General features: G+C 38.4%; 1 protein-coding gene across 1 annotated transcript; it reads right to left on the minus strand.

Moving 5' to 3' along the window:
- Positions 1-8,395: 8,395 nt before the first annotated feature.
- On the minus strand, positions 8,396-58,872 carry LOC126253430 (ADP-ribosylation factor 1). The gene is made up of 5 exons (XM_049954764.1): positions 58,743-58,872; positions 58,173-58,343; positions 53,214-53,323; positions 30,786-30,911; positions 8,396-10,039 (listed from the first exon to the last, which is right to left on the minus strand). Exons 2-5 carry the CDS (start codon positions 58,318-58,320, stop codon positions 9,875-9,877), a joined length of 549 nt encoding a protein of 182 aa, XP_049810721.1. The 5' UTR covers positions 58,321-58,343; positions 58,743-58,872; the 3' UTR covers positions 8,396-9,874.
- Between the last annotated feature and the right edge of the window lie 13,217 nt (positions 58,873-72,089).

The raw sequence follows: 72,089 nt of genomic DNA on the forward strand, positions 1-72,089 counted from the left end.
TGAACACTTGTTCCTGCTGTTCTTCGTTGATGTGTTTGTGGCACTCATACCGGCACGTACACTCGCTGATTTTCCGCAATTCCTTTCGAGGTACAAGGTTACCCTTACGGTTTACATACTCTTGACCTAGAGTTCTCCGTTCTTTCCTAACGTTACGAAGCCATTTATCTTCGTTTCTAAGGCGCTTCTTTCCTCGGCTCCGTACCACGGCATCGTCGTTCGTCTCTGGCACGTCCTCTGGAACAGTTGTTGCTGCAGCCGTGCTCGCTCTCGCGTCTCCCGGCACTTCCCCATCGGACGCAAACATCTCTGTAATAACAATATCCATCCCTCAATGTAATATTAACTACACTACAGTAATGGTCAACGTGTGCATTGGTATCCACAGGCGAAGCAATTGCTCAACACAACTCGGCGGGCGGTAAAACATTGTTGTACACATAACATTACAAGTGATCGTTACTTGATTACACAAAATAGCAATACATAAAGTATTGTTTGTATGTCATTCTGTTTTCGTATGGAAAACAACCTGCATTTTCTGAACAAAGTCACCATTCGAGATACGGTACATCTAGACGTGTTTGCATATGAACGCGTTAGTGTACAATCGACAATGTTATCCGCAAAAAAGGAATGGAACACAATAAAAACTAACCTTCCAATTGCTCCTCCACGCTTTTCGCAGGGGCTGCCATGCTGATCAACTGAAATACACGTCCACGTGGTCACTGGTCCAATACGTTGTTCCACACTAAATACACAAGTCTTTCGTTCGCCGGCGTCACGCGCAATGGCAGTGGATGGAGAGCATAGAGCACAAATGGACTATGACGCATAGTCCACTCCTGCTCTCAACGGTATCTATCGGCGGTTGAGTGCAACAGCAATGTTTACGTTGCTACATTAGACAAACCTTCAGATAAACAAACAGATCAACATGCATTGCATAATACTCGTATACTGTTATCACAACATGTCAATACCTCAAATTCACAAAAAGTGTGGGTTAGTCCGCTTGTGCTCTCAGTGCCTCATATATATATCTCTGCGTGCGTGCATGCGTGTTCATTCATATATTTGAAAGACTGGCAATGAATTATTAAATGAAATAACTGCAAGGCATGTTCAGCTGGTGGTCCTGGTCTCTCCACTGCGCCCATAGAACATCCCCTTTGGATGGGGGTGGTGCCACTTCTGGATACTAAAGTGTGACATTCCCCTGCTCCGAGTCCACCACATTAGGTAAGAAGGGCAAAATCAATCACAGCCTATTTCCAAATGATATCCAGGCTTCCTAGTTCTATCACTCTCCAGCCAATGGTCCTCTTAGGTATCAATTAGTACCCAATTGCTTTGCAAAACACTTTCCTAGACCACAAACCAATTCCAGCTAACTGTGATCCTTGTACTTTGCATATGTGGTGGTAGTGGCAACAGCAGCAGGAGGTCAGTTTCCTACACCAACCCTCACATCATTTGTCTACATATATGATTGAGTGAAATGCCAATCAGTGAGTACTCTTTTCTGTTCCACAGTTTGCTCCAAGTATCCCACTGCAATTCACTTTGCCTCATTTATTATTGTGTTCACCTCACTAAGTGTTTCTGGGGTCCCACTTCAAGGGGGGGGGGGGGGTAGCATCATAAAATAGGTATATTCAGAATATGGACCAGTTTCTTTACTACCTTTTCTTGGTACACGACACATACGATATACTCAATAAAAAAGATACACCCATGACTTGAGAACATATGCGAAGAGAAAGTACAGCAGCATATTATTTGTGCCATAATGTTGTTGACACACAGAGACATTCTCCAAACGACCATTCAGTATTCTACATACCTTTAAGTTGGCTGAAAATTTCGCATCATTTGCTGTAAGATTTATCTTTCATGCTTAAACTATACAGAAGCTTAACAACTCTGCATGTAACACAAATATGTTATGTTTGCTATCTGGAGTAGCCAAAAACTTACCTTTGTAAGGTGCAAATACTAGCACAGCTGATAAACAGAACAGATTAACACAATAGCTTTTATGCCATTAATTTTCTCCTCCCCTCATCTCACACTGTTATTCTCAGCAATTGCTGTTTCCTTGTGTTTCCATCTTTACTTCTCAATATAACTGACAATGGTACAATGCTTACTGATGCACCATCTGACCTACTGACATCTTTTCCCTCGATATACTTTCTCTCCTCTCAAAATGCATGCATCTCTTAACTTGTGATCTGGGTGAGCTCCCCAGCCCTCCAACCTATTTCCTCTTCCTGTGTGTGTGTGTGTGTGTGTGTGTGTGTGTGTGTGTGTGTGTGTGTAGGCTTTTCATTTTTAAAGTGTGTTAGTTTGGAAATATGTGATAGTTTGTAACAATATTCTACACTACCTTGTGGCTGCAAGTTTTGTCAGTGGTACAGAGCGGTCAATACTCTTCACATTACCAGAAATATTAGTTAACAGACTTAATGCCTTCATTAAATTTACATTCTCACCAATGACTGTAATAAATGTACACACACAGTACTGAATCTTTCAACAATCCCTTTAAAGACTTAGGCTATGAAAAGATCTACTGAACATTTTAGAAATCTTTGATGTTTCTACCTTTAATAATTGCATGTGCCATTGTTGTGTATTTAATGGTACCTGTTCCTTTTAGAGACAGGTCTATAACCACATTCCTCTCTCTCTCTCTCTCTCTCTCTCTCTCACACACACACACACACACACACACACACACACACACACACACACACACACTATTGATTTGCAAAGTTCCATAGTTTTCGAAATCAATCTCTGCTGAAAACACATTTTGTTAACTATGGGGATGGCAGGCACAGTTCGCACAGGATACAGGGCCAATGTGCAGTGACCAATTTTCGCCGAAAGTGCTGGGAAAGTTCAGCTGTTTGTTCAGAAGGGGAAGCCAGCCAACATTGTTTGCCTGCTTTCGGCCAGTCGTCAATGGGCTGCGAACTCAGAATCAAGGTGGATGACCTGCAATCTTTATCAAACTACAGAAACTACTTTATAAAAAAATTCATTTTTGCATTACTTACAGCTTTATATGTCTGCATCAGCTTTATAATGACGTGCCTTCTATTTCATTAACTGTCAGACAGTGATGTTGGCATTTAAGTAAGACAGCACAAAATTCGAAAAATTCTGCGATGAAAACTGAAGGCTGCTAACAGGCATAGGCATGCTTATTCAAATACAGAGAGATGCAAACAGGCAAACTAAGCCACTGTGGTCGGCAACACCTATATGAGACAGCAAGTGTCCGACACAGTTGTTAGATCAGTTACTGCTGCTACAATGGTAGGTTATTAAGATGTAATTCGGTTTGAATGTGGTGTTATAGTCGGCACACGAGCGATGGGGGACAGCATTTCCGCGGTAGTGATGAAGTGGCGATTTTCCCATATGACTATTTCACGAGTGTAACGTAAATATCAGGAATCCGCTAAAACAGCAAATCTCTGACATTGCTGTGGCCAGAAAAGCATCCTGCAAGAAGATGACCGACGATGACTGAAGAGTATCTTTCCAAAGTGACAGAAGTGCAACCCTTCCGCAAATTGCTGCAGATTTCACTGCTGAGCCATGCGTCAGCGTGCGAACAATTCAACAGAACATCATCAATATGGGCTTTCGGAGCCAAAAGCCCACTTGCCCTTGATGATGACTGCACGACAACGCTTTACGCCTTGCCTGGGCCCATCAACAGCAACACTGGACTGTTGACTGGAAACATTGCCCGATTGGACAAGTCCATTTAAAAACATATCGAGTGGATGAACATGTATAGGTATGGAGACAACCTCATGAATCCATGGATCCTGCACGTCAGCAGGGGACTGTTCAAACTGGAGGCGGCTCTGTAATGATGTGGGACATATGCAGTTTGAGTGATATAGGACCCCTGATGCGTCTACATAAGATTGACTGGTGACATGAAGCATCCTGTCTGATGACATCCATCCATTCATGTCCATTGCGCATTCCGACAGACTTGGGCAATTCCAGCAGGACAATGCAACACCCCACAAGTCCAGAATTGCTACAGAGTGGCTCCAGGAGCACCCTTCTGAGTTTAGACACTTCCGCTAGCCACCAAACTCCCCAGACATGAACATTATTTAGTGTATCTGGGATGCCTTGCACCTTGCTGTTCACAAGATATCTCCACCCCACTCTTACTCGTACAGATTTAAGGACAGCCCTGCAGGATTCATGGTGTCAAATCCCTCCATAACTACTTCCAACAGTCTAGTCATTCCCATGTCATGTTGCGGCACTTATGCATGGTCATGGGGGCCCTACACGATATCAGACATATGTATCAGATTCTTTCACTCTTCAGTGTATGTTGCTGCATATGAAATTTAGCCAACATATTGAAGTTTTCTTTAGATCTGGGTGGATAGCTCTATCACCAATCTCAAGAAAATTGATCTGAAGTAGCAGACTCATTTGCGATCACGTCACTGATAAAGCCATAATGAAATATCCACAATGTTCTTCGCATTTCATGAATGGCTTGAGATACTGGAACGAGACTTTGGCAAACAGAGGTGAAGTTGACATAACCTTGGCATATGGTTATTATGACAATTTTTATTACTACCATGTTAGTCCACGAACTACAGACTTTTTGATGGAAGAATATAATTTTTAAGTGTCACTGATAGTTGGTGAAACGAGAAAATCTAAGAGTTTTGGAACATAAGAGAAGACATTGCACATCTATTTTTGTACCGAGGATGTGCTTTTCATGCAATATTGACCATACTTTTCCTCAGTTAGTAAACTTAATGAATAACTGTTTCAGAATTCTCTCAAATTATGCCCGCTCACTCTGCTTTAGTGGAGTGACTGTTCTGGCAAAAGAAGCAAATTTTAACTTGACAAGAGAAATATAAGTTTTTTTCCACAACTCGCCACTCATGTTGCTACACTGGTGAGTTACAAATGATCAACAAGTTAGGCAAAAATAAATAACGGCATTTGTTGCATTTTCAGCAGAATTCTTTTGATACTAACCAAAGCAGAGGTGACAGAAGATCTTTTCGAACTGTCACCATGCAAGTTTGGGCAGCAGGGGCTCCACCTAATGTCTACAAAAAATACAAGAATAGGCTTCATTTCACAACCAAATTTCCCCCAACACTCGGCATTTCCCCTACAGTGGATGCCCACAACCACCATCACTACTGCTCTCCCTCATGCAAGTCTCACCAACTGCGCATCTACCAACCACATTATTCTGCAAACACATACCCGAATCTCAATCAGTTTTTTTTTTTCCAGTTTTCAGGATCCAAAAACCCCATATGACTTCACTGAGTGCAAAGCGAATGGATGTTCTGAAATATGACCCTAGGAGCTGCCACAACTAACTTTTGCTGTCAAATATAAGGAGCACTACATAGGCCTGCTTTGCAGCCACAAAGAAATGCCTGCCTGTGATGGCAAAAGTTTTAAAAATTAAGGCACATGAATGTTCGACGAGGTTTCAGGACTGCAGCCGGATCACACTGACTTCTTGCCACAATATTTCGGCAGGCAATTGTCCAGCCATCTTCAGGTGAGTGTGACACTGGAAACTGCAAGTTCCCGGCATCAGCTTTATAGCAAAAAAACAGGAACACGAGCCTCGTGCACCAACATTCTAAGGACGCCAGTAGTTTATGAAGTGTTCTTGTTGTTTCTGATGGAGACAGCTTTACGGAGAAGCTGGAACATCTAGAGTCAGTGTTCAGAGGCAATGGTTACGCTCCACATCACATTAGAACAGCGCTAAGAAGGAAGAAACACCAACATCATCAAGAAGATAAGGAGCCATTCAAGACCAGGGCATTTGTTCCCTACGTCGGCAACCTTTCATCTAAAGTAGGCAGAATCCTCAGGAAACATGAAGTTAAAGTAATCTTCTGGCCACCAGCAAAGATTGATGCCCTTCTAGGTTCAGTAAAGGACTATACAGGTCTGTGGAAGGCTGGGATCTACAAAATTCCTTGCCAGTGTGGCAAGGCTTACATCAGACAACATGCACAATACATGAAAGGTGTGCTGAACATTAACGCCACACTCTCCTTTCACATCCCAGTAAGTTGGCCGCAGCTGAGCATTTTTATTACCACAGAACACGCTATGGATTTTTCAGCCACAAAAGTTTTGGCCCCAGCGAAAACTTTTTGGGATTGAGTAATTAAAGAATCTGTGGAAGATACGCCAATCTTATAAACCATGACAGGGGTTTTCAAATGGACAAGGCTTGGGACCCGCTGATCCCTCTAACTTCTTCCGAGAGAAGACAGTTTATTCATAATGACGTTCGGCAACATTTGACATCTGATTTTAGCGATGCAAGTGTGCATTCCAACAGAGGGCGGACATGTAGTTTTCACCTTTACACATGCCCCTGAACAGTATTTCCAGAGAGTGCGAGTTTCGATAGAGGACGCTCCTGTGATGGCCGGCAATGCGCATACATTTTCGCGCCAGAACTTGCAGTTTCCAGTGACGGGCACTCACCTGAAAATGGCTGGACAATTGCCAGCTGAAATATCGTGGCAATAAGTCAACGTGATCTGGCTGCAATCCGAAACCCTCATCTAACATTCCGTACATAAGAAGAACTTCAAGAATGACAAGGCACAACAGATTGCTCACGTGCAAAAAATCGAAAATTTTACAGCTAGCCACAACTGCATTGGTCCTTTTTATAAAGTGCTGAGGTTTTTCACTTCAGAGGTGTACTTCAATTCGCAGAAGCTGCGAAAAATTGTAAGTATTCTTACATCGGGGGGGGGGGGGGGGGGGGGGGGGTGTTTGAGAAAAAGTGTATGTCCGCCATACTTGCTTGCACTGCAGATGGACTCCTTTTCATAGTGAAGTACTTCACCAAAATCTGGAATGTTTAAAACACTAATTTTCTGAGCAAATGAGAGTGGGTGCTTTTTGATGGACATGCTGCTGAATGGATTAGACTTGCACAGAGTCGTTGCCCTGCTGTAATGCTTGGTTTACACAGTCTGATTGGTGTTAGATGCGTACACAGGCCATACACCACCTCAGTAAAATGAAAATTGTTAGATAGCAAAACTTACTTGGCAGTAGTTCTAGGCAGGTTGACAGCAACTCTGCAACCACTCAACGTCTGTTCTGACTTATGCATATAAATTGACAGGCTTTCAAAACGGGACATGTAAAATGCGCAAAAAGTGTACCAATGAACTGATGATGCATGGAAGTGTAATCCAAATTGGGCATTTAAGAAATGTTCAATATTGAATGAATTAGATGGTGCAGTGGATGACTGACTGTACTAAGAATTGAGCAACAAGGAATCTAGTGATAGTGATTCAGAATTATCTAATTGAAATTTTATACCTTTCGTAAAATTTGTATTATAAATCTAATAAAATTTTGTTTTACATTTACACTTCTTAATTTCTAAGTTATTTTCGTTCTTTTTGTAAGTGTTGCTAGTCATACATTTAAAGTATACTACAAAAGTCGACTAGCAAGCCTGTGTGTGTCAACACTACATCTTGGATGTTTCATCCCAGTGACAAGAGATGGTTCCTATGAACTGTGAATCGCCCCATTATTAAAACTGAAAACTTTCGAAACTGGAGGTTCCTCAGTAAATAGTACATGAGAGGGCAATTCCTCATATCATAAATTACTGTTCTTCCTTAATCCAACATCTCTAGTGATTTTCCTACATAAATCTTTATTAGAATCATTTTCTCCCCTTTATTTCATCTGAAGATCAAATACTATCTGGTCCCTGAAATTTGAGCTCTTACTGTATGTATATGACCATTTGTTTTCATTTGGTTAACAGACCTTCATTTATAGCTTTATTTTGATTACTTTCCTTAAATATAACTAATTTTCTACTTTTTATGTACTACATAAAAGATAGTTTCAAGCCAGTTATTAAAATTAAGGGGAAAAGAGTTTCTCAACACAAACTGTATATCCTGTTGCTATCCCTCTGATGTGTAAGTCTCAATTTTCATATTTAATTACTTATTTCTGCCTATTTACACATCTTAAAAGTTCTGCCGCACTACATACAATCTCAATTCAACTGTTCATAATGCTTGTTAGATAAAACTGTTTTCATATTTAAGAAGCACAAACTCGCTCCACCACTCACTGACATTTTTGTCGAACACCTCTGCTTGTAAAATACTCTTCACATACTGCAACTAGTCAAACAGGAAGTTCCAAATCTCTATACAACATGCACATCAATAAATGATATTCATTAGAAAGAAATGGCTGATTTTTTTTATAGAATAAAGTCCAACAGTCTTGTTAGGACAAGAAAATGTAACAATGAAATAAGGCATTTAAAAATAAATTAAGAGGGATGAATTTAATACAAGAAGGCAATTAAGCACAAATACAATATTTGTTCACAAGTATGCAGGCATACATACATAATTTTAGATTCCCTTTGTTTCATGTATTTCCAAGGAAAGTTCAAATTTTAAAGGCATTAACTGCAAAAAATAGATATCTAGCAATTTTGTCTGTATACCCTTCCATAACCAGGTCTCTCAGAGACTGCATCTCTTTCTGAAAAAACACGATTTAATTTCTGCATGTCACCTTGGGGTGACAGAGAATGCAGTCTCCCATTTTATCGATGTATGGCTGTGCTGCTGAATATCTTCCAATCACAAGGACTATGGCTTTTAAATTAAGGGATAATAGTATAACAAGGATTGGACAAGTGCTGCAAATTTTTTAATACAAAACAAAGCGGAATGTGAAAAAATTTCCTTAATACCCTACATTTGTCATATGCTTCTTAATAAACTTAAATACTAAATTACAGAACATGCTTTGAAAGATCAGAAATGTCTTAAAACTTCCAACACCTTTACTCTCACATCACAAACATTCATTTTTCTTGTCCATTATTGTTCTTCAGTACTTACACCCATCTCCCTCCTGCAAAAAATGCTCTGTTAACAACTGCAAATATCAGCCGCACTCTGAACTATCAACACTTGTTGTTAGTTTCAGGCTAATACTACAGACTTTACATGCACTGTGTTGGTATTTAAATAAATGAATGATAAGAAAGGAATAAAACTCAGCACAAACAGTAGGCACATAGCATGACAGCAGCACCCACCCAATATCCAGTTTTCCATTTTTCATAAGCTGTAAAGAACTTGCATCACTACCACCAACAACCTGCCTGGGGAGAGGATTAAGTAACTTTATGAATTGGCAGTTCTGAACTTTCTAATTTTTTCCATTAATATACATCTGTAACTCACATATCAGAATAAACACAAAAGTTTGAATCGACAAACCTATTATGCTGTGCACTTCTCCCATGTAAAAAGGGATAACAGTTTCACTATCACCTCTTATCTCTTTTTAAAATGTGATTCGAAACACAGGAGGAGCGCAAAGAATGGGGACACAGCCTTTCCCTTCACTGGTCCCCACCCTGGCAACAGACTGCCGCTTTACAAGTCCGCAAAAACAAAAACACAACACGCTGCACAGTGTCTATGGTCACAGTTACCAGTGAGTCCGTGAGTCCACGCACTTACACACTTCTGCAGGATACGAAACCTGGAGGCAAACCCTTGCATGCAAACTTGCAGGAATCACTTACCACATCCCAACGTAAGCAAAATGACTGCTTTGGAACACTATTGGAAAAAATACAGGGTGTTAACTTTTTGACCCTGACTTGTTGGAATTTTGATGGAAACAGTAAATGAGAAGAGCAAGTGATTGACTGAAAGTTTGCCAGTAAAGGATAGCAGCATCTGAGTTCACCACAATCATCCGCCAAGCACAGTTCATATGGCACCTAGCGGTTGGCATTCTTCAGTTGGTTGGACAGCCAGTCGAGACCCTCGTAGAGGCCATCTCCACTTGTGGCACAAGTGGCTTGTATGTACCAATTTCGGTTGCGCAGTGAATGCAGGCCAAGTTTGTCCGTAATTTCTGCTGCATTCATTGCATTTGGCAGATCCTGCAAGAACACACAATTTTAACACTTTGTAGTACTGAGAGATTTGTCTGCATGGCTGTGAAAAAATATTTAAACAGTAAATATTAACCTAAGATAAGGAATATTACTCCTATTTACAGAAGTTTATAAAATGATTCAGTCATTTTTTAATGTTTTAACCCTAACGATAAATGAACTACCACTCTGTACCAATTTTCTCCTGAAAGTGAAAATAGTATTAACATTAAGGCTATTCAATTCTGTGAGAGCTGCACTTTTAAACAAGTGAAGAAATATACCTAGCAGTTAAGACAACTTCAGACTAGAACAAAGAAACATACAAATGGAGTATAACTTGTTTCTAAAATTAAACCTCTCTTAACTGAAGACATCATGTATAAAGAGAAAAATACAGAAAAAACAGCACCATCACCTTCAGTACATTTTCAGTTTCTGGAAGGTATACTGTACTCTTCATCCAGGAACACTGCAGTTCATGGTGAATGTTTTATAAATTCACAACTTCACTTGCCCTGTCTGCATTATACATGATATCTTCAGCAGTGTCACCAATATTTAAACACCCATGCTCCAAGTCTCAAACAGACATTTCTAAATGCTATGTAAGCACCTCACAGCAAAAATGGCGTAGAAATCTTATCCAACTTCTCTTCTAAGCCTAAAATTTATTAAATAATGCCACAGAGTAGTTTCTAACCCTTGAGGAGGAGATGATTCAATTACCAAGTCAGCATTCAAAAACAGTCTACCGGTTCAGATTCTTTAAAACTTCCCTCTAACTGCAGAGTACACAATCAAATTGCCACAAACTTATTTCTAGTACCTGTAACATAGTGTCACAAACAAGGAAGTTAGTAGTATATGACGTATTCATTCACTATTGCAGTACAGTAACTGCAAAGTTTCTAATAAAGGTGTCACATTAGAAATGTACTCTGCTGAATACAATAAAACCACATACGCAAAACTAAATGTAAATGAAGAGACTTAAAAAAAAAAAAAAAAAAAAAAAAGGATACTGTTAAAGTAAAATTATTCTTTCCCTGTACTGTACTTCAAAGGGGGGTTCAGATGGGCACTGAAAACCAAGTTTTATATGAATTAATTGAAACCTTTGGAAAAGTATTGAAAGAGTAAATAGAATTGTTAAAAAAATTACTCAAATTCAAGTTTAAATTGTTTGCGAGGCATTTCTAAGGTGACTGAGCACAACATTTTAAAAAACCTTTATTCTGCTATAGAAACTGATGTGTTTATCCTGACCCTGTGACAATGCCATTCTGAATTAAGATTCCCAAGCCGAGTAGTCAGTTTAGGTAAACAAAATTGTTTCCACAGAACAACATACAAGACTTTCTAAACAATGAATATGTGAAAGAACTGTTTCAGATGCTTAAACTGGGTCAGACATTTTACTTCTCACTTTCGATGTGTCTACTACTCATTTATTCCTTAAAAGGGGGGGTAGATGTAATGGATTTTTGTCCAATATATTTTCTTGATCCACACAGTTTAATTTATGTTTGTGAATTTTATCATGGTGGCAGCTTTAGAAATACTTTAAATTGTTAAACTGCTTAATTCTGCCCTGGCAGCCACTCCCACCTTTTCTGACATTTGGGAAACTGCTTGCTTCAGCGGAATTTTTGTCAGTGTGAAGGCTATTTTCTTTCGATATCTTTGGCTGATATCTTTCTTGCATGTGGTTTATTTATGTTTTGACAATACTAACACGTATTAGTAGGTGGAAGGTTGAACTCTCGAACCTTCACGTGCAAGTCAGGATTTATGCATAATGGGTGGTGGGAAAACTGTTTAGGAAACAGAGGTTTCATAGAAATCTGTTTACCAGCAAAAAAGAGGAAGCAGTGCGAAATTAAGAACATAAGCTCTCAGCTTCAGCATCGAAACTTGTGATTGGAGAATTGTACAGGTGTGTGAATGATGATGATATGGATTCCACTGTGTTCAGACTTATTGATTTAGAGCTTCTCCACCAGGCTATAAAGTTTTCATGTTCATGTGTTAGCTGTAAAAATACGGAATACATGATTGTTGCTGAAGAATGAAGAGTGGGAATAGCTTGTGATTTTAAATTAATTTGTAGTCTGTGTGGCTCTGAATTCCTCCTTAAACACTGACACTGCTACCTATGAAAGCAATTTTAGGTTAGCATACACTCCGAGACACCTTGGACCGGGCAGGGAAGGAGGTAATTTATTGTGTGGTTTTCTGAACATGCCTCTATCTTGGGCACAGTTTGAAAAAAAAAAAAAAAAAAAAGAAAAAGTCTGATGCTGTATGCGATACTGCCAAAGTTTCTATGAAGAAATCAGTGAACGAACTGGTAACCAAAAAGAAATATATCCTGGGTTAGATATTCACGACTGAATCTCCTGCAAATGTTACTGACTCCCCCCCCCCCCCCCTCTCTCTCTCTCTCTCTCTCTCTCTCTCTCTCTGTGTCTGTCTGTCACATCTCTGTATTGGTATTGACTCAGGTAAAGTTTTAGATGTAGAAATTATGTCTAAATACTGCCACCAGTGTGCAACGAAGCACATGTACAACAATGAAGACAGTGAGATACTGTAGCAAGAAAACATGCAGTAGCATGCTCCAAAAATTATAGTGGCTCAAGTGGGGACATGGAGGCTGCTGCAGTTGTTAGGATGTTCTCATCTGAGGTCCAGTATAGTGTTAGATACACTAAATAACTTGGTGATGGGGACGCCTCTTCATTCAAAGCTGTAACAGATAGTAAGCAGAGGAAAGAAAACTAAACTTACTGTTAGACAAGGATAATTGCGCCTGAGAAACCATTTTAGGTGATCTTCATTTAATGCCATATAAATTGTTTGCAGCAAGTGACTGCATCTATCTTCCAAGATAATGTGATCACCAATTACAATAAGTTTGGTGAACATCTGGATGTAGGAAGTCATTCCTCTAATAATAACCAACTGGATATTATCTTGCTATTGGAATAGTTGATGGTTTAGCATCTTCTCGAGCATATCAAGAAATTTGACGAGTTTCTTCAAAGTAGGGTAAAAGCATTGGTCTGTCTTCAGGATTTAAAGGGGATGAACAAAAATAAAACCAGTGGTGTTTCAGTTTCCAGTCACCTTGGAATGGATAAGTATAGGTTCTGTGCAGTTATCAAAAGAATCTTATGCCATTCTTCCCACAAAATAGTGGCAATTCACATGATGAGTCAAGTGGATAGGAATCGTGCACTCTGCTCTTCAAAGTAGGCTACAAAAGGTCAACAATACTGAGATCTGATGACTGGGGGCCAGAGAGATGACAAATTCATCCTCATAAAACCAGTCCTGGGCAATGCAAGGTGTGTGAACAGGGGCCCTGTCAGCATTGAACACTGCATCACCATTGGGGAACAAGCACTGTACTATGGGATGGACTTCATCAGCCAAAACAGTCACAATCCTTGGCAGTAAAGTGACATTGCAGAGCATTCATGGTGCCCATGAAATACCATGGTATGGCTGCCCAAATCATCACAAAATTCGTTTGATGCTTGGATGTAAAATTAGCTTGGAAACAGTGCGACTAAGACTTACCCAACCGAACAATATTCTTCTGTTGTGCCATAGTTCAGATTTTATAGCTTCGGCACCAGGTTCTCCTTCAGCTCACCCTACAATTCCCTGCATATGGGATTCCCTTCATGTAGTTTTTGTGATGACAGGGTTCACGAGTACAAGATTCAGTTCTGCCACGACTTATGCAGCTGTTGTTCCATTACAGGGTGTATACGCGGACAAGGAAAAGAAATTCTTGGATTTCCTGGTTAAAATTACACTTTTCCCAGGTGAACATATATTTTTTCCATATTAAGTGACAATATACTTTCCCTCGGAACTGTAAAGTTTATCAATCCTTTGAGTGGTTAAGGTTTTATAAATGGCGCAGAACTTCTTTGCGGCAATTAGAAAACAAAACCCAACAAGAGCGGGAACGCATTTTGGAAAGACCTTTGATGTGGCGTAACATGTACAGTGCTCATTTTCGTATTACGAAAGTATAAATTGTAATTCCACCAAACACAGCACAAGTTAAGGTTTCAATTAATACACACAGAGTAGCTACAAGGAAATCAAAGCATTAACATATAATATTGATCTTTAAGATTAATAAGCTACAAGAAAAGCTAACCTTTCACGTGTGTGTGTGTGTGTGTGTGTGTGTGTGTGTGTGTGTGTCAGTCGCTAAGCTACACAAATGCACTAGTAAAATTTTAAATAATGAAATAAATGTCTGGTCTTTTGGGCACAAAATTCTTGTCTTTTGGGCACAAAATTCTTCTAAGTGGCTGGTCCTCTAAGCTTTAAGTTTCAAATGAGAGTCAAATGCTCTGTGATTTAAGAAACTCATCGCCATCTCTAACAATTCATCTTGCGTAGAAGGAATTCACTTTGAAAGTAATGCTTTTCAAACCTCCATGGGAAATATTTTCCTGCGACCTGTTAGAAATAGGTTTCTTTCTTTCAGCAGAGCAACAGAAAACAGGCGTTACTACGCGTGTGCAGCTGCAATGATGTAAGGCAACCTGATATGAAGCTTTTCAGTGTGGTTTTCGGGACGCAAGTTTTCTTGGCGTACCGGTTCTGTTATCTCACATTTGATTCTGTATTATGGTATAATGCCACTGATGCCAGAAGATTAAACTGTGTACTTCAAATTCAGCGAACAGTTAAAAGTAGCCACTAGTGTGGAATGAAACACTTCGTTTCAAATCAAGTGACTGCCTCTGCGGAAAAGATTAATGAAAGCCATATTTCTTTACCAAACCGACAAAAATAACTTCATTGATCTGCAACGTGATTAATGTTTAACTTCCGAAAATGTGGAAATAAAATCAAATCAGAGAAGTGAAACCAATAACACATTTTAGCTTCCCATAATTATGTGAATGTATTTTAATTCACTTCATAGATTAGTTTCGTTTTCATTTGACACGAGATGAAAAGCAAATTAAGAGGAAACAGCAAAGTCACTAAAGGTAAACAAAGGTCACTTGGAGACTAGCCCCCTTACCACTCCAATTCAATTCAGATTGCTCTACGCATGCGCAAATCTAGCAGCTTCGGCAGGCCAGAAAATTTTTTTTTTAAGTAGCTAGAAGCTGGGAAAGCTAAGTTCATACGCAGTTCAACTGCACATGTGCATGAGCCCACTGGCAACTGCTCAAATGAACCTAATGTAAACAGTTGTGACTTCTCGCATGTTGAAGCAATTTCTTGTTATGAAGTATTGCATATGCTTTATCCTAAAGCCTTTGACACATTTTGCTATTGGAGACGGTGGTGTATGCACTGTGTTTTGGTTTCCTTTTAACTAGTTTTATTTTGTTTTTCCTCTTTTTTATTGCTGCAGTATTACTCTGCAGTATCAGAATACAGTTCTTACCAGTCAAAATTACAAAAATTTAACTGGAAACTATAACAATGAAAATTTCCCAGAATCCTAAACAAATTCCCAGATTTTCCCCTTTCTCCCAGATGCAAAAATTCACAGGTTTTTTCCTGGATTGCTCAATTGTCCCAGAGCATGGTAAGTCGCAATGCCGATTAAAGTTTACGTTGAGAAATCGTGACTGTCTTTGAAGAGGATTGTGATAAATTCTTTAAACACCAAACATTTTGGCTACCTTGGTTATGGAAGTGCCTACCATACAAGCACCAACAATTTGCCCATGTTTGAATTCCTTAGCAGACATAATGCACTCACAACCATACAGAACACTGTTTTGACCACAACTGACAATTGCAACATACTGAGGACAACACACAGGTACACGTTCAAATACAACTGCGAAACCTGCAGTCTTGCCTAACATCTGCATTTATGTTCAAGTGCACATTTCTCATAGTCCTTCCATATTTCTTAACACCCCCTGTATATACATCAATCCCAGGATTTATAAGGTTATGGTTACTAAAGGGATCTCACATCCGATTTTATTGTTATAATCACAGTTTAACTTCAATACACTGATTTCAAATGGTTTGCTGTATCAAAATGTTAGGGAAAAGTTAAATGTGTCCTATATTTTCAACAGCCATACACAGAACACAACTACAAAGGATAATAGAGAATTGGATTACACGTCTCAAATGCTGAGTAACTAAATGGGTATTACATATTGTCACACACAGCAAAAATATATTATGAACATAGTTCCTCCCTATCATCAAATACAACAACTGTAAATGTGGCTGGAGACTGCACATTAGAGCCAAAATACCCTGCACAACATAACTAAAGGATACCTTTCTCAAAGTCCTGTAACTGTCTCCCTTTGTGATCAGTGAATTTAAAATTTGGCTCAAAGGTGCCTAGGATCTTCCTCTGTGATTGGCAAAAGTCTGGTGATGTGCAAAGTCACCCTTGGACTCAGTGAAGATTTGAACAGCAAGGGGGAAGGGGAAAAAAAAGAAAGGAAGGAAGGAAGTGGGGGGGGGGGGGGTCAGAGCACAGTAGTTCATGTGAGGTGAGGTGAGGTGAGTAAGTGATGGCACGTTGGCACCAAACTGCACCACAATTTGGATCAACGCCACTGTAGACCACGTCAGACAATGGGAAGATGATCACACTCCTCTTACTAACATTTCACTCCTTTTGATGTCTTTTTGCGACAGGTCAGAACTGCAATGTGCAGCATTGAAATAAGGCGATTTTTCTTATAGGTGTCCCAGGAGTCATTTCAGATATACTGAAGCTAAGAACTGTCACGAAACGGCCTTGGGGCATCAATGAAACCACTCCCTCTTGGGTGTCCATTTACCCCCATTGCAAAGGCAAAAATGATCATTTCCAGTGCACTGTGGAACAGAACGAAATTTGAACATGATTCACAGCAGCCAATAGTGTTTATGCTATTTCAACCCTTCTGTTTCACACACTCTTAGCATGACCATGGGGAACGGGAGGGAAGGGTGACATTGACACACCCATAAAGAAATCTGTAGATGGTCCCTCTAAGACCACCTTTGGTGCCACCCACACACATTTGCTGAGCACTTTAAAAACAAACCTGCGGAGAGACAAATCTCACTTCAATTTCTAGGTGCCTCTTTGTGAGCAGCCTGAACAGTTGCCCACAATCAGGAGTTAGCACAGCATGTCCAGGGGTTGCCTTCCCAAAGGCACCTACTGTGCTGTGGTGTGGTGTGTGTGTGTGTGTGTGGGGGGGGGGGGGGGGGGGGGGGGAAGTCCCAACCTGTACACAGTCCAATCTTGCCACGTTGGCAAACAATGATGAAATGACTAAGACAACATGAACACCCAGTCCCCAGGCAGAGAAAATTCCCAACCCAGCCAGGAATCTAACCCCGGGACCCTGTGATCCAGAGGCAGCAATGCTAGCCGCCAGACCACTAGCTGCGGACTTTTGGTGAAAATCTCCAATGTTTAGCAGTCTGTTGTACCTGTCTTGACTCATCTCCTCTATACGGGAAGTAGCAATCTATTCTTGTCATGATATTGTCAAAATTTGTAGTTGGTATAACAACCGGCAGGTAGCTCTAAATGTAGAATAAGCTAATGCAGGTAAGTGGCAAAAACAAATCCATAATGATTGAATACTGCATTAGTAGTATGCTGCTTCTCACAGTCATGTCAAATATCTATGAATAATGTTGTGGAATGAAATAGAACGAGTATATAAGGATTGTAAGTAGGGAAGGCGAATGGCCCATTTCTGTTAATTGAGAGAATTTTAGGGAAGTGTGTTAGTCTGTTGAGGAGACTGCGTTTGATACTGGTGCAACCCATTTTGAGTATTGTTTAAGTGTTTGGGATCCACATCAGGTAAAATAGAAGGAAGACACTGAAGCAAATCAAGAGGTGGGCTGCTCGAGTTGTTATAGTTAGGTTCGAACAACACACAAGTATTACAGAGATGCTTTAGGAAGTCAAAGAGGAATCCCTGGAGGGACAGTGGTTTTATTGGTACAGGATACCATGTACTTCACAGTGGCTTGTGAAGGATATATGTAGATGTAAAGGTACATTTTTTTAAGTGCTCAACAATGGTGTGCAGGGGGCACCAAGAGTGTTCCTGTACTGGCGAGGGAGGCAGGGTCTTGGAGGAACCATTTGTCCTTTTATTCATGCATGTGTCAATGTCATCGCCACTCTGTCACAGAACATTTTTCGGGCAGAACATCTCCACACACAGTCACAAGACAGTTTTCAAGGTATTGAATGAAGTACAGGACGAATGATAATAAACAGTTAAATGCATAATAAACTAAATCAAGTCATAATCAAGAATTCAATAGTAACACTTATTAAGAATAGGCTACAATCGCTGAAATCTTTATAGTCTCCTTGTGTTTACTGCCAGAGCCGAAATTTGACAATTCCATATTTTGGCGATCCATCCGTCTGCCATCTTCAGGAGAATCACTAATGTTAACACATTCTAAGTTTAAAATAAATCTTACTGTGATGAAGTTTTATATTAATTATACCTGTGACATTTCTCATCACTCATCTCCATCACTTCCGGACACTTATCAATAAAAATTTTGCATTCAATATTAATTTGAAATAACTACACAGTAAGAATGGCAGCTAGTAACTGCTTTGTAATAATAAAATAAAGATCAGATTTAAAAACCTCCCTGAATGTTGTCAAAGTTCCATTACTGAAAACATTCCAAGGATAAACATTTACTACCGTATTTCCCCAATAAACCTAATTTGTCATTTGAAAAATACTGTTTCATCTTATAATCGTAGATTGAAGAATTGCAGCTGAGATTAACATTTTCACATTGTTTAATAGACAATGTAAAAGTAGTCTTACATTTACAGATGATGCTTTGACTACTGAGATCATTAACACATTCATTTTAAAGAATAGTGAAGGGTAGAGCTGAGCAAGCAATATTCACATTCATACAGGCTCCAGATTTCCCAATACGCTGAAGCACTCTCAGTATCAATGTTGTTCTAACAATCACATCACATTTGTTAGTGGAAGGGATATGCGAGAAACTATTACTTAGCCACTAGAACAGTCTACTGCTCTGCTTAAAATACAAATTTGTCCATTATTTTATTATGAGAGATGGTAATGATTTACTAAGTGGGTTGCAAATGAAAAAATCTGTTGTGGTTCACATATTAGAATATCAGGTACAAACTTTCCCAGACTTTTGATCTGCTTTACAACATGGAGGCAGCACTGGGATGAAACATGGAAAATTAATCCAGATTGAAATGTCTAACAAGCTAAATGAATAGTACTAAACTGTTAACTGTTTACACAACAAATTACAGTTACAGGACCGATCATGGAAATAGTACCAACAGGTATCAGTAGATGTCGGGACAAGCGAAGTTCTGGAATTAGAATGAATGGTGATTTCGATCTTTTATTTACTTTTTAGTTGCTGCCCTTAGACATGACTTACACATTAGAAGATATTGCAGTCCATGTTTCACAGCTGCTTGAGCACAGCACTACAGAACGGTGGGAGGGGGAACAGTGCTACCAGCTTGGCTTAGAACTAGAATGAGTTCAGGGAGAGGAGTGGTGCACGGGCAGCAGATTATGTCATGCTGCCAACCAAGAAAAAGTATACAGTTTACTTTGACCTTTCAAAAAAACTTCTACCATGTTTAAACAGCAGTTTGCCTGGATCCATTTGTAGATCGACTTTAAAATTTAACAAATACTCAACTATAGTATTCATTTCTGCAGGAGATGGTAAATGTCTGGATTGGAGTTAGTGGTGTACTTAAGTAATTCATGCGGCAATGTTGTCGAGGCTCATCTTAACATATAATGGGAACAAAATGTGGTGTGTCAGCTGCTGGTTCTACGCAGTCAATGAGAGTGTGGTGCACGGATGATGTATTTGGAAGCAAGAGACATTGTAACATTCTCACATTCCTAAAGAAGCGAAATCTGGTTCGTATTCAGATAGAAACAGCTGTGTTCTCAGGTGTCACGATAGCCACAACTTCATATATTGCAATGTATTCAGAAGGAAGTCAAATATTTGTGACAATAAAGAAAATTATATTTAATAATACCACAGACGACATGGTAACTAAGAGAATTATCAGAATTTTCTAGGTGGATGCAGAGGCAATATCTAAAAAACTTTCAAGCAGACGGCATTTCCTGACGTGAGCAAGAATTCTAAGTACTAACATTGACATATTTAGTAATGAACTGTTTTTACATGGAGAAAGCAAGCCAAATGGTATGTGTGTTTCATAAAGGAAAGCGAAAATAGGGGTTTCCTTGGAGTCACAAGCCAGATTTAAAATACCTTCACTGACAAGGGAACCTCCCCATCGCACCCCCCTCAGATTTAGTTATAAGTTGGCACAGTGGATAAGGCCTTGAAAAACTGAATACAGATCAATCGAGAAAACAGGAAGAAGTTGTGTGGAACTACGAAAAAATAAGCAAAATATACCTACTGAGTAGTCCATGTGTATGATAGGCAACATCAAGGCTAATGCGAGCTCGGGAGCGCCGTGGTCCTGTGGTTAGCGTGAGCAGCTGCAGAATGAGAGGTCCTTGGTTCAAGCCTACCCTCGGGTGAAAAGTTTAACTTTTTATTTTCAGTTTATGTAACAAACGCTTATATTTTCATCAATTTTTTGGAGTGATTATCACATTCACAAGAAAACCTAAATCGGGCAAGGTAGAAGAATCTTTTTACCCATTCGCCAAGTGTACAAGTTAGGTGGGTAGACAACATATTCCTGTCATGTGACGCACATGCCGTCACCAGTGTCGTATAGAATATATCAGACGTGTTTTCCTGTGGAGGAAACGGTTGACCTATGACCTTGCGATCAAATGTTTTCAGTTCCCATTGGAGAGGCACGTCCTTTCGTCTACTAATCGCACGGTTTTGCGGTACGGTCGCAAAACACAGACACTAAACTTATTACAGTGAACAGAGACGTCAATGAATGAACGGACAGATTATAACTTTGCGAAAATAAAGAAAGTAAACTTTTCACCCAAGGGAAGACTTGAACCAAGGACCTCTCATTCCGCAGCTGCTCACGCTAACCACGAGACCACGGCGCTCCTGAGCTCATACTATCCTTTATGTTGCCTATCTTGCACATGGACTACTCAGTTTGTATATTTTACTTATTTTTTCATAGTTCCACACAACTTCTTCCTGTTTTCTCAATAGATCTGTGTTTAGTTTTTCAAGGCCTGTCCACTGTGCCAACTTATAACTAAATCTGAGGGGGGTGCGATTGGGAGGTTCCCTTGCGAGTTCAGAAACCACTTCAGAAAAAAAGTAGGCCTCTTGAAAAAGTGCATAAGGCAGGGAAGAATTGTGTCAACAAACACTCTAGGCGTAGATTGGTTCTACTATGTTCATTATTGTCAGTTATTACCCATTGCGTTTTACTTATTATTTTACAGGCACTGTGCGATTTTTCTTTCGAGTACTAGATGAGTACGTAGCATACAAACCCCACGATGACTATTTTCTTCTTCTTACTGGCCATACCTTCTAACACAAACTACTTTTGAAATGCAAAAATGTACTAGAACAAATAAAATGTCTATAAAACGCCACACTGTACAACATACTTGTAGTAAGACAGTCACAATTCCTGAAATTGGTCACCTATGGCCTCCGGCCTGTTGAGGAGCACCGCAGTCCTGGGTCCATAGATAAACCATGAAAATCCACTGCAACACAAACAAACAAACCTGGCCTGCAGACAGATCGGTGAGACTAGGACCTGCACATTAGTGGGAACCAAATGGCTTTAGATCGGCAGGCCCGATCCATTACAGATACCCACAGAAACGGCTTGTGGTTTTGGCCCATCACGGAAATCCACTCCGTGTGGTCAGCTATTCACGAGCCACAGACAGCGTGCTGATGATATGAGACCACAGTAATCAGTCCATGCAATAAACAATTTGTTCAAACACTCTGAGAATCAATAGTAATGAGGATAGGTAGCAACTCGCCTTCAGATTATTGCTGACCCACAGACAGGCACAAAGGAAAGACAATCACACTCTCGCAACGAAATTTTCAGCCATACCTCTTGTCAGGAAACGAGAGAGCGCGCACACCTAGTCGGCGGTGTGGGTCTCCCGCATTGTCCCCTAAGCTCCTCACCACCACCACCACCACCACCACCACCACTTACAGGTAGTGTGTCTCGTACATTATACAGAATATTTCTCTAAAAGAACACCCACCCACACCCAGACATAACCATCACTTACACTGTGTTTACAAAACATGCTACAAAGATACGACACTATGGTTTCACAGAGAGTGTACACACTCAGGGATGCTGTAACATTTTTGGATTATTTTATATGTATATAAGGTTTAACCAATTTTTAAAAAATCAGAAATACCAACACACATAGCTAGTATTGCAAAATTCCTGGGAATTTAAAATCTAAGAAATATTCCCAGGGAATATTGTTGGCAACATTCCCAAAATTCATAAATTCCCAGGAATTTATTTTTAATTAGCAAGACAGCCCAAAAAACTTGATAGGTAAAAGCAGTAATCAAACTCAAAAACTGAAATATATTTCAAGATAAAATTATAATTAAATAAAACTCCTGCGAATTTATGATTTTAATAACAAAAGAACTCAATAGGTTAATGTGGTAACTGTGTGATTAAGAAACCAAGAAACACAGTTATATGTTAAAAAATATTATAACTGAATAAAACATCAGAAAAATAGCAGAACATAAAATGTCAAAAATCAAATCAAAACAACTAAAGGCAAAAGGTTTAATACAGCATCTTTACTTTCGATTTTCAATCTTTTTTTTAAGTCCCCTAATCACTATCATTGCCACTCTCAATGTCCATTAAATCATCTTGATCCTTCACCTCTTCTACATTTCCAAATAAAAAACAAATAATCATCATTACAGTTACTTGACACAATCTCATCATCTTCAATCTCAAGGATTTCTTCATCTTCTTCCTGCCTTCCTGTTTCCTCTGGGTTGGCTTCTGCTTGCTTGCTTGTTTGTTTCTTCTTCTCTTTTGGAGGTGGAGCATTCATGAGCTGCTCGCTCAGAAGAAAGATGGTTTCTTTTCTTGGAATGCAACAAATAAAACCTGCTAAATGTACGCTCTGTGGCAGCCGAAGTTACTGGTGCCCCAATATTCTTATGGCTACGTCTGCCAAGTCACAAGTGCCTCTCAACCCCCCCAACCACGACAGAGGCCTGATAATTTTATCCTTATTGGCCATCCCTTCCCAACGAAACATTGACAATAAGCCTCCCTTGTCTGTCTTAACTTTTAAGACATCCAAACCCATATGCCGAGCACAATCACAAACAAAACCTATGGCATCTCTTAGTTCCATAGGGTCCAGCAAACTTTCCTGCATTTTAGCGTCAAGCATAAATGCTGCAAGATGGATTGGTAAATGCCAAAATTTTCTCTTCTCAATGTACTCCATGGCTGTCTTCAGATTTTTGCATGGATGGCGACGGTAAGTTTTCCTTCATACTTTTCTCTAGCTCATTTAATTTTAAACTTTTGCACATTTTTTAAACATTAGTCATTGAAAATGGCATACTAGGGAAAAATTATGCCAATAAACCAGCAGAGATTTATGATTTACTTAAAGATATAAGTGATTTTATTGACATAAAACATGGTTAAACATTAATTAATGATTCTAAAAGGGAGAGTGATATTTTAGAAAAATAAATTTATAAATCATAATTTATTGAAACTTTCCTGGCAGATCAGAACTGTGTGCCGGACCGAGACTCAAACTCGGGACCTTTGCCTTTCGCGGGCAAGTGCTCGACCATCTGTATTTATTGCAAGAAATGAGAAGCCTGAATTCTGAAAGTGAAACCCCTCTAGTCATTCGTTTGCAAAAACTAAAAAATTCTACAGATGACAGCCGGTTGAGAATTACACCTACCTAGAAATATTTAGCAAGTTTACGTTTCATTCAGAGAAATGTGAGCTTTCAACTTCCCTAAACTTAGTAGGTCTAGCGTTATTTTAAATTATTTTTAATGCTAGACTAGCAGTAAATGATGTTTTGCATGGAATTTGCAAGGAAATTAATGTAGGAAATTATAAATCTTTGATTAAAATGTATGAATTTACTTAGTTAACGTAGTTCTAAGGTTCTTTAACTGTAACCAGGTGTTAAAACATTCAAAATCTAAAAATTTTCAGAAATTCCCAATTTTTGGGAATCTTCCCAGGCCAAAGAAATATTCTCGGCAATATTCCCATTTTATAAGTTCCCTCCCACTGAGAACATACCCAGCCCACAGACCCATTCAAAAACGCAGAAGAAAATCTTAAGATACTCCGCCACTTCCCAAAATCTCATACAATGGATTTAATGGAGGAGCTTGGAACTTGTGTATAGTACAAACAGCAATGAGAAAATACTCTCAATGACAAACTAGATAGTGAATCAGTTAATTTCTTCAAACATTTCTCTTGTGTATGATAATTTTCACAAATATGTACATTTTTTCCATTAGCAAAAAAGAATTGTAATCACACACACAAACTTTGTGAAACAATGGTGGTGTTATATCTATGTAGCATGTTTTGCAAAGGAACAGTAAGTGATTTGCATGTGCGTGATGTTCCATATAACAGAGGCAGCACAATACCTATTAAGTAGGTAAATAAAAATACCATTTCTAACATTAACATTTAAAAATACTCAGATTCATATTGTCCTACTTTCCAATTGCAGTCTAAAAAAACCAAGAGGGGTAGAAAATCACACACGCAAACATCACCAAACAATCATGTAAACAAATGCACTTGAAAATTAGAATATGTTGTCGAAACAAGTTGTGCTAAGTATGAAAAAAATAAGTAACTTGTGAAGTTTTCATTATTTAAATCAGGAATGACGCAGTTGCAAACTTTCCTGACATGAAATTTAATATCTGCTTACTCCACTCCAGCTTTTGTATTACTGGAAATCTAGAGTTCAGACCTAAATATGGCCCACAAACTAGTTTGCAAGTTTTAATAAGAGGACGAACAAGTTGTGTCAAGAATACTGTAACAGCATTTCCACACTAAAAATATTAATGATATTGCATAGTTAATTATTTTTCCACCTCCTCATCCAATCCATTTCCACACTTTGATGCACCAACCAACATATCAATATGGATATTTTTTAGCACTGTCACACAACAAACTTCAACAAAATTCAAGCATTAATATTGCAGCGAAGTAAACTTTTCGTCTTCGAGTAATGTTCAAATTACTATCCTATCCATAATTTCCTGATAAGGAAGGAGGTTGTTTCAGCTCGAGTACAGCCAGGTACACATGAGCACAGGTGGGCAGGGGTGGCCAATGTTACAACTGGGCCATAGTGTACACTATCAGACTGCACCCACCAAGCACACAAGAGCAGGGGTGGCTAAACAGCTCATGAATGAACAGAACATGCGCACTAGGGCTGTCTGCTATGTAGCCTGCAAAACCAGTGTCTCTGCATGTGTGTGACAAGGAGGGAGTGCAGGCACCCTTGCACTATGGAATGGCATTTGAATTGCCTGTGGTAGAATTTTGTCAGATATATAGATGACTTGTTGAAGTAACACATCAATACAATGGTGTCTGCTAAGAACTCTTGACTATTCCACGAATGAAATTCCCATTGCTTACTCATCATAAAATGAAAATTAATCCCTTGCAGTATCTTCCCACAATACCATAATATATCAAACCAGGCTACAAAACCACTTTGAATTGTAGCTACCAGTTTCAATCTTCTTTGAATTTCATGTAGCATTATCACTGTTCCAATGAAGATTACTCCACAGAGAGCCTCTTAAAAAGTTTATGTGATATGCTAAACAAGTATAACTTCTATGACATGAGCACACTTTTCATCGACAGAAACAAATACATAAAGCGTGCAATGAAGACTGAGTGCCTCAATTTATACATAGTTTTGTTACTAAACAGTTAATGTAAGTATGGTAGTAAGACCTAAATGTGGAAAAACAATAACATATAGGCATAGACCTATTTCGAGTGCTCCATATTTGTATCAATATCTTAGGATAATGACAGTGTTATCAACACGTAGTGTCATCATCATGAATACTCCCCGCTTTATATAAATTTGTATAATGTTTTCCTTTTTATTGTGAAATTAAACATATATAAAATTCCAAATGTAATTTATTGTACTACACTAACATTCATATGATTTATATATACATTGTTATGAGAATATAACCATCTTTATACTGTAATTGAACTTATTGACGAAGCCCATGGTATAAGAAAATACTGAACGGCTAATAAAGATTCTTATTCTTATTGCAGCAAAACAAGCAGGCCAATTTTAGAATACTTTTATTAACAATCATACTCCCAATACTAGCTTCAGGAATAGAACACAATTGAGTAAGCCATTTATCAGTTGAAATTTATTTCCTATTCTGAAATTTTTGGCTATCCCAGGAGCTCATAACCTATTTCCTGTTTTCCACGTTTATTGCAAATTATGTGACATTTCTCAAACTCTAACATGCTACCTCAAGAGCTTTCCTTTGTTATTTTGCCACAATAACTACCTTCACTGCTAAATTTGTCCATTTATGTTGTTTGTCAGGTGTACGTGGACAAGGTAAAAAAAATCCCAGATTTCTCCCGGATTTCCCGATTAAAAATACACTTTCTCCCGGGTGAAAACATTTTTTCCCTGTTAACTAACAGTATATTTTTTCTTGGAACTGTATAAGTCCTTTGAATGATTATGGTTTTATACACGGGAGTAGAATTTCCCGGCGCTTTATAAAACTAAACACAGGGAAAAAAGGCGTTTTGGAAAGATCTTTGATGTGCAGCAACATATACGCTGCATATTTTCGTATTACGAATGTAGAAATTCGAATTCCACCAAACACCGCATGTTACTTTCCGAAGCATTGAAATCGAGATTGCGAGGCGCTTCTGTGAGCAAGTCATAGCTTATGTCACGTGATCTCGCCAGCCGATGACAGCGGGTATTTAGAGCTCAGGACACTTGATGTAGTCAGCCAATAGCAACATCACTGTTACGTAGCGCGAACGCACAAACAGAAAAAGTTAATGGTTTAAATTAATATACATAGTGTTGCTACACGAAACGCAAGGCTTTCACATATAATATTGGTCTGTAAGATTAATATGCTGCAAGAGAAGCTGAGCTTTCACATACAATGTTGGTCTTTTATGAGCGTATTACAATTTACGATACATCACACAAATGTGATCTTAAAATTTTTAATAACGACTTAAATGTCTTATCTTCTGGGCTCGAAATTCATCTAAATGGCTCGTCACCAAAGAGTTGATTTTTAAATGAGGGTCAAACGCTCTGTGATTTAAGAAATTCATCGTACGTTATCGCACATAGCTCCGTTGTAACTGCCAGAATGGCACTTTGATGGTAACGCTTTTCAAACCACCATTTGGAATATTTTCCCACGACCTGTTAGAAACACGTTCGTTTCCGCAGTTGCCAGAGAGCGCCAGATGACAGGCGTCACTACGACTGCGCAGCTACGATGTCGCAGGGAGCCCGTATGTTCGCACGAGTAAAACATTAAAAGATCATACATTATGTCATAGAAGAAACAAAACATCAGAGGAGACTCCAAGAGCATCGGAATTCGAGACCCATACTAAAATGTACACGTTTAAAGTGCACATATGCATGTCCATATTCCCAGTTAAGTAGGCCAAGCCCTGATATTAAGCTTTTCAATGTGGTTTTCGGGATGTAAATTTTCTTGGAGTACCAGTACTGTGTTATCTCATGTTTGGTTCTTTATTATGGCATAATGCCATACGTGCTAGAAGTTGATAACGTGCACTTAAAATGCTGCCAACAGTGTGTGGAATTAAAAACAAAACTTCTTTAGCAAACTGACAAAAATAACTTCATTGTTCTGCAAGGCAATTAATGCTTGCTTGACTATTGGAAAGGTGGAAATCAGAAATCTGTTTTGTTTTCATTTGACGTGAGAGCAGTAAACGAAGGGGAAACAGCAAAATCACTAAATGTAAACACGGGTCACGTGGAGACTACCCACCGTAACTCAGACTGCTCTGCACATCAGCCCTGGGTCTACAATATTTCCGAACCGGTGCAATACCCCGCCATTCCCTAGAGTATTTCAGATAGGACGTAAAAAATCGAATTTTCAAAAATATGTTCATTTTTTAGCACACATCTTTTTGAAGAGTCTGATGCATAAAACGTGTGTTCGAGGAAATGTAAGACATGTTATTTGGTCGTAAGTGTGCCGAAGGGCAGTGCCTCGCCTCCTCACAAAGCATTCTTCCATCGTATGTCACTGTACTTCGCTCTGTAGAATTGAAACGTGTATATTTTGTAATGGATGCCATCGAACCATATTCAGGACAGTGGAAATTAAAATGTCCTGTGGTGCCTCTCCTGCTTACAATTGGCCAGTTTGAAATCTTGTCACCCTTCAGAAAATTTGCACTCTTTATTCCCTATCAGCTAACAACTTGCTGCCCTGTGTGACAAAATTAAATATAGGATACATAAACCCGGTAAAGACACGAGACAAGCAAGACAATAAACATTTCTTCAATCCTTAGCTCCTAGAATTTCTCTCTCTTTTATCTTGATACAGCTTTACATGACGTGCTTTCCTTTCTGCGAAAGAATCTATTACCTCATCAAAGTTCGTGAAATATTTTGCTACATGAAAAGTCGAAATGTCGTTGTCTAATACTGAAAAAGCTGTTAACGCAAATAGGACCCAAGACTGGTGTGGTTTCCTGATCTGATTACGTCTATTTTGTCACTCTTTGCTAGGTAAAACGAAATAGGCCTGTCTAATACTGCAACAATTGTAATACACACCAAATAAACGAGACTGTTTTGGCACAAATGGTCTTTTTTGTAACGACAGAATATAACTCACAAAGTACCAATATCAAGTGCGTATTAGGCCTACTACAAGTAAAAAGCCTTACGTTAGGAAGTAGTTTCACACTTCCTTCATATGCTCCAGTTTCTCGAGTATGAGATCGAAAAGTAGTAGTACGAAATTTTTTATACAAACTTGGAATCGTCATATTGTTCCATAATTTATGCGATGTCCCCGTTTCTTCTCCTTCCTCATTCTAAAAAACAGTCTTGTTAGCACTAGTTCTGTAACTGTTCCTGCCAATGTCAAAGCTTATTCGCAGGTTAACTCCACTAACTCTGCCAGAATCACCGGTTTAGTTATCCTGAGATTATTCTCCGGTTAGGCGTTGATACATGTTCGTACAACGCGTATTCCGCGCTTCTTCCAGAACAGAATTTAAAGCGGCTGATAGCCAGGGACTGTACAACTGGCCCTTATTAGTATAGCGATCTGCCCAAAAATTTTCTGTCAAAATTTCATTTTCTTAGATACACCGAGAAGGTAATACGTAATCTTTCTTACCTGTTATTCGTTTATTTCCACTCCTGTAGTCTGAATCTATGGATTTAGCTAGTAATTATAACAACGATCATCATTCGCAAACCCAATCAACCACACAATCAGACAGTGGTTGTCATTCATCCGTTCGGCCTTACTCCACTCAGCTCGTATAACCCCTTTTGTCTGTAGGAAACAGTTTCTAGATGCGACGAGGATTCCCCTGACAGACATCATGTACACTATGAACACATTCACAAATCAACTTACAATTGATTCAGAAATCAACTTAGAATGTATTCAAAAATGTTCAAAAACTGACAAAGGTGCGTTTCAAAGTCATTTGAATAATCGATAGACTAACGAGTGCTGGATGCTAGTCACTTTGTGAAACAAGGTTTTTTCCCTCAATAGTATGAATTTGCCCCCCACCCCCCTCCTAGAACTGGGCCTGCCGCGCATGCAAGAATCTAGCAGCTTGGGCGCTCCAATAAAATTTACCCGGTAGCATCTAGCTGCTTGCTGCGACTGCTTATTACACAGCCAACAGCCACATTTCTGTAGCCAGAAGCGAGAGAAGGTACTACTAAACTGCGCATGCGCATGATCCCGCTAGTAACTGCTAAAACGAATCTAATGTAATGAGTTGTGACATCACGTTCATCGGAGGCAATGTGTTGTTACGGAACACTGCATAGTCTTCCTAAGGCCTTTGACACATTTTGTTGTTGGCAGATGCTTTTATGAGCACTGGTTTGTTGCTGTATATGGCGCATTTCCTTTGCAATTTAAGTTTTATTTTCGTTTTTTCTCTCGTTCATGGTTTATTGTTGCAGTATTATTCTGAAATGGCGGTATACAATAATATCATTTGTTCTTGCCAGTCAAAATTACATAAATTTTACTGAAAAGGAAAACAATGAAAACTTCCCAGAATTCTAACAAAATTCCCAGATTTTTCCCGGTTTTCTCCCGGATGAAAAAATTCCCGGGTTTTTCCCGGGTCGTATACACCCTGTTTGTGTTCTCCTCCTTACTTCAATTCAGTACTTAATTTGCACACAATTTTTTTGGCTTTTCTACTATCACTCAGAGTTTAGACTTTTGAAGGTTTTTAGATTTCACCATTTCATTCACAATAAATATGCAATACCCAAACATTTCAGGACTGTATCAAATGCAATGAGGATATCAAAATATAACCATGTACACAGAAATTACCAGTCGAATTTATAATGCAAACAGGTGTACTTATTAATGATACTTCCTGATTTCTCACCTGTTTATTGGCAAATATCAGCAAAACTGCATCCCTCAACTCATCTTCTGCTAGCATTCTCATCAGTTCTTCCCGAGCTTCTCCAATACGTTCTCTGTCATTGCTATCTACCACAAAAATTAATCCCTGAAAAATGGAAACATTACTGCACACACTGTATTAAATGAGCAATCAAACAAAATTCTTGCAATTACTATCTACAGGAACTGTGGCTATATATTTACATATTAACAAATAATTATGTTAACAGCTTGACTCAGTCCCGTCTTGAAGTTCACCAGCACAGACTTCTGGTCCTTAGGGAACATGGAATCATCACAGTCAAGCTGCCTCATAAGTAACATCTCATGACGTTTATTTAGAAACCTGATATACAAAAGCCCCTACATAACAGTTTGCAACCGTCACACAAACATTTGTATTCCCAAGCAGACAAGCTAAAGAATCATAGTAAACCTATCTGAAGTAGATTGAAACACCATCCCCAGCTTCAACTGAATTAATACCAATTAATTGTTTAAATATAGGAACACTTCAGGAAGGAAAGGTGCCTGAAGGAAGAAAAGTATCCGAACCTGTCCCTTGTGGTCTACCAGCCAACTGTGCCATACAACTAATAATTTAATCTATGCAGCAATGTAACAGCTTGGTTCCCAAAATTTATTTCTGGTACATTTCAGGAATCTTCCCTCCCCCCTCTTCTCCCCCATATAACCCTAACACTTTTGATCCAATTTGTAAAATGCACCCATTACAGTGATACCATTCCAGAAGCAAGACATGTATCACTATTTTTATTAACAAATTATATTCACAACCAAAACTTGTAAATTAAGAAAGCAGTATCATAAAATAACAACTATAATTTTAGTGAAAGTTACATAGGTTATATTTTTATTTTGCAAGGAGACAAAAAGTACATCCTGCATGTATCTGCAATCCCAGTAATTTCACAAGAGCAAATACCTGCTCCGAATACAGTATTTAATGGATCACCATCCTGCCATAGAAATGCACAGACTTCCAAAGAAACGTTACATTAACAACAGACTTGCTACAGGACAAAGTAAAAACTTCGGAAAAATTACTGTGGCACTTGTACACTCAAAAGTAAAGAAGTTACTCATAAAAATGTGGTGTAGCAATCTAGCTTTCAAAGTAATTAGGAGAGAGTGGAGAAATTTGAAAATGATGACCAGCATACAGGAAGAAATAGTTACACTGCAATTGTGACAGCCCAATGCAGGATGCAGATCAAGGGATAAATGTTTATTGCCTGAAGTGAATCAAATATTTAAACTTTGCAACGAATTAATATAGACCACAAAGGGCGACACAAATGAAGACTACTACAGAAAATCTGTTTTCCATGAAGAATTGTCAAAAAAGGTTTTGTTCATAGCAACAAAGTAAACAACAAATTAACGAAAAACTGTGCTACAGGCAATTATCACAAAGAAATTTTGTGTTTACTATACTTTAGTAGAGGCCATGACACTATTCAACACAAGATTTTTAAACATCGACAGAATGGAATAAAGGCAACCAAGTGCTTTGGCAGACAGCGACAAATGGCAGTGGATAATTTGTGGCTACATAGCAATTTCCTGATTGGGAGACAGCTGAGCCCTTACATCACGACCAATAAGTTAAACGAACATATAGCTAAGTGCCATCAGCCAGACACAAAATATTTTAATTAAAGACAACTATCCTGAATTTAAAAAGAAGAATTACATTCTGAGTTAATAAAGCAATGTGATTTAGTTAGGGATGAAGGAAACGAACATTCTGGAGATGTAAATATGGATCTAAAACCCACTAAACCTGACCAATACAAATGCATATTCAGCAATATATTACCAACTGAGAGCAGTATACTCAGACTACAAAATATTTAAAAACAATAAAAACATGGTTTTCATTCATTGTTGACTTATGAAGACACTTATTAAAGAGGTACTGATGTGTAAGTAGAGCCTGGAACCTAACAATACTGAATATAACATCGCTGTAAAAAGGTGTGTCTATAGTCTGATTAAAATTATGTGACAGTTAACAGTTCATGCATTTGAGCTGGTTTCCTCCGATCACCGAGCTCAATGTCGCATCAGAAACATTTGTTGTTGTCAAACTGCCACAGCAATTTGTTAGTTCACTTCCAATTCCTCATCTGGCATTCTTTCTTGATGTGTAGCACAAGCATGCACGATGCTAATGAACACACACATTTCACACACAGCACTATCTAAACACTACTGGATACTTTCGCACAAGACTTTATTCAGCCTCACATATGCAGTTATCAATCACAGAGATTGGGTTCAATTAGATAAGCTTTGCACAACACTGTGTGAAACCAAAGATTTTGCAGCCTGCAATTCAAACGATGACGTCTGGAGCTTATGGGTGCTCAATGGCAGGGTCATCAGCACGCTTACACTTATCGAAACAAATGAATGCAGTTATAACCTCTAAAATTTTTCAACACTCGTGATCGAATCGAACAACTGATCACTCTACCTTATACCTGTAAAACAATGGAGAAAGAGTAACAGAAGCTACACATAAGACTAAAACAAAAGTAAAAACGCAAAGGAGCTGAAAGACAGGACCAGGAAAATGTAGCTGGCTGACCTCTTACAAATCTATGGGTGAGCCGTCACCCTGTTAACACATTATAACCAGTGCCCTAAAATCTTGGGAAAATTTTGGACAGTTCACAAAACTATAAAATGAGAAGCACATTAGTTTGACCATTATTTAAAAGATAGGGCAGATCCATCGTCAAATCTGCCACGGCCTGCTGGTAAGAAAATAAAAAACACAGTCAAATAAAATGTAGCGCACAGTTGCCAGTACACCACAAGATCCACACTTTGGAGGAGCCTCTCACTGGAGAAAGAGGCCATTCGTCATAAGGCAGTCGCCTCTGCTAAGACGAGAAAGGAAGACCTCGTCCTGGTGACCACTGATCCTCCCACTGATGCACGACACTGGACCTTAACAGCAAGTTTATAGCATGCAGAGGGATGGCACAGTGAAATGCCTGAGGATCACAATGTACCTCCTTGGCTGCTAGATCTGCCATTTTGTTCCCCTCAAGACCAATGTGCCCTGATGCTAAGCAGAAAGAAACCTCTTTCCCCAGTCATAGTTTGAAGAGGGCATCCTGGATATTCTTGAGTATTTTATCTGCTGGATGCAAACATTGGAGACAGTAAAGGGCACTCAGAGAATCTGAACAGACAGGAAATTTAACACTGGAAGAATGTCATCTTTTCCAGTGCCCACAAGCTCGCATATAATTCGTCATTAAACATAGTAAAATCTTGAGGCAGTTGGACCTTGAGGACACGATCCGGGAAAGCAACATGGCAACCAACGTAGTCCCCATGTTTTGACCCATCTGTAAAGACAGCTACATAGTAGTTGCACTCTGATAAAAAGTCAGAAATATCATGTGGAAAACAAAAGCAGGAGTGCAATCTCTCCTGTACTACACCAAATATAAAATTACTCTGGGGCTCTGCAGTAACCAAGGCAGCAGATGGTTAAAACCCTGGATTTGGGGTTGTGCTTGTGTCACACGAAGTGACTCCAGCACACGATACACCCAAATCCCAAACGGCATTACGGCTCATGGACGTTTGGAGAAAAGCCGTTCCAGAGGCGGACAAGCAACAGTATGGTATGCAAGTGAAGTTGGAGCTGCAAGTAACTTACATCCCTGACATATCACGATGAGCTGCCACCAGATGATGGGACTGGTCCTGCAAGCACACGTGGCCACTCTAATACTCACATGATGGACAGTGCCTGATCTTCAAACAAGGAAGCCTCACCAATCCAAACAGTGCAAATCCACAAAAGCCCAATAAAACTGAAGCACATGCGCACTGCCTGCTCCATAAGACCCTGGCTACGAACTTTAATATGTGTAATGCAGGGATGGCCACGGCGTGCCAAACTGCACACGTGTACAGATGTGCTGCACGCGTGCCATTCAGGGCTCGGTCTGCCTCGCCACTAGTCGGCTTTCCTCAGTCTTTCACGGCACTGCTTGACACGGTGCAACATTAGACTAGCTGTGCGATGCAACATCTTTTAATCCGGCATATGGTGCTTTAGTTGATTCGTAGTGGCAGCCATGTTTATTCCTCACTATTTGTTAGCGATTTGTAGGAAGTTCATAAGTACTGCACAGTGGTTGTTGCAATGGAACACATGCTCACAAAGAGGTGGGGTAGTGACACGTCCTCACGAGCCTTCAGAGCTGAATGGGAATTGCAATATGTTTTCGAAGAGAAGGATGAAAATTCTCAATGTCTATTATGTAGTCGCATACTCGTCGGCCACCGCAAATTTGCAATAGAATGGCATTATAACACCACACACAAGAAACTTAATGATTTAGTTGGGGCTGACAGATCAAACAAGTTGGTGGAATTAAGAAGACTTAGTGTTATGCAGTGAGACGGACCAAACATGAGTACCCCTTACAAATCTTTGTGTTTCTGATGTTTGTATTTGTACATAGTTGTCGTTAGAATTCGAATTTATAGTTCACTCAATTTTTGTTTCCTTTTTTTAGCCTGCAACCGAACATAGCGACCTGTCTTTAAGAGCAAGCTATAAAATAGCGCTCACAATTCCAAGAGCGAATAAGCCTTTCAGTGATGGTGATTTCATCAAGGAGTGTATTGTTGAGGCGACAGACCTCTTGACGCCACTGGAAGTAAAGAAGTTTAGTGAAATTAGTCTTTCCAGACAGACAATAGCTCGCCACATAGCTGGTATGGCAGCGGATGTCTACAGGCAGTTAACTGATAGTGCCTGCAAGTTTATTGCATTCTTGATTGCTTTGGACGAGTCGACTGACACTTCGGACACAGCACAACTAGTGATTTATGTTCGTGCAGTTGACACAAATTTGCACGTGACAGAAGAACTGTTAGATTTAGTACCAATGAAAGACACAACGAGAGGTACCGACTTGCTAAAAGCAGTTGAAGCCGTTGGCCTGAATAGGAAAATGTTAGTTTCAGTCACCACGGATGTAGCGCCAGCAATGAAAGAGGCTCAAAATGGGCTTGTAGCATTGTTGCGTAAAAAACTAGGACGATCGACAGAAGATTTGTACGGAGTTCATTGTTTTGTGCACCAAGAAGCTCTTTGTGCTAAATATGCAAATTTGGAGCACGTGATGAAGCTTGTAGTCACCACAGTAAATTTTTTGAAGTCGCATGGCTTAGTACACCGTCAGTTTCCACAGTTTCCCATGGAACTGAACGAATAGTACGGAGATGTTATTAACCACTGTGAAATACGTTGGTTAAGTAGAGGGGCATGCCACAAAAGATTTTTCAGTTTAAAACTCGCTAGTGTTGAGTTCCTGAAGGAAAAACGAAAGGCACAGCCAAAATTAGAAGATCTAAAATGGATTGCAGACATCACCTTTTTAGTTGATCTGACTGCACACTTGAACACTCTCAATAAGACATTGCAAGGTGAGAAGCAGCTTATTTCTGATCTGATGGAATAGTGGATGCATTTAATAAGAAACTCGCATTGTGGAAGGAACAACTCATAACAAAGAATACTGCCCATTTCCCTATGCTCTCTAAAGTGAGAGAAAATGCAACTTCTGACAAATTCGTTTGTGTTGGAGGAACTACAGGCACAATTTTCTAAACGTTTTCAGGACATCTGTTTTTGAACTATTTTCTAGACCCTTTGCCGTTTCAGTTGAAAGTGCTCTAGTGCATTTGCAAATGGAATTGATCAATCTGCAGTGTTATTCCCATTTAAAGGACAAATTTTTTTTTATGTAAAAACTGTCCAGGAATTTTACGAAAGTTTTCCTCTGGAAGAGTTTCCCTGTCTCCACAATGAGGCTGCAAAAGTTATATCAATGTTTGGATCGACATACACGTGCGAAAGGTTTTTTTCGATTATGAAACTAAATATGTCACGATTATGTGGCAATCTGTGTGACAGAAATATGAGAAACTTTCTGCGTTTGTCCGTGTGCCGGATATGAACTTTTATTATGTCTACAGCGAACCAAAAATAATTAAATTAATGGTGATAATTTTGTTGTATTTGTCATATGTTTTGTTGAGAATTGTAGTTATTGCAAATTCTGTACAGTAGTTCCAGATAATAAAATTTGCTTGTTTCACATGTAGTTATTCCACATCGTACTGCATGCTGTAGACTACTTTTACATCCGTTTCTATATCTCAGCTTGAATGTTGTAAGAATTTTACGAGTGACGATGTGAGAAGCACAATATTGTTGGTGTAATGCAGTTTCAAACCCAGCGTTATTGTTATTTTTCTGTAGGTGTACCAACAGCCAACAAAGATTCAGTATTGCTCAACATGATGTGTTTTACAGAGCTTAATATTATCAAATGTCTTAATATGAAACTAAGCCACATGCTAGCAGGGCGGTGCTCCTTATGCAAATGCACTGTCGCATGCGGCGTGTTCGTAGTTTCGCGCATGCGCGCGCAGTCAGCTGGTGTGGTAGTGGGGGACGTGCGATGTCAGAAGGGAGTGATCCGCGCACGTGTGAAAGCTCGGCACGCGTGCCGCGTTCTTGGCCGTCCCTGGTGTAATGCCTTGAGAGATCTGGTTTTCAGGTCTCCCTGATGTGGCTATCATGATAATTTATAGTCAAAAATTAGACCCAGAAACCTCACCAAGTGTCTAAAATGTAGGTTGGTGTCCCTCATATGCAAATCAGGCAAATTAAAAATATGACAAGTTTGTTATGACTGGTGATCACAGTAAAAAAAAAAACAACAACAACAACAACAACAACAACAACAACGTCACCCAGCATTGTACTTTAGCACAATGGTTAGAGTATCAACTTGTTCCGTTGAAGGTTATAGGTTCGATATTTTGACTAAGTTCAGTCTTGATCACACCATTTATGTTTCAATGACATAGGTAACCGGTTTCGGTTATTTTTACATAACCATCATCAGAACCATGGCTCCCTTAGGATGGTAGGCGGAGCTCTCCTCAGCTGCTACGAAGTCAACTTCGTAGCAGCTGAGGAGAGCTCCGCCTACCATCCTAAGGGAGCCATGGGTCTGATGATGGTTATGTAAAAATAACCGAAACCGGTTACCTATGTCATTGAAACATAAATGGTGTGATCAAGACTGAACTTAGTCAAAATATAATACTCTATTGATCACTGTATTCCAAAAATGTTTACCAAAATTATAGGTTCGAATTTTGTCTAGTGCTGTGCATTCCAGTGAGTGGAGATGGAGATGTTATCAGGAGGGAGACATCCCTCATTAGCAAAGAGGACAAAGTACACAGGATGGCCTGGGAATCTGCAAATGGTGATTGCGTAAGAAACCAGGAGTTGGCTCCATTGTGTTAGTAGAGGGGGAATCTCAGCTTCTGCAAGGAGATCATCAACAAGACTAGTGCGAAAGGCACCAATAGCCAGACACACACCACACTGGTGAACAGCATCAAGTATTTACGAAGTGGAAGGAGCTGCTCAGCCATCAACCTTACTACCATAATCTAGCCTGGACAACACCAGAGCACTGTAAAGATGGAGAAAGTAGTGCGGTCTGCACCCCCAAGATGTGTGGGCCAAGATGTGAAGAGCATTAAGCCTCCACATGCAGATAGTCTTCAGGTGGCAAATATGGGGCAGCCACGTCACCTTTTTATAAAAAAGTAATGGGACTGTGCTACAACATCTAGGAACCGTTTGCGTTTTACGTTCTGGATTGGGGTGTACTGTGGGTCGACGACACAAATGCTCAACCCGTGTTTTGGAGGGAGAAAACTTGAGCTTGGGAGATGGCCAATGCAGAGGCCTGTTGAAAAATCATAGATGTCCAACACCGTGGTAATCAGAGGTCCAACAAATGTTACAAGCACATTAACAGTGAGAAAGTGCATCACACAACACAGAACCCTGTGGGCTGCTCTTATCCTGAATCCGTGGTAATCAGAGGTCCAACAAATGTTACAAGCACATTAACAGTGAGAAAGTGCATCACACATAACACAGAACCCTGTGGGCTGCTCTTATCCTGAATCTGAGGCAGTGCTGAGTGTTTCTTATATGGTAATTGATGTTCGTATGTCTGAAATGTTTCACTTTGAAAAACACGCCATGAACGAGGAGGAAATATAAAAATGCAATAAATGAAGCAGGCAAAAAGGAATACAAACATCTCAAAAATGAGATTGACAGCAAGTGCAAAATGGCTAAGCAGGGGTGGCTAAGGACAAGTGTAAGGATGTAGAGGCATGTATCACTAGGGGTAAGATTGATACTGCCTACAATAAAATTAGAGATATCTTTGGGGAAAAAAGAACCACTTGTATGAATATCAAGAACTCAAATGGAAAACCAGTTCTAAGCAAAAAAGGGAAAGCAGAACGGTGGAAGGAGTATACAGAAGGTCTATACAAGGGCAATGTAGCTGAGGGCAATATTATGGAAATGGAAGAGGACACACATGAAGAAGAAATGGGAGATACATAACTACCTGAAGAATTTGACAAAGCACTGAAAGACCAAAGTCGAAACAAGCCCTGGAAGTAGACAACATTCCACTAGAACTACTGATAGCCTTGGGAGAGTCAGTCCTGACAATTCTCTACCATATGGTGAGCAAAATGTATGAAACAGGCAAAATACTCTCAGACTTCAAGAAGAATATAATAATGCCAATCCCAAAGAAAGCAGGTGTTGACAGATGTGAAAATTGCCGAACCATCAGTTTAATAAGCCAGCTGAAAAATACTAGCATGAATTCTTTACAGACAGATGGAAAAGCTGGTAGAAGCCAAGCTCGGGGAAGATCAGTTTGGATTCCGTAGAAATGTCTGAACACACGAGGCAATACTGAACCTATGACGTATCTTAGAAGATTGATTAAGGAAATGCTAACCTATGTTTCTAGCATTTGTATACTTAGAGAAAGCTTTTGACAATCCTGACTGGAATACTCTTTCCTATTCTGAAGGTGGCAGGGGTAAAATACAGGGAGCAAAAGGCTATTTACAATTTGTACAGAAACCAGATGGCAGTTATAAAGAGTCGAGGGACATGAAAGGGAAGCAGTGGTTGGGAAGGGAATGAGACAGGGTCGTAGCATTTCCCCGATGTTATTCAATCTGTATACTGAGCAAGCAGTAAAGGAACAAAAGAATAATTTGGAGTAGGAATTAAAATCCATCGAGAAGAAGTAAAAGCTTTGAGGTTTGCCAATGACACTGTAATTGTCAGACAGCTAAGGACCTGGAAGAGCAGTGTTTTGACAGGAGAATATAAGATGAACATCTATGAAAGCAAAACAGGGATAATGGAATGTAGCTGAATTAAATCAGGTGATGCTGAGGGTATTAGATTAGGAAATGAGACACTTAAAGTAGTAAAGGAGTTTTGCTATTTGGGGAGCATACTAACTCATGATGGTCTAAGTAAAGAGGGTATGAAATGTAGACTGGCAATGGTAAGGAAAGTGTTTTTGAAGAAGAGAAATTTGTTAACGTCGAGTATAGATTTAAGTGTCAGGTAGTCATTTCTGAAAGTATTTGTATGGAGTGTAGCAATGTATGGAAGTGAAACATTGACAATTAATAGTTTGGACAAGAAGAGAACAGAAGCTTTCGAAATGTGGTGCTACAGGAGAATGCTGAAGATTAGATGGGTAGATCATGTAACAAATGAGGAAGTACTAAACAGAATTTAGGAGAAGAGAAGTTGTTGCACAACTTGACAAGAAGAAGGGATTAGTTGGTAGGACATGTTCTGAGTCATCAAGCCATCACCAATTTAGTACACATAACCACTGCAGGGGAGTGATGCTTATCCCTACACTTCCTTGCAATTACAGTGAATAGAACCTGTGATTATATATTTATAAATTACCAAACAGTTTAACAGCTTGACTCAGTCCCGTCTTGAAGTTCACCAGCACAGACTTCTTGTCCTCAGGGAACATGGAATCATCACTGGCAAGCTGCATTGTAAGTTACACCCTATTAAATTTACTTATAAACCTGCCACACAAAAGCCAAACACATCCATATTCCAAAGTAGAAGCGAACCTGTCGTAAGTAGATTGAAACATCCCGAAATCAACTAAATTAATACTTATTAAAGATTTAAATACAGTAACAATTCAGGAAGGGAAGGTGCCACTGTACATGAAGGAAGAAAAATCCTTATTAAGTAGCTGAACCTGTCTCTCAGCCAACCGTACCACAAAATATTTTAAGTTATGCACTGATAACATGACAGCTTTGTTCACAAAATTAATTTGACACCCTTCAGGTCTCTCTTCCATCCTTCTCCACCCACAGAACCCTGACATTTTTGGTCAAATTTGTTGATATAATTCACGAGTGATGCATATCCCTACAGCTTGGTAACTAATTATTCTTGCAACCAAAAGTAACAAAACAATAACATAAAATTACATGTCAAGTATAAATGTACAGATAATGTTTGTTGATTTTATTTTTATTTAGCTTGTGGTGCACTGTATCGAGGGACAGCGATCAGACTGGCTTCAGAGGAGAAAATACTTGCTCAGAAACAAAAGAAAGTATCCCATGGCTAACCATCCAGCCATGAATACACACAGACTCCCAAAGAACAATTGCATAAACAATACACACTTACCTAAGCCGTGCAGGAGCTTAGCACACAGGTCAGCAGCCTGCAAGTGGCGAATACCCGTGTTGTAGATGAAATAGGTGTTCTGGCAAACAGACTAGAAAAGCTTGAAATAGATTCTACACAACTGGTAGAACAGAGGTTAAATGAACAGGCTACCAAGATCAAAACCGAATTCAACTCCTGGTTAGAGTCAAGAGATAGTGAGATAGACAAAAAGATCGATTCAAGGGTTCAAACAGCTACGGCAGAGAGACTGAATCACTCAATGCCGCAATAAGTAGTCAAGTACAAAATGAAATGCATACTATCAGACAGATACTCAGTGACGATATTCCGCAGCAGCAAGTAAATATCAACAAGCGAATATCCAATTTAGAGAAAGGATTAGCACTGAGCAGCAGGCAAGCTGAACATCAAGAGATGTCTCCAACAGCTAATGTTTGGCAATGAACAGGCTTTTGCGCAATGCAACAATAGTGAATCTTTAGGCGATAATGCGAAGAGCTGTAGCATCGGATCGGAGCACACAGCCTATATGCAAGGAGCAAACAAGCACAATCCGAAAATATTGGTTGAAGAGAGCTTAATTAAAAATAGGCAGTTTCAAACATTTACTACTGAGCAAAAATCATTACACCCCATAGTATTTATGAAAAGCTTCAAAAATATCCTACCTAGTGTGTGGAATGAGGCACAAAAGATCCAATACGTAATGTCGTACATTCAGGGCGATGCAGCGCTGTGGGCGACGGAAGTAGCCGACCCCAGCCATGAATACACACTGACTTCCAAAGAACAATTGCATAAACAATAGACACTTGCTTCAAAGGACAGAAAATGAACTGCAGCAAGATTACTATGTCTCATTCTGTATATTGAATAGCAGAGGAGTTGCTGGGTAACACTGACACAGACATATAAAATGGACAGACTTTCAAATCTGTGGACTTCTGTGCATCAAGCAGGAAAGCTTTGTCTTTACTCAGAACACTACGTGGTAGCACCTTGCGAGCTCGCACATATGGTCCTGCTACCTCCAACCCTGTTGTTGCCAACATTGTGTCTACTTCCAGAACTCCTCGAGGCTGAGCACATACTACTGGAGCTAAGAAGAAATTAACAGCACACAAAACAAACTGCAAACCACAATTGAATACTCTCTACCAGTCAACATTGGGCAATTAATGACTGCCATAACAACGTGGACCAGGGAAATCCCAGGCTTTGATGGCATTCACACACAATTCCTTTTGCACTGTGTCAAGTATGTGAAAAAATGGCTTGCTGAGTTACATTCTAAAAATGGGCAATGTACCACATGATATGAATCAAGTGTTAAGTCACAACCTTACCGAAACAAGGTAAACCAAACAACAGGCACGAAAGTTATTGACTCGTAGCTTTACTTCGAATGCTACGTAAGCACCTGGAAAAAATGATGTACAATAGAATACTTCACAAGATCTTCGGAAATAAACTGGTAGAACAGGCAGGATTCAGACCTAATCTCAATTGCAATGATCAAGTCCTCTCCCTAAGAACTGTCATAGAAGCTGGCTTCCAGAATCCAGAGAAATCTTCAGTTGCATTCATTGATCTAACACCTGCCTCAAATTTCTCCAAGTCATCTCACCAATGATAGGCTCAGTAACCGATGTTTCCAAGCACTAATGGCCAACAACGCAAGTTAACAGATGAAGCTAATAAATGAGCTATGACAAGGATATACCCAGATACACATGGAACCACATCAAAGTAGTTTGGCTATGTTGATAATAAGGCTCCACAATGAGGCACAGAGATCTTTAAGTTACGGAGTCCATATTTGCCAATAATATATCAGCTGTTAGCGGATATTTCTGAAAATGGAGGTAGCACCCTAGTGCCAATAAGATATAACTCAATATTTCATCCAAACAAAATGGCTAACCAAAGGTTCACTGTCCACCTTGAAAGAAGGTTCTTCAGGCACAACAGAAACGTTAAATATCTAGGGGGTCTCATTTGATGGAACAGTTACATACAATATTTATTTTGAACAGCTGTCAAAATCAAAACTAGAAAAAACGACCCCCGAAACTGTGGATCATTATGGGGATCAATTGCATCAACATTTCGTACTTCAGCTCTGGGACTAGTTTAGCCTGTCTCAGAATATTGCTCACCATCCTCAACGAACAGTGCTAACAAAAAACTTGTTGATAGATAGCTCAAAAACAAAACATGTCAACTGGTACCATCAGACCCACACCTACTTTCCGGCAACCCATACTTAGCCAAACACAACCTCCACTTCTACAGTAGTGTGGAAGTGCACTTTGTGCGGAAGTAAACAGAACTAGAAAACAACTCTAACCTCCCCCTTTACAAAGACATTCCAAGCATCAGCAAAGGCAAGTTTCGCTCTCATCACCTGCCCCCAGAAACTACAGAAATGTTTCGTTAGAAACGGCTTTAATACTGATAACTGCTGGAGAAATACTTGATAGATTAATTCTACAATGGAACTTAAGGCACTGTGCATATGGACCAATCCTCCTGGCTTAATTGCCATGATAGATCTGGTCAGTTCTTAATCAGATAGGAACCAACACCGGAAGATATGCCAACTCTTTGCACCAGTGAACAAAATAACATCTCTCAAGTTGTGACTGTTGTTCTGCAAAGCATACTGTTCACCATGTAACTCGATGTCTTCTGACAAGAAGACTACACCCACCCATCACTAATTCCCTCCAAATTTATAGTGCTGCATATCTTGCCCTGAAGTGAAGCTCCAGATAGCCAAGTGTTTGAGAAAAAAGCATTTTTGGCACGGATCGGGCTAGCCAAGAGTGATTTTTGTTGTAGTACTTTCCGAGTAGTGGCTGGCGTAACAGTACAGAACAGTAATCCAAGAGTCATGGGGTTGTGTCCCTATGTGGAACCTTATTTTTATTTTCCATGTTACTTACACTGCAAATAAACCAAAATATGCTCAATATATTGTCTTTATTAATAATTTCAATAAAAGAATTAAATGAAAAGGAAAATTTGGAACTCAAGACAAAACCCTTCATGCACAACAAATTTCTTATGTTAACCAACTCTTTACAGGAAAAAGAAAGCCACAATGATACGACAATAGAAGATGATGGATTGTATTCACACTATATTAAAGTGATTTTATTAAATTGATTCCTGTAAACGCACTAAACTAGTGCAACCCTGCAATGTCTATTTTTGACTTCAGGTAAAGAATTTCATCGAAAAGCTTCAAAACTTCTCTTATCTCACTGAAACGGAAAAATTGCAACCTGTAAAGATGGAGCAAAATACATTCCACTTTACATCACGTGCTATCCTCACCAACATTTTGTGACATGATACGTTACAGTTGGTTTGCAGCCAAACTGCAAGATTACAGAGAACCTTTTATAAAAAGTGAATAGTTTTTCTATAGTAGCCTTAAACATCCATGTAACTGCACAAGTGCAGTTTTTATAGTGTGTGCAAAATGCTGTGAATTACTGCTTCCCCATGTAACCCCAGCAAATCATGACTGAAAAATAATGAAACTAATTTAACATACAAAATTCTCATTTATGCCTTACAATCCCTTCCTGAAAATTTGTTTGCAACTGTGATTCTCCACAGCCTTTTATGAAAATAAAAGCAAACTCAAAAGTGTTCTGCAAATGGACTCAATCCCATGACCCTCCAATTATTCTGTACTCTTTCCATTGGAACAACTACTTCCTGGAAATTATGTTAAAATAAAAGATTCATACCCCACCCAATCCATGCCACAAACACTGTTTCTCTGAATGTTTCTTCTTCTGTCACTTTCATTTTGGGCCAGGCCTTGAACAGAGTTCCTGGTGATGACAGATTGATCAATAGACAGTATTCATGGACTTTATATTTTTTGCTGTTTGAGATTTTAATATTTCTGACAAATCCACACAGTAAATAAAATAAATCATTTACTGGCAGTGTTAAAGAGGTCATTTAATATACAGTGGTGGAAATGTTTATTGCATCACCATGAATTACTTCATCTTCTTGTCTTTTGCAGCAGCTTGCTTCAGGTTATACCAGTCCCATTGTTGCTAAACTTTGTTGACATATTCTTGCCTTAAGAATCTGTCTTCTTCATGCATGTTTTCCAACAATACGCAACACACTGTTTTCATTTGGTTTTACAATGAAACCAGTGTTTATACTGTCATTTTGAGTTGAGACTTTTGCAGTGAGAAGATGGGCAGGTCAGTTGAATTAACGCCAGAAAAGGAAGCTGCTATACTTGCTTATTTGTCTGTTGGTCTCAGCATCTGTTGGTCTCAGCACCACAGAGATAGCCTCTAAGACAGGATAGAATCAGTCTATGAATTCGAGATTACTGAGAAAATACAGGGAAAAAAGGAAATGTTGATTGTCAGAAAGGAAGAGGTCAGAAAAGGGCATGTACTGCCAAACAGGACAGGATATTGAAAAGGCTTTCACTCAATGGTCATCGCCTGTCATCAGCTGAACTAAAGCGAGACTGGGAAGAAATGTGTGACATCTCAGTAACCAGTAGAACTGTAAGACAGACTACTGGAGGTTGGACTCCAAGCCCGTTGTCCTAGAAGGAAGCCTTTATTGATCAAGATAATGCGACAACAGTGACTACAATGGGCAAAGGCACATGCAACATGGACACCAGAGATGTGGAACGAAGTAATCTTTTCAGACGACTCCAAATTTAATCTGCATGGCTCAGATGGAAAAGTGTTTGTACGTCGAGAAAAAGATGATCATTTGCTGTCATGCATAACACATACAGTCAAACACCCACAAGGACAGATGGCCTGGGGGTGCATTTCCAATCAAGGAGTAGGTCGTCTGGACTTCACCAATGGCACTGTCAACACAGACGCCTACATAAGCATTCTTGATAGGAAGAATATGCCAACCATTCGAGACCAGTTTGGAGATGTTTCCAACTGCATTTTTCAGGATGACTCCGCTCCTTGCCACAGAGCTTTGAAAATGAGTCCTATGACTAATATTTGTACCAAACACGAAGCAGATTACTTTCCTGGTTAATTATCAAGTACTTCCACATTTCAGGTAAAATCATACCTTTAACAAAATGTGGTTTAAGTATTAGAGTCGCCTGGAAACAGCCCTGATCTCAATCCTATTGAGAACTGTTGGAAGGTTATGGGAAATGCTATCACCAAAAAGAAGCCACAGAATAAACGGGAGCTGTTCAAGACCCTTGTGCACGCGTGGTTTCATGAACTGAGTTAGGGGTAAATTAAAAAGTTAATTCTCTCAATGCCAAGTGGTGATTAAGGTGCTTGGTGGAGCAACAAAGTATTAAATGAAATAGTGTGTTCTTATGCGGCAATACAAACACTAAAATCTATCAGTGTTATGTTACAACATTAATATGCAATGTTTATCTTTCAACATTAGTATTCACATTTCAGAAACAGAATAGCTGACATATCCACTTACACTCATTTTTCAAGAAAGTGTAAAATTATAAAAAACAAACATTTTTATAAAAACAAATTCACAAAAATTATTGTGTATATTCACTTCTGATAGAAATCAAGAGAAATCAGGCAAATTCAGCTCAGTTATTCAATGATTGTAACAAAAATTGTTAATTGTAAGAGGTGATTCAATAAATATTTCCACCACTGTAGTCCACATAAATCACAAAAAGCCCTATCTGATTTGCTAACTCAATATAGTATCGAAGATTATTTACAGAAATGTTGTGTAACAGACAGCAATTTTGGATTTTAAAGTAATTATAATGATTTGGGGGTAAAAGACAGAGTACAACAATGACACAAGGGCAGCCTCCAGATGCCACCACATTAGATGGAAAGTTACACTTCACTAGCCTCATATCCGTTTCATGAACAAGAATTCAGGTAGTTTTGAATCACACCATGTGTTTTGCCACATCTACATCTCTACCGGCCTCTTAAGCACATTTCAAAATAGTAGCAGTTCTCTTTGCAACCATGGAAGACACGTGCATAATATGGCCTTCAATTATTCTGTTACATGGCGTTACCACCCAAGCCACGAGTCTGTTGAGGACGGCTTTAAAACTACCTCTCATGAAGTTATTCCACACTGTCTTTCAATAATACATCACATTCCACAAACCACAGTATGGTTCACATTCCTGTTCCACTCACAAATACACAGCGAGGGAAACGACTGTCCATATGCTTCCTTACAAGTCCTAATTTCACATTTCTTCGTGGTTCGTACACAAAATGTGCAATGGTGGTGGTAGAATCATTCTGCAGCCAGTTTCAAATGACAGTTCTCTAAATTTTCTAAACAGTGTTCCTCAGAACGAATGTTACCTTCCCTCCAGAAATTCCTATTAGAGTTCCCAAAGCATCTCCAGTCTGTACTGGGGCTAAGTTTCCAACACTTTTCGAAAATTGGGGAATATGGAATCTGCCTGTTGCCCTCCATGATTCACAGGATACGATGGGCAAGCTGAGTTCCGCATGAGTGATACTTTCTAAATCGGTTCTGATTGGTGGGCAGCTCTTCCCGTCAAGGTACAGCCACTTATTTACAAGAGCCACCTACACTTTTTTCCAGTCACTTCGGACTTTGCAGTAGGCGAGAAGTTCACGGTAAGTGTTACTCCTCCTGCTCATTATTACATTTGTTCGTGGGAATCGAAAACTCATAACATTCCCATAAAATCAGACTGGGGTTTAGGGCAGGGATTTATTTATATTATTCCTGGTGGAATCAAAGTTGGTTATATTAACATCTTCATGCAAATTGAAGACTTAATTGTGTGACAACATCAAGAAAGAGAGAGAGATTTTCGGTGGTAAGGCCGGTATTACACTATCAAATTTCTTTGTCCAATATCTTTGTCAAAGATATTTGATAGTGTAATAGGGACTTTGTCAAATGTCGCCCAATATTTGATCAAATCTAGGGCCTTGCTCTATATTTGATCAAAGAAACCGCTTGTCTTCTGTTCACTGGAATGTGACATGTTACCACATGGAGCGCTAGCATCGCTGCAGCGTTCTGTCGTCTGTAGTGTTTTTATAAACATGGCCGGTAAATACAATTGGTGTGTGCCGACAACTACAAAATTAATAGAGATGTCTGAAACTGATGAGGCGCTTTACAACGTGAGGCACCCTGAATACAAAAATAGATTAAGAAGATTGGAGACCTAACCTGACCTAACATAACCCTCTCCTGTAGCAAGGAATCGGAGTGTTATAGTGAGCCTGTCTTCTGAAGATGTAGCAGTTCTTAAGTGAATATTGTGCTTTGTGATATGAGGATACACTTCATTGAGCACATACAGAAATGTATGCTCATCCATTCTTAAGTAATTGATGTACGACTTGATGTCTTCCACTGTAAGCTTACGTAACAAGTTTTGTTGAATGCTTTCATCATGTCGTCGTAAAACCCACGGCTTCACCCAGATTAGATTAGTTTTTCGTTCCATAGATCCGTGCCGAGGAGATCCTCGTGGATGTGGAACATGTCGATTTTTTTTTTAAGCTGAAATAACAATACTAATAGTACGAATAAATACATCATTTGTTCCTATTAAAAATTTCGCCAATGGAGTAGAAGGAGTTGGCCAGTAGTAAGTCTTTCAGGCTCCTTTTAAACTGATCTTTATTTCTAACTAAATTTTTTGTTTCCTGGCAAATTATTGAAGATGAGTGTTCCTGAGTAGTGGACCCCTTTTTGAACTAAAGTAAGTGCTTTTAAGTCCTTGTGCAGATCATTTTTGTTCCTGGTATTGTATGTATGAACTGAGTTGTTTGTTGGAAAAAGAGATATATTATTTACGACAAATTTCATTAAGAAGTAAATAGGCAGTAGTTAGTATACTCAGTTCTTTGAAGAGGTTTCTGCAGGAGGTCCGTGAATTTACTCCACAAATAATACGTATTACACGCTTTTGGACCTTGAAAACTTTTGTTTGACTTCAAGATTTACCCCAAAATATTATCCCATATGACATTATGGAATGAAAGTATGCAAGCTTTTTCATTTTTATGTTGCCTATGTCTGCGAACACTCGAATTGCAAATACAGATTTGTTAAGGCCTTTCTGCAGTTCTGTGGTGTGCTCCTCCCAACTGAATTTATTATTAAGTTGTAATCCCAGGACTTTTAAGACTGTCAACCTCGTTGGTTCCATTTTTTCCCCCCCACTTCTTTTCCGCATGTGCACACAATGCAGTTGGAGTACGTAGAACTGCAGCGGTTTATAACAAGTTGTTGTCAGCCATCTTGAACTTTGACGAAAAATTTGATGACAGTGTAATACCCCTTGTAGCGCTACGTCAAAGATCTTTGTCAAATATATTGGACGGAATATTGGATCACATCTTTGATCAAATCTTTGACAAAGAAATTTGATAGTGTAATACCGACCTAAGAAACAAATGTGGATGGTAACAAAGATAACATATGTTAGCTTTGTCAATTCACAAAAAAACTATATACTTCCAACCTAACCCAGATCCCTGGCTATGCTATAGATAGCTCCCTCACCACAACAGGGTGGACACACATATGGGAACATCAAACACACCGCCGTGCCTCATATGGAGTAGGAAACTCAATGGCATTACAAACAGCTACCATCTCTGAATGTTGAAATACAGGTACTGTATAGTTTCCAAGGATATCTTACAATTCTTCCTGCGAGGTAGTGGCAAATTCAGACAACAATGATAGATAGCGATCATGCGCCACAAATGTTCAATTACAATGAGATACTGTGACTGCTGGCCTGGGGAGATGGAAAAACTGAGGAGCATTTTTCCGAAACTTGACAAATGCATAGATACAATTTTTCATAAAATTTTTCTATTTTCACCATAAATACTACTGAACACTATAATTTTTACATGATTACTAGATCTTACTGATAAAGCATTGTAACGAAATATATTAAAATTTAAGCAATACTAGAAATACAGTAGCATAATACAACAAAAACCTAACTATTTTAACGTAACTGTGAACCTGAAATAGTTATCATCAACACTACATGAAAGTAATAAAAGAATAACTCTGCTACAGAAAATATTGCATGTTATATACAATTATTGTCAAGTTCTCTCTTTTACGTCTATACGATATTCGTCAAGGACATTTCTTGTAAAACTCCACTGCAGCGTCTGGAATTTCAAAGTAATTTAGCAAAGCAGACAACTTTCTTCTTTTCTAAATTTTTAACAATCCAATCTATGTTTAGAACTAAAGAGTACCACACTCTTCTAAAACTTTATATTCTTTAGAAGACAAGATATCTTTTTCTGCACGACTTATTTCTACCAAACACTCCGTCTGGAGGCATGTAGCTACAGGTACGAACAGAATTGAAGGGGGGAATATCATCGAATTTTGTGCTCTTTTCCAAGCGTGCTGCAATCTTACAACTTTTTACTTTGGCTGTTGCAAGAATCTAAGAACACATGTATAGTATTTTTATCGCCATTTGGTTGTTTCTTATGTGTCAGAAGAAAGTTCTCAAACCAGATGCACAAAACAATGCTTTCCCCTTGTTCTTGCTCCTTAGTATGGACCATGATGCACAGACCATATAACCATACTTACCTAGTGTTGAAAATCTCACTGACAGTTTTGAAATAGTGGTTTTGCTACCTGTCAAAGTTAAACCGAAAGAGTTGGATCATCTTCCTTTATTACATCGAACATGAAACTACTTTACACAATTTTTATGTAAGTATCTGTAGTTTGTAGTTCTTTCTTCTCCTCCAGGCATGTTTCTCATTTTATTTCCAGTAGAGTGGAGCAAGCATCGATATGAACGTCCCGAATTACAAGACTGAAATGTATGTGAAATATACGTTAAAATTTGACAAGGAACTTTTTCTTTCTTTAGAGACACTCTTGATTATTTTACTGGCCAAGATCTGAAGGCAAATAACTTCTCTTACAACTTCCCCTTCTCTGCATTTCTATTCCTTTATACCACTCTTAATGGCAATAGTTAAGTTTCTTATGATCTTTTCCTGTTCTCTCTCTTCCTCCCCTTTGGTAACCTCCCTCCTTTGTGGAATTTGCTTTATAGATACACCAGGCAGTCCTTTGAAAGTGACAGCACAAATGGGCTCTAGTTCATTCCTTTCTCTAATTTTGTGCTTAACTATCAATGTTTTCTTCGTTTTTGCATTCTGCGTTTCCACTGACTTGCACTCGAGGTGAAGAAATATTCATAAATTTTAACACACTTATCTTGATCGGTTTTATTTAATGGTGTCATAGTGATGAAACTACGTGATGTCTTCATAATGTAAGTCAGCAGCTTCCTTTAGTTTTGAAGGAAATTTTATTTAATGATGTAACTGCATACTGTCTTCACAACATAGTTCAGCAACTTTACATTCTTTCATTCCTATAGTTTTGAAGGCAACACCTCACGTCCAGGAGTGCATTTAATGATAGATTTCTTTTCACACTTTTCACTCTGTGTTTCACATTCTTTGACTAGTATGCTGATTTCAGATTCACAAGAATCTTCATCCATTCCACTTTAGCTTGCAATACTTCTTTGTACTCTCTGTACATTAACATGAGAGCATCAATTAAATATGGAAATACGGAAGCGTACGATCCCGGCCGTCTGCTTTGACCCATGACGTCACAAATATGGCAGAAACAAAAACACACACTTTCCACAAGAAGCCTAATGACACTAACGGGACAAGCGCGGGAAATGGGGTGTTTTGGGTGGGGGGCAAACTAAGTATAAACAAATTTAGACGCCTTGCGTAGCTACAACGTGTAAGTGAAGACAGCCGTGCATGAATACCCACCCACCTCCCCAGGGGTCGTAACCCCTGCAACTCATAGAAGATAAAGATGCTTCAGTAGCTGATTAGTGTTTTTTTGTCTTTTTAAAAAAAAAAAATCTCACGGGATAGAACGAACAGATCAGAAAGATAAATATAATAAACTAAAACAGAAATTGGAGGAAACATAATTAAAATAAGTAATAAGTGTTTTTAAATTTTAAAAAATCTCATAAGATAGAACGAACAGATCAGAAAAGTAAATAAAATAAGATAAAACAGAACTGGAGACAGCCACACTCAAACCAAACTCCGAGCCACACTCAAACCAAACTCCGCGCCGTCATGACGTCACACACGACAACACCCTTACGTCACGGATCAAAGCCGACGCGTGGGATCGGACACTGTCGACCCTTAAATATTTATCTAAAAGTAAGCTTGGGGTGTTGCGATAAAATATGGCTGCAACATTATTACAACAATGAGCGACATGACATACAGCAACCTACACCAGTCTACACCATTACTGTTAACTGGATGCTATGGAAAGAAGAGCTAAGACAACTGGGAATTGTGGACTTTACATTGCATTTGTCAAAGTTTGCTTAAAACTCCAAGAATGCTTATTGTGAGTCAGTGATAGTTAAATGGGCTACAGTCAGTGCCAATTAACCGAGTACTCATGTACACCACTCAACTAGATAACTGCAAGTTAAACAAAGCATTGTTGGCAGCATCAGCACGTAGTTCTGACTTTAGGAACTACATTCCAAAGTAGTAACAAACAAGTTGTTTTACACCTGACTAACAATTTACAGTTTTTCCTTTTACGCTAATTTTATCAGCTACAACACTGACATATGGTATTATCTATAGAAGCTTTCTGCAGCAACTCAAAAGCAAGGCAATTACAAACCTGTGTGTTCTGGAAATAGTGCCGCCATAAAGGCCTTATTTTATCTTGACCACCAACATCCCATACAGTAAAACTGATGTTCTTATATTCCACAGTTTCTACGTTGAATCCTGCAGAGAAAGATGACATAGCAATTACTTGGAACATCTTTACACAAACTAAAGGCTTTCACGCATCATACACATAATATCACAAGGTAAAATTATTTTATTAAAATTAAAAGTTAACTTCTGAATAAATCAAAGCCCTGCCATGTCATTTCCTATCCAAAGTTAATAGCACAGCAACAGCATGAAAACTATTAAAATGTAGGATTCTTCATTCAGATGCCGGAAACCACTGACCCCCACTGCCTTAACAACCATCTTCAACCGAAGTGCTTCGTAAAAGCAAATTTTCAGAGACATGACACCAAGCACTCAAATCACAGCATATACTGAACAATTATTAATGGTGAGTTAACATTCAGTTATCTGCCTGCAGAAATGTCTGTACATACAATAAATTGCTGGAAGTATCACAGTCAATCTACTGCTGGTCCACCACCTATAAGCCCAGGAAAGAAATTTCAATGGCAAATGAATGTGCTACAGAAATATTATTTCAGTTCCGTTCAGACTCTCAGGAAATACTTATGGTAAGTATTCACAATCTGTCTTAAAACAACACAATCAAAATTTATGAAGTGGGTAATGTATCAAAGAGCCAAGACAGTGGTTCCTTGAGCAACAGCAGTTTTCAGATATAAATTTACTTTTTGAGTTAGGCCAGTATTACACGATCACATTTCTTTGACAAAGAAATATGATCAAATATTCGGCAAATTTCTTTGACAAAGATGTTTGGCATGGCACTACAAAGGGGTATTACACTGCCGTCAAAGTTAAAGATTGCGAACAACAACAACTTGTTAAGCACCGCCATTGCTTGTACCACAATTGCATTGCATGTGCATTTGGAAGGCAAGCGGCACAAAAAAGGAAAACATACTTGGATGAAGCCGTGAGTTTTAGGTTGACATAATACAAACATTTAGCAAAATTTGTTACAAGAGCTGCAAGTGGATGATGTCAAGTCATAAATTACTTACAAACAAATGAGGGCACATTTCAGTACTTGCTCAGTGAAGTGGCTCCTCATATCACAAAACAACACTCACCTGATAAATGCTATATGTGCAGACGACAGACTAACACCGCAATTCCTTGATACAGGATCAAGCAACTCTAGTTTGGAACACAGCACTCAAAACAGTGCACATTAAAGAAAACAATTGCAACTACAAAATTAGTAAGAATTACCAAACAAATGACAGTTTTTTACTAGTGGCATCCAGAGTTAAAAAACAAAGTAGAATGAAAGCTAAGGAAAAAAATATTTTGGAGTGTGACCACCAATTCTACTCCAGCTTGCTGAAAAGCTAGCCTAGATGTTTCCAGATGAAGTGGATGGGTAGGCCTATAGCTGTGATTGTGGATGTGCCTATAGCTGTGATTGTGGATGTGAAGTTCACTGCAGCATATTCCGTCTGCCATCAGCACATAATGCGCCCCTTGCTCACCCCTTATCCCAGTCGAAGCAAGGTCATTAAAAAGAGTCTAAGGAACATCATCATCTAAATTCTGAAGCCATATTTACAAACACACTACAAAGATGTTAAATAGCTGTAGCAATGCCACTGCTCCAAGCAGTTACATTTCACAATGCATGGAACAGAACAGGAACAACTTTTGATCAAATCTATGGTGAGGCTCTAGATTTGATCATATTCCTTAATATATTATCAAATTTCTTTGACATAACTAGTTGACATATGAACTTTGACAAAAAAGTATGGTAGTGCAATACCAGCCTTACTGGGAAAACCCAAACTAGAGTAATACTTTAATGGACATAGACAAATATTTCCAAGACACAATTAACTCTTCATATAACATGGGGAAATGCTTTTTATGAGGAAAACAACTTCGCCGCATGAGCAGCTGACAGTGACACTGAGCACTTAAGCAACAGGAGAATGTTGTTAGAATTCTAACAACAACGTTCAAATAGGCACTGAGTGAAATACCTAACATGTGTGCTATATACACTGTCAGGATTTCAATACGGTGTATCAATTGTGGCAAGTTACAGACTTTTTCCATTTTTAGATATTCATTCCTGCTGTGAACCACAGATTCCCCAGGGGTAAATCTGACACTGAAGCATAAGAATCACTATAGCCCTGAAGGCACTGTTGCATGATGTTTCATTAACACTATTCTGATGGCACCCTTCTATAGAATAAATAGTTTTTTATTATTATTTTAACTACATTGCCACAAGATATGGCATATAACTAGCAGGTGATACTATGTAAACATGGAGAGCTGTGAGGCACTGGCCAAATCTCAAAGTACTAAGTGAGAGACAGCTAGCAATCCCTTATGCAAATCAATATAATACAGTTTTCCAAGTGAAGAGCAGACAGAACTGAGCATTTTGGTTAACAGTTTGCAACTAACTTCTTCATATTACAGTTCTCCATTTGCTGTTGGGTCAACTTATTTTCACTATTAAAGAATGATTAATAATTGTCTACCCATCTCAATTGCTGTGTTTCTTGCTCTTAACTTTCCATCGACATTTATTTCCTACACACTTCAATAAATACAGCAATGAACTCTAAAGCAACTCCTCTTAACAACTACTTTGGAATTAACTCCATCTGCAAATATGAAAAACAAGACTGAACAAATAACCAACATAAATATCAACTCTGCAACTTTCTGGTCTAAATGCTCTGATTTATCTCTACAGATGAGATTTGTATCCACAAGTTTGAGTAATTTTACTCAATCCTTCAACTTCCAGGCCTGCGCACATCTAATTCATGCAAACTTTTGGTGCACATACAACAATCTGTGTAGATGTGACTTATGTTAACAGATCACTGCATGCAAACCAACTTTAAGAACCGGAACTGTATCACGTCTGGAATACAATTACCGAATCAAAGTAACTTTACATGTGACAAAATTGCCAACAAACACAAAATTTCAGGATTTTATTGACACAAGTTTCCACAATGTAGGAAATATCCAAGTGTAGCTGTAGACTTCATGCATTAGGTGATGGGCATGGAGACATTGGCAGTATGAAAATTTTTGATAAAAAGGCAAATAATACACTACCTGTGACAGTTTGTCTTTACACTTAATTTCAAGCCTGTCAATGTAACAACGCCCCCCCCCCCCCCAATTGAACCACACATTCACTGAGAGTAAAATGTGACATGCATGGAATGCGTGAGCTGTCCAGTCTTGTCTGATGACTGCTGCAGTTAAGCTGTTGTATATTTGATACACTGATGTTTGATGTTAATGTGCAGCTAAGCACTTTTGTAAGATCCTCACTGTTTTACTGTAAAGATTTCTTTCTAGCTTTTGACATTTCGTTGAATACAATAAACTTGACACACTGAAAATGCAATCTTAACAATTCCTTTCTGGTCTCCATGTTTGTTCACATTTCATCCTGTTAACTTCCATCAGTGAGATACACCAACAATGAACTGAGCAGTAAAGGCAACCAAGCTTATTGTCGGCTAGGTTGTTCTTATGGTACTGTCCCGTAAACAACTGCCACTGATGTTCATAGCCAGGTATATAACTGCAATGGAATCATCTTTAACAACCACATGAACAGTTTAACATATGGAACTTTCTCATACATCCATAACATGTAGCTCAATAGAATAGAACTAGTTGTTATTGCTCACTTACGTGAAGAAGATATTTCAAATAGTTTGTAATAGTACATTAGCAAATTTTATATTAGTGCACTGTTTCTACTGTAAACAAACTTCAGTAATTGGAAATGCTGGAACTATTTATCCTCAATTTGTGCTGTACATATTTATAACCTAAAGATATAACTGATGGAGCACATTTTTCTAAAACAAACAGGCCAAAAAATTTCCTTACACTTTCTGTAATACAAAACTACTAGTCCTACTGTTAAACTGTCATTTGTAGACAATGAATGAACAAATTTTATCGTCCATGTCACTGACAAATCAGAATATTCAATTTACCTTTCCCTCCTTGCTGAAGCATAGCATTTACAGTAATGAACTAGAACACTACATGGCAAATGTCAACATTTCAAAACTGCACTACAGTACTGCTCAAACACAAAATCATCAGCGACCAAGCGGGTGTATTGGACCTCCCATCGAGCTACAGACCCCCTTAAAGATGTCTCCCGCAGACGGGGACAAAACGTTGGGAATTTAGACAAAATTCATCAACCGACCACGACATAACAGACCAGATAATCATAACGGACATGACAAAATTGGATTCTACATTTAGCCACTCACACAAGTTTGGTACCTTAATATTCAGTCAATTCCACCTGAACTAATACAGCACAGATGTTTAATCTTTAGCAAGCATCCCTGTAAAAATTTAAGCAAAAACTAAACTTACAGAAATCTAGGCCAACTAATCAATATAACGCATACAAAGTGGGTTCACTACTGTCTATATTTATGAACTATGAAGTATATATCTGAATTTCTCCCCAACTTCCACACTGAACATAAATGTACATTTTATTCACAGCTGAATACAATTCTGAAGTTAACATTAATATTCGAAGTCTTTCGGCTTTGATACCTATTCAATTTTTTTCCGTGCCTCTACGAAATTCGAGTGATAAGTCACTTAAAATACAATGCAAATTACATACTGCTAAGAATTTATTTTTCAGGGTGCAACGTGTCAGTAGTGAACACGTCACAAGAAATGTGTCAAAACAGTCTACAAATGGGCGTAGCCACTCACACCTTAGTTGTAAGCTTTTCAATTGTATCATACCACAATGACATTCAAATGAATTTGTAAATGTCACGACTGACTTATTACTTACAATACAAAGTAACCAAACAAAGTTAACAATCACAGTTTCACTTACCTATGGTAGGAATAGTTGTTACTATTTCTCCTAATTTCAGTTTATATAAAATGGTGGTTTTTCCGGCAGCATCTAATCCCACCATCAATATCCTCATTTCCTTCTTGCCAAATAGGCCTTTGAAGAGATTTGCGAAAACATTTCCCATGTTTACTTAATTAGTACAAACACCTGTAGAGAAATGAAACACTTTCAATCACCAACATCAGAAAGCATGTTATTCCCAACTTTTGAGGTTAAGCAACGGGCAAGGCTATTGATTCTAAAATGGCATTGTATGACTCAACCACCGGCTCCTAACAAATTATATATTACGACAACAACCCGTTTACAGCGCGCAAGGCTGCCCCCAAATTATTAATGAAAACCGATAATTTCTGTACCGAATAACAATATGCACCAACATACACAACGACCAACCCAACGGAAAAGGTATCTATTTGTCACCTTCCTCTGCAACCACTGCAATGTATTACTGCTCGATAGCACGTTAAAACATCTTACACACATTTATATAGTTTCAAGACAACACGTGTGATGTTTCCGTTGTTAATGCTGCAACATACTTACGCTCACAGCTTCCGTGACACACTCTTTCTTACGAAATGCTAGCACATTTACCAGGCCGCACACTAATAGTATATGTCAAAATGGCGGACGTGGAAGAGGATTCGTACTTCATGCCACGTATGGGGGTCTCACGATTGACGTAATTGGTCGAAGAGCTTACACGTGACCAAAATGTCAGGAAGCACTATCTTTGAAACGTCAGTGTAGGCTTGTATTTGGAGGAAAGACAGATTCAGCACAAGGTTAAGTGTGGAGTTCGACGAGAACGGAATGTGTATACTCTTTAACGAAAATTTGTGGTGAAACTATGATGTGTTTTGAATATAATGAAATATTTTTCTCCGTTAGAACCTTCACTCACCGGTGTTGGTATCTGTAGACATTGGTAGCGGGCTTTTAAATAAGTTAATGAGAATGCTTCATACGTTATTCCGTATAATTACATGATAGCTTGGCATTTTGAATGAAATAACGATTTTATTTTGTGTGTGTGTGTGGCACAGTTATTTTGAACATTATCTTGAAACTTTGTTTTTCTTTTAATTTTCAATAAATTAATGGTTTTAGGGTGGGGTTGACATTGCGTAGGTAGTGAGATGTCACCGGTGTTTTTATGAGTGAAATAACTTTCGATCACATATATTAACACATATAAGAAAATAAATTTCATGCATTAATTTCTTCCTTGGTTCCATCATCTCATGTCGCACTAAAAGTAGTTTAGATCAAAACAATGTATTATATAGAGCAATTATGTGCTTTATCGAATTGGTGACTTTCGGAATCATGTTTATATGTCACTCTTTACCTACGAGAAGTACAATATATTTAACATAATCGAATCGACGTACCAAAATTATATATTTCGTTCCATAATTTAGCTATTTCAAGGCTCTGCTTTGAGAACTGATTTGGAACTTATGTGACCGACCCCGCTCACACTGCCCTTCCAATTCCATTTACACTTCCTGTTCTCTTCCTTAGCCTCAGATTTACTTTTGTTCACCTTTCCCATCTTTATCCAGATGAAAACAAAAACAAATAATCCTGAAAACCCTACCCAAGCCTAATTTTATTTGTTTCTGTAGCAGATACTGTAACCGAATACTTACGGTTATTATCAGTAAATGAGAATCATCTGACTACTGTAATGCAAAACACAATGTGCATGTTTATTGTTCTTCTTAACACAAACATATTATTTCACATAAATGTGCATTGAATTCCCCAACACAGAACAATATTTTGTGCTAAGTTAGACATATAAGCAACATAGGGAAAACAGATTTTGAAGCATTTCACTAAACTAATTAACTGTGACCCAGCTGTAACTTTTATAAATGTTTAACTGTATTGTGGTGCACTTAGTTTTCTGGATGAAAGCAGCTTTTTTTCAGGGCTGAATCCTTTCTCTTGCAAATAATTCTACTTGTCACAATGGATGTATTGCAAAACTAAATGAATCACCTGCGCTGAAACAAAATGCATGAGCCTTCCATTTCTGCTCACTTTGTTACAGGTCAGATTTTATCGTCCACAGTTGACTTATGGTTTCAGCTGAAGATTAAGGAAAATGAGTTGCCCAGCTTTGAACTGGGAAGTTTAAAACAGAAGTGGCTGTTCTAGGCACAGAGCTCAGAGGAGTGCCAGAAGCACTCAGGTGCAAAATTTGGATCCAGGGTGTATCATAATTAGCAGCAAAAACTGACACAGGTGCAAGTGTACCATAAAAGAAGCAAAATGTAAACTTTTCAATAAAGTCACTATCTAATTGGCCTTAGATTTCACCCAAGGCCTACCTCACTTTGCCCAACATTGAGGTATGTGGTATGCCTACAGGCATCTACATTATATCCATACTCGGCAAACCATTATGAAGTGCATGGCAGAGGATACATCCCATTGTACCAGTTATTAGGGTTCCTTCCAATTCTGTTCTTGTATGGAGCACAGGAAGAATGATTGTTGAATGACTCTGTGCATACAGTAATTAACTTAATCTTGTCCTCATGATCCCTATGTGAGTGATAGCTTGGAAGTTGTAGTATATTTTTAGTTATGATTTAAATCTGGTTCTCAAAACTTTGTTATTAGACTTTCTTGGGATAGTTTACATTTGTTTTCAAGAGTCTGCCAGTTCAGTTTCTGGGATATTCCGCGTAAAGTGGGACACACTTATGGTATGTAAACGTTTAAAATTTGGTACTAACGCCATATGTTCTTCGGTGTGATGAGTGTGAATTATTGTAGATTATTGGACCTTCATTTCAACTAACTGGCAGGTAAGAATTGGCATATCATTATTTATGTTACTGATACATGCCCTAATGTATTGCTTAAAAAGTATAAGACTGAAGTAGGTAAATCATAGATTGAGGCAAATAATATAATTCAACAGTGTGAACTTTCTTGAAACATGAGTCACTTTCATGTAATTAAGTTTTTATACAAAGAGAGATATTTGAGATAACTTTATCTTGTCTGGAAATTTACTTCTTAGTGTGAATGTGTAACTAATATCACTGCTACAAATTTCCCAATTTCATGCAGTATTGTAAAAACAGAAGATTAAATGTGTAATGTGAATCACATAATATGAGTCACAGTTGTCTTATTTTAAGATTCGAAGAAGAGGATGCTCTTATTATGGATGCCCTTAGCAGCAGCAGCAGCAGAAAGACAGAGTAAGAGAAGGGAAAAATTTACATAGTGAAGGAAAATATGAAGAATTTAAGAAGCAGCATCTGGAAGAAGCTAAAAAAAGCCAGCAGAAGCAGAAACAAAAGTTTTTACAGTTCAGTCAACATAAGCAAGGATTGTGAAACTTAATTTGGCTCAGATATTTTCTTCCACGCCATCAGTCCCAAACATAAAAAGCATTCACTGCTTTCACTACAAGAAAGGAGTACTACAGACATATCTGCTGTCTCAAAAAGATTTTGCTTCTGAAGATCCTCATACTGAGGAAACTATAGAAAGTGTGAAAATTGGAGACTGGTACAAAGTAGAATATGACAGTAAATTGAATGCTGGAGAAGTACGCGCAGATTTTGGAAATTGTTACTTAATCAGTGCAATGGAGTGTGCTGGTCACTATTGGAAATAGCCTGTAAAATGTGACAAAATTATAAAGAAAATCAATCCACGTGATGTTGTCAATGTAGGAGGATATTTTCATTTCTCTGGCTTTTAATTGAATTTACAATTCATTTTACCAGATGTCATGCTCTTATAATTTTTCACGGCGTTTGAAGAGTGAAATTTTAAGTTTCTTATTTGGCACATAATGTCATATTTTCATTTCTCTGTTTGCAGGAAAAAAAGTTTTTTTCCCAACAAGATGTAGCAAGTAACGAGAGTCATGTAAAACTGAGTCACACGCCTTTTTCAATATATTATAATATTTTACATGGTATAAATATTTTTAGAAATCTGTAACTCTGTCATTTGAATGCCAGCCTAATATGCATTTTAACACTTCAAGATCTTTGCCTAAATAACACAATTAATAATGATGATTTACAAAAGAAAATATGGGTTTATAGATTGATAATAAGTCAACATAATAAAACACTGATTTCAAAATGTAAACATGAGTCATGATGGAATCTCCCTTCTTCAGCATCACTGTAAACTATCCCATTTGTCAAACAAACCTGTGACCATTTGTGCTGCCCTTCACTGTATACATTCAGTATCCTATATTAGTCCTATTTGCTATGGACACCATACACTTGAGCAGTCACACGTGTGATTTGTAAGCAATTTCCTTTGCAGACTGGTTGTACTTCACCAGTATTCTACCCATAAACTGAAGTCTACTACCTGCTTTACCAACAATTAAATCTGTGTGATCATTCCATTTCATATCCCTACAAAGTGTTACACCCAGCTACTTCAGATGGTCAATTCCAGCTGTGACTTGTCCATATTATAGTCATAGGATACTATATTTTTTCGCTTTGTGAGGTGCACAGTTTTACATTTCTGAACATTTAAAGCAAGCTCCCAATCTTTGCACCAGTTTGAAATCTTATAAAGGTCTGAGTGAATATTTGTGCAACTCCTTTTAGACAGTACTTCATTGCAGATAACTGTGTCATCTGCAGAAAGTCTGAAGTTACTATTAATACTGCCTGCAAAGTCATTAACCCAGATAACCCTGATGTCCTTCTGGAAGGACGACGTCACTCACTGTTGAAATTATTTATTTTTACGAATAATGCATTGTTGCATCGGACTGTGACGCATTGTTATATGAAGTAGGCAGTCAGTTGCGCGCTGCGACAGTCAGTTTGACGCTGTCGTTCATAGTGAGTGATAAACTGTGTCTTGAATATAGGGCCGATTTTACCATGGACGAACTGACTGACCTTGTCATCAATGGGTATGTATATTTTCTTTCATATTGCATCAATAATTCTTAAACTTGTCATATAATATCTTAAAGAATTACCCTATATTATTTATGGGTTCATATTACGATTGAAAGTTTTTGTCAGTTGTAATTCAATGTTTTCAACCGTCCTTCCAGAAGGACATCAGGGTAATATGTTGTCATTTTGTATTCACAGAAAACGATGTACACTGATGGAACTTTTGGACATGTTAGAATCAAAAGATGAGTAAATACCCAATACTGGTGTGAATGTAACATTACACCCTCCTCTAAATTCAACTGATGACGTAACAGGTGAAGATTCGGGTGCTGAAGAAAATCCAAGTGTAGATAAATTACCAGCAAGTCAGCTCAAAGCTACTGCGCTTTGTGATTTGGCCATTTCTACCAATGGTAATGCTGTGAATGCAACAAGGAAACAATCCTTTACCTCATGTTGTTCCAGGACCCTCCAGCAGCAAATAAACAGCAACAATAACAACAACCACAAACAAACCAGCAAAGCTATCTAAGAATAAAGTTCTAAACCTCAAGAAATATAACTGGAAAAGTGCTGAAATAGGTAATCCAACACCTGTATGGCATCTGATGTTCACAGTTGCAATGAAGAAAGGGCGAACACCACTTGAATATTTCCAACAGTTTTTTGATAACGAAGTGCTTCAAATGATGGTCACTTACGCAAATCAGTATGCAGCTGAGAGAAATAGACTAGGTGATTGTTCAGAAGATGAGATGTTGGTGTTTATTGCAAAACTTCTGCTAAGTGGATATGTAACAGTGTCACGCAGAAAGATGTACTGGCAATCAAAGACAGTCACAACGACCTTGTAACAAATGCCATGTCCAGAGATCGATTTGACTTTATCTTTTCCAATTTGCATGCATGCAACAATGACAATTTAGATAAATCAGACCATTTTGGGAAAATCCGACCATTACTGTGTATGCTGAATGGTAGATTCAAACAATTTGCGCCTCACGTGCCATATCATTCTGACGATGAATCGATGGTCCCATACTTTGGAAGTCACAGGCCCAAACAATTCATAAAAGGAAACCAATCCGATTCGGATTCAAATTTTGGTGTGGAGGCACAAGTGGTGGATATATTATTTGGCTCGAATCCTACCAAGGAGCTGGCACGTGTAGTAAGGATTATGAAACGAAAGGTATGGGGTACGGTGTGGTAATGACTTATGTTGACCACTAACTATGTTCCATATCAAATATACTTTGATAACCTCTTTACCAGCGTTGAACTACTACATGACCTAAAAGAGAGGGGCGTGGAAGCAACAGGAACAATAAGAGGAAACAGAGTTAATAATTGTACTCTATCATCTGTAGATAAAATTATAAAAGAAAATAGAGGATCATATGAAGTTTGTTCTGACTCAGCATCCGGGATTTCCATTGTACGTTGGAATGACGACAATGCCACCAACTTTAACAGAGTGCAACCACTACGCTCTGTATCAAGATTTTCCAGGGAACAAAAGAGAAGGGTTAGCGTGCGTCAACCTACACTCCTACAATACTCATATGGGAGGCATAGATCGAGCTGACCAAAATTTATCCCTGTATAGATACTCTATAAGAGGGGAAAAAGTGGTATTTCTCGATCATTGCACATTTTATAGACATTGCAGACCAAAATGCCTGGGACCTTTACAAGCACAACGAAGAACCCATAGATCATCTGACATTTCGTCGTCAAATTGTCACAATTCTTGAAAGTAACAAGAGTCACTACCAGCAGAGGACATCCTAGTTAGATGGCAAAACTAGATTATAGATTTGATGGAAGAGAACATTATGTTGCTGAATTACCAACGGATGAGAGAACAAAAAAGAAGCAGCTGAAATGTCGAAGTTGCCACAAAAAAACTACTACTGTGCATAAAATGTGACGAACCACTTCATTTTTGTTGCTTTTTGTCTTATCATACTAGTACATAAAATATGTGTATAGGTTATTTTCTTTGTTTTTTGTATTTATTAGCTGTTTTAGCTCATAAATAAAATTTATTTATGTTTATTTGAAAGTATAAAAACCAAAACAAGTTAATTGTGCAATGTCATATACTTTAAAAACATGTTCCCTTATTGTCCTGACGTCCTTCTAGGAGGACACCCATATTTGGAAATACGAAATAAAAATAAATACTAAAAATTGTTTTTACTTTCTTCCTTACAACCTTGTGAATGAATGTAGATAAGATACAAATCAATTTTGAAAAACAAATAATTCAGGACTATCTGGGTTAATATACAACATGAGCAGCAAGGGTCGTAGCTCACTTCTCTGGCGCACAACTAAAGTTAGTTCTACATCTGACTACTGCTCCCCATCCAAAATGACATGCTGTGTCCTCATCACCAAAAAATAATGAATCCAATTACAAATTTCACCTGATAGCCTTTTTGGTTCAACTTTTGGTAATAAGTGTAGGTGTGCTTCTGTGTCAAATGCTTTTCGGAAATGAAGAAATACTTCATCTACTTGACTGCCTTGATCCAAAGCTTTCAGTATGTCGTATGAGAAAAGTAAAAGTTGTTTTCAAAATCCATGCTGGTTGGCATGGAAGGTGTCAAGATACCTCAGTATGTTTGAGCTCAGAATATGTTCTAAGACTCTACAACAAATCAGTATCAAGGATACTGGATGGTAATTTTGTGGATCACTTTTACTACTCTTTTAGTTAGAAGATGGGCTAACTCAGCTGCAAATTCAGTAAAGAATCTTTTAGGAATTCCATCGGGCTCTGGAACTTTGTGCAATTTTAACAATTTCAGCTGTTTCACAACACCAGTGACACTAATACCTATTTCACTCATATTTTCAACGGTACAAGGATTAAGTTGGGGCATTTCTCCTGGGTTTTCCTTTGTGAAGGAACATTTGAAAACAGAATTGAGCATTTCAGCTTTTGTATTGCTACCCTCAATTTCACTTGCTGTCTCATTTGCTAGATATTGGGAACTAACTTCGCTGCAACTAATAGCCTTTACATACAACCAGAATTTCTTTGGGGTTTGTGAAAGATCATTGGACAATATTCTGCTACAGTAGTGTTTGAAGTCTTCACGCATTGCTCTCTTTACAGCCAAACATATTTCATTCATCAACTGTCTATTTTTAGTCCTATGCTTTGTTTTAGGCCTATTTTACAGTACGCTCTTTATCTTTAGAAGTTTCTTGACAGTGACTGTATACTATTGAGGGTCCCTCCCACATGAACTGTTCAGCTGGGTACTTATCTGTCCGATGGATGGTCACCTGGTCTTTTAGGCTTGAGAGATGATTTCTCTAGCCGGCCGGTGTGGCTGAGCGGTTCTAGGCGCTACAGTCTGGAACTGCGTGACCGCTATGGTTGCAGGTTCGAATCCTGCCTCAGGCATGGATGTTTGTGATGTCCTTAGGTTAGTTAGGTTTCAGTAGTTCTAAGTTCTAGGGGACTGATGACCTCAGATGTTAAGTCCCATAGTGCTCAGAGCCATTTGGAGCCATTTGATTTCTCTGCATGCTCCTGCCCTGCACTGAAAGCTGCAAGTTCCTCATTGAGATATGACACTAATTATTTTGTTGTTTAGTTTACTGAACATATGTATCTTTCTGCTTGTTCTTGTTGTCCTTTGTACTTTTGTGGGCATTGTTACCACCGCTGTGTCATGATCACTGATACCATTTTGAAAAGACCTCAAAGAGGTCAGGTCTGTTGGTTTCCATTAAATTCAGTCTATTTCCATCATGAGGGGAGTTCCTAACTATCTGTTGTAAGTACTTTTCAGAGAAGGTATGATGGGCGCGCACATTTTTTGCTGCTGATGTAAGCCAATATCTAACGTTATTTTCTTAATTATTTATTTTCATCCCCCCTCACTTTTTTTTGTGGAAAGTGAAATAATTTGTTAACTAGGGAATCCAAAACCTCCATTATTAAACAAAAAAATAATAGAATTTATTTTATTTTCAGCTGTTCCACCCATTGTTCAATAGGCAGCACATTTTTTATTGAACCAGGAACAACGTAACAGGCAGGTCTCGTTCTTTCACTGACAACTTTTACATACCTTAGGAATTACTTTACTGACAATATTATCAGGGTCATTCCACGTGAAGTGCCCTAGGGCTCCCAGCTCAGCCATCTTCAATTTTGATGAATTTTGTATGTAGTATGTACCTGAGGACCCTACACGAACTCACGCAAAGTTTCAGGCTCATCTGTAACATTGGGTGAAGTGCTAGAGCCACTTTTGTGAAGACCTCTTTTTACCAAGACCAAAAATTCGTGAAGAAATCTTAAAGTTTGTTATTTCACTGTCCCTAATGTAAAAGAGCTCAACTCTGCTTCTGGGTATAGTGGTACAACTTTTTTTGCTCTACACACAAATGATGGAAGTAGAGTTCAGAAAGCAGTGCATTTGTCATAATCTCAGTTTGAAGTGGGCAGCAAATCATGTTGTGAGAAATTTGTCCCATGCTTTAACGAGGCATAAGTAGTGGAGAAAGTGCGCTATAGGCCTGATCTTTTGCCAAACTACTGTCTGTCTGGTGTTTAGTTTATCACAAATTTGGGCCTGGCTTGTATGTTTAATTACTGTGCTACCATCCTGTAAATTTGCTGAAAAGCATGAATGTATCAAAATAGACCCATGTTCAAAGTCATGTGTTTCAAAATGGACACCTACCACATTACATTCATTAACACCATTCAACAGAGCACTTTTCATTCTATTAGAAAAACTTTTTCATTTTGGTGTCTCTTTGGGTAAGGCGCAAAAACTGTGACTAAACTATTGAATTTTTTTTTTTTTTTAATTTGAGAAAAATCCTTGCATTTGTCCATGGTGGCTGTGCCAGTACCAATCTCATTGACTTGGTAGCCCCACCATCAAGGAGCCATGCCCGATAGCCATGCAAGGTCAGCCACGGGTAGGTTTCTTTACTGCAGGTTCTCGAGCCTGGAAGTGGAAGTCTAACAGGTTCCCAAGCCTGAATGTGGATATCCAAGCCTTGTATGGGTCTCTTTGTGGTTCCCAAGCCATAATGCAGATTCTTCAGTTGTTAAATGCTTTAAATCTGTTGCCGATTGCCAAAACTATTTCTTCCGGCAAACTGTATTGCCGCCCCATCATTGAAGCAGCTGGAACTGCTATGGCTGCAATTATCTGTTGTTCTGGAATCCAGTGTATCTCTCTTCTGGCTGGCCAGTGAAATGATTGAGCAGCATCCATGAGGATGCATGAAATTAATCAAGGCATCTTTCTCTTCACATGAAAGTTCATGGATATTTCCTGTCCACCATTTTCTATCATAAACGCAAGCGACATACTGGCCAGGCTGTAGTTCAGTATGGCAACATGTTTAGTAGCAACTTTAGCATATCAGTTAACATTTTCTATAAAGAACAATGTATCATTTGATACTCTATGAATCTGAAGTCGGTTTTCATCAATTGTCACAAAATGGTGATGGTCTCTTGTACCAAACACTGTACATCCATCCTCTAAATGTTTTTCTTGCTCAGTTTTTGCATCTTCAATAATTGCTTTTTTTTTAATATAGATAAACTCAATGCCTTGCACATTATTATTATTATTTCTTTCCTTTCTCAGACCTTAGGTCTGGTTCGAAATGAAAGTGACGCGGACCTTGATCAAGCGTGACTTCCTTTTAACTGTACGGTATATGTTACATTACGTTTAGGAATTCTCGGGTAATTGAACATGTATCAATAATTACGGATTTCTGTAGTTGTATATATATGTTTGGATGTAGCTGTATTGTGTTGATGTACTGGTGGATATTGTGTGGTATGACTCCTGTAGTTGATAGTATAATTGGTATAATGTCAACTTTATCCTGATGCCACATGTCCTTGACTTCCTCAGCCAGTTGGATGTATTTTTCAATTTTTTCTCCTGTTTTCTTTTGTATATTTGTTGTATTGGGTATGGATATTTCGATTAGTTGTGTTAATTTCTTCTTTTTATTGGTGAGTATGATGTCAGGTTTGTTATGTGGCGTTGTTTTATCTGTTATAATGGTTCTGTTCCAGTATAATTTGTATTCATCATTCTCCAGTACATTTTGTGGTGCATACTTGTATGTGGGAACGTGTTGTTTTAGAAGTTTATGTTGTAAGGCAAGCTGTTGATGAATTATTTTTGCAACATTGTCATGTCTTCTGGGGTATTCTGTATTTGCTAGTATTGTACATCTGCTTGTGATGTGATCTACTGTTTCTATTTGTTGTTTGCAAAGTCTGCATTTATCTGTTGTGGTATTGGGATCTTTAATAATATGCTTGCTGTAATACCTGGTGTTTATTGTTTGATCCTGTATTGCAATCATGAATCCTTCCGTCTCACTGTATATATTGCCTTTTCTTAGCCATGTGTTGGATGCGTCTTGATTGATGTGTGGCTGTGTTAGATGATACGGGTGCTTGCCATGTGGTGTTTTCTTTTTCCAATTTACTTTCTTCGTATCTGTTGATGTTATGTGATCTAAAGGGTTGTAGAAGTGGTTATGAAATTGCAGTGGTGTAGCAGATGTATTTATATGAGTAATTGCTTTGTGTATTTTGCTGCTTTATGCTCATTCTATAAAGAATTTTCTTAAATTGTCTACCTGTCCATAATGTAGGTTTTTTTATGTCGATAAATCCCCTTCCTCCTTCCTTTCTGCTTAATGTGAATCTTTCTGTTGCTGAATGTATGTGATGTATTCTATATTTGTGGCATTGTGATCATGTAAGTGTATTGAGTGCTTCTAGGTCTGTGTTACTCCATTTCACTACTCCAAATGAGTAGGTCAATATTGGTATAGCATAAGTATTTATAGCTTTTGTCTTGTTTCTTACTGTCAATTCTGTTTTCAGTATTTTTGTTAGTCTTTGTCTATATTTTTCCTTTAGTTCTTCTTTAATATTTGTATTATCTATTCCTATTTTTTGTCTGTATCCTAGATATTTATAGGCATCTGTTTTTTCCATCGCTTCTATGCAGTTGCTGTGGTTATCCAATATGTAATCTTCTTGTTTAGTGTGTTTTCCCTTGACTATGCTATTTTTCTTACATTTGTCTGTTCCAAAAGCCATATTTATATCATTGCTGAATACTTCTGTTATCTTTAGTAATTGGTTGAGTTGTTGATTTGTTGCTGCGAGTAGTTTTAGATCATCCATGTATAGCAAATGTGTGATTTTGTGTGGGTATGTTCCAGTGATATTGTATCCATAATTTGTATTATTTAGCATGTTGGATAGTGGGTTCAGAGCAAGGCAGAACCAGAAAGGACTTAATGAATCTCCTTGGTATATTCCACGCTTAATCTGTATTTGCTGTGATGTGATATTATTTGAATTTGTTTGGATATTAAGTGTGGTTTCCCAATTTTTCATTACTATGTTTAGGAACTGTATCAATTTAGGATCTACTTTGTATATTTCCAATATTTGTAGTAACCATGAGTGGGGTACACTATCAAAAGCTTTTTGGTAATCAATGTATGCGTAGTGTAGCGACCTTTGTTTAGTTTTAGCTTGATATGTCACCTCTGCATCTATTATCAGTTGCTCTTTACATCCTCGTGCTCCTTTGCAACAGCCTTTTTGTTCTTCATTTATAATTTTGTTCTGTGTTGTATGTGTCATTAATTTCTGTGTAATGACTGAAGTTAATATTTTGTATATTGTTGGTAGGCATGTTATGGGGCGATATTTAGCTGGGTTTGGTGTGTCTGCTTAATCATTAGGTTTCAGATAAGTTATTCCATGTGTAAGTGTATCAGGGAATGTGTATGGGTCTGCAATGTAACTGTTAAATAATTTAGTTAGATGTGAATGTGTTGAGGTGAACTTCTTTAGCCAGAAATTTGCTATTTTATCTTTTCCAGGGGCTTTCCAATTGTGAGTAGAATTAATAGCTTGGGTGACTTCATGTTGCAAAATTATCACTTCAGGCATTTGTGGTATCATCTTGTATGTGTCTGTTTCTGCTTGTATCCACCGTGCATGCCTGTTATGTTGTACCGGGTTTGACCATATGTTGCTCCAGAAGTGTTCCATGTCTGTTATGTTTGGTGGATTGACTATTTTAATGTGTGTGTTATCTATTGTCTGGTAAAATTTCTTTTGGTTTGCGTTGAATGTTTGGTTTTGTTTTCTTCTATTTTCACTTTTTTTGTACCTCCTAAGTTGTTTGGCCAATGCTTATAATTTCTGCTTCTTCTCATCTAATTGCTCTATCGCTTCTTGTTGTGAGATTTTACCTAACCTTTTTCGTTTTTTTTTCTGACATTTCATTTCTTATAAATTGTGTTAGCTGTCCGATGTCCTTTCTCAGTTTTTCTATTCTGATCTGTAGCCTGTGTTGCCATGCTGGTTTTGTGGGTTTCTTCTGTGTGTTGGTTGGTTCTGATCTCTGCCTAGTGTGTATATTTAGTGTAGTGAGTGCTCCTATATAAACCAGTAGTTGTAACTCTTCCATAGTTGTATATTCATTTATTTTGTTGTGTATGATTGTGTTGATAGTTTTTATTGTTGTTTCGACTTGTGGGTTACTTGGCAGTCTATGCAAGAATGGTCTAATGTCTGTATTTGTGTCTTTGTATTCTATATATGGCAGCTGAAATTTTTCTTCTATATCTAACATGTGTGTCACTTCGTGTTCTATTTGTGCTTGTTCTGGTGGCTGTCGCAAGATTTCGTTTTCCTCTGATTGTTTAATTGATGCGTGTTGTTCTTTGTTTGATTGCTCTGGGATGTTTGAGTCCATTACTCTATTTTCTTCTTCTTCTGTTTGCACATTATTTTGTTCCAGTATTTGTTGTACTTGTTGTGTGATGTTTTCTAATTCTGATTGGGGTATCCTGTTATTTTTGATTATTACACAGATCTGATCAGCTAGTCGTTGTTCTGTTAAAAATTTTAATTCTG

Source organism: Schistocerca nitens, chromosome 4 (genome assembly GCF_023898315.1).
Source record: "Schistocerca nitens isolate TAMUIC-IGC-003100 chromosome 4, iqSchNite1.1, whole genome shotgun sequence".
In the NCBI taxonomy this organism is placed as follows: domain Eukaryota; kingdom Metazoa; phylum Arthropoda; class Insecta; order Orthoptera; family Acrididae; genus Schistocerca; species Schistocerca nitens.

What these genes read in the sequence shown, in the direction of transcription:
- LOC126253430 (XM_049954764.1), bottom strand. Translation starts at nt 58,320, where the DNA reads ATGGGAAATGTTTTCGCAAATCTCTTCAAAGGCCTATTTGGCAAGAAG. An exon ending in AACAACTATTCCTACCATAG is followed by an intron (nt 53,324 to 58,172) that starts GTAAGTGAAACT and finishes CTTTCTCTGCAG; the next exon opens with GATTCAACGTAGAAACTGTG. An exon ending in TGATATTTGCCAATAAACAG is followed by an intron (nt 10,040 to 30,785) that starts GTGAGAAATCAG and finishes GTGTTCTTGCAG; the next exon opens with GATCTGCCAAATGCAATGAA.